General features: G+C 35.8%; 1 protein-coding gene and 2 long non-coding RNA genes across 4 annotated transcripts; all 3 read left to right on the forward strand.

Moving 5' to 3' along the window:
- Window positions 1–9,346: 9,346 nt before the first annotated feature.
- On the forward strand, window positions 9,347–48,330 carry LOC120070025 (putative LRR receptor-like serine/threonine-protein kinase At1g56140). Of its 2 annotated transcripts, XR_016530659.1 has the most exons (25): window positions 9,347–9,645; window positions 11,288–11,504; window positions 12,321–12,392; window positions 12,541–12,612; window positions 12,718–12,789; window positions 13,493–13,564; window positions 22,448–22,519; window positions 22,611–22,682; window positions 22,983–23,054; window positions 23,225–23,296; window positions 23,395–23,466; window positions 23,699–23,770; window positions 23,857–23,922; window positions 24,119–24,184; window positions 24,303–24,347; window positions 24,480–24,553; window positions 24,900–25,288; window positions 26,776–26,971; window positions 27,050–27,229; window positions 29,418–29,536; window positions 36,197–36,407; window positions 36,492–36,582; window positions 36,657–36,723; window positions 36,820–36,970; window positions 47,832–48,330. XR_016530659.1 is itself a non-coding variant. In XM_090315514.1 (24 exons), exons 1-24 carry the CDS (start codon window positions 9,546–9,548, stop codon window positions 48,165–48,167), a joined length of 3,102 nt encoding a protein of 1,033 aa, XP_090171640.1. In that variant the 5' UTR covers window positions 9,347–9,545; the 3' UTR covers window positions 48,168–48,330. The 2 variants fall into 2 exon arrangements, 1 of the variants encoding a protein (XP_090171640.1); XM_090315514.1 differs by having other exon boundaries at window positions 36,492–36,723.
- Window positions 37,738–39,146, forward strand: LOC150034849 (uncharacterized). Its single transcript, XR_016530660.1, has 2 exons — window positions 37,738–38,444; window positions 38,756–39,146. It is a non-coding gene; the product is annotated as an uncharacterized LOC150034849 (long non-coding RNA).
- Window positions 45,398–45,849, forward strand: LOC150034850 (uncharacterized). Its single transcript, XR_016530661.1, has 2 exons — window positions 45,398–45,507; window positions 45,614–45,849. It is a non-coding gene; the product is annotated as an uncharacterized LOC150034850 (long non-coding RNA).
- Window positions 48,331–72,089: the final 23,759 nt, after the last annotated feature.

Consider the following 72,089-nt stretch of genomic DNA (forward strand, 5'->3'; position numbering starts at 1 on the left):
GGAATGAATTTAATGAATCTCATATTCGGTCTAGATTTTTTAATAAGTGGAATGAATTTAATGAATTTCATATCTGTCTAAATTAACACTATTTTGTAAAATCATTTGACTTTTTTTAACGAGAAGTTTGGAATGAATAGTACAAAATTGAACTGTATACCATATCTTAAGATTGGAAAGAATAAAAAAAATGCAATCAATGTCTTATTCTAAATAGAATGGATACAATAATTGAATTATAAGATTAAAAAAAATAGTGTTCATATAGGCAAATTATTTTAGAGTATAAAAAACTAAACTAGATAACATTGACATATGAACTCTGCACACCCAAACATAGACGTATGAATAGAGATGTCCATGGGGTGGGGCGAGGTTAGGGATGCCATTCCCCATTCCTGTCCCCGCTCCCCATTTCATTCCCCATCCCTGTAAAATTCCTAGAGATCGAGGCGAGGATTCTCGTGGAGAATTCACGGGGATCGAGTTCCCCGAGGGAAATTTTTTCCCATTACCTTTTTTTTTGTAAAATACCAATTAATTTAAATCACTGATGTAAGCAAATTTTAATTAAATAATTAACTTTATCACTAAATTGTTTATTATAGTTAGTTTTATATGACAATTTGAATTTAAAGATAAATTACTCAAATTTTGGTCTAAAAAAGCTAATTAATTTTTTAGTAGAAATAAATAAATATAAATCAAATTATTCAAATATATAATCCAAATTTAAACATTCAATTTAAACATATTCATTATCTTTCCCAATAAATAATCAAATTTGAAATTTAAAGGTAATATTTATATAATAATAATAACAACATAATATTAGATAACTATATTAAATAAATATGTAAAAGCTAATCGGGGCGGGGACGAGGAACGGTGTGGGGCCGGGGACGGGGAATGCATTCCCCGTCCCTGTCCCCGTTTAGCTCACGGGAAATTTCCCCCTTCCCCATTCCCCGCCTAATCGGGGAATCCCCGCCCCGCAGGGCCCCGTCCCTGTGGGAAAATTAGACATCTCTATGTGTGAACTCAGACAATACAACTCTATACCCCAAACACAGATATCAAAACTCCCAAGACATCAGAACTCCATACATCTTATATCATCTCAGCGACCCAAACAGCTCCTAAGGTTTAATTATTGCTTCCGCAGTAATATATCTTCTTTTATCTTTTTTTTTTTTCTTTTTTTTCACAAAACTAGTATTAAAGCCTTCAATTCATAAATTTGCGATTTTATTTGAGCATGAAAAATTTCATATTTAGGAGCTATTTGGGGCACTGAGTTGAGATAGGATATATGGAGTTTATATATTTGTGGAGTTTATATGTCTGTGTTTAGAGTGCGGAGTTGAGTTCATATGTCTACGGTAATTGATACAATTTTTTGAACTCTAAATAATATGCATTACTATTTTTGTTTTGAAACTTTTTTATTCAATAATTTTACCCATCTTTGTTTTAATAAAATATAGATTGCAATTTTTTTCTTTTAATTTCTAAAACTTTTCTTTCTTTCTTTCTTTCTTTCTTTTTTGGGCAATGAACAACCATTAGCCCATTACATTTCTTGTAGAAATACGGTTAAATAAAATGAAAAACCAAAGAAGAAATCAAAACTTTTTATTCCTAATTTTTCTACATGAATTTCATTATCATCTTCTTCATTTTCTTCTTCTTCCTGTTGTTGCTCTATATTTTTACTATGTCATGAATTTTTTTTTAAAATTAAATATCCCTCATCATCTTAGCAGCCAATAGAATGTCACCACATTTCTTTGACAATTTCGCTTTTGATTCCTCTAAATTTGGAGGATCATCAGAGAACAAATCTCTATTTTTCACTAATTCCTGATGGAAAATGTTCTAGAAAAAAATTTCATTTTCCAACTTTTTTTTTTGTTATATTTACATACTTTTGGACTACATACATACTTTTCGTCTAAATATTCTTAACACTCATTTAATATGTGAATTCAATTAAATAAAAATATTTTTTTAAATAAATTTTTACGTATAAATATTGTTGTTCGCACGAGGTTTCTAGAGAAACGTGTTTCGTGGAGTTGAACTTGAGTTGATGTTGATGTTCGAGTTGATTTGATGCGATGTGGTTCTATCTCTAATATTTGATCCTCTGATTCTCTCTCAGTTGGGTGAATATGCTTGACTTGGAGAAAGAAAGCACTGAACGTTCTTGAAGTAGAAGTCTTGGAAGCTTGGAGTAGAAGTCTTGGAAGAGTATTTGTGTCTTCAAAGGTCTTCTGCCTTATAGGAGTGCAGTTAGGAGTCTTGGAAGCTTGAAGTAGAAGTCTTGGAAGAGTGTCTGTGTCTTCAAAGGTCTTCTGTCCTATAGGAGTGCAGCTTCAGGAGTCTTGGAAGCTTGAAATAGAAGTCTTGGAAGAGTATTTGTATTTTCAAAGGTCTTCTGCCTTATAGGAGTGCAGCTTCAGAAGTTGGAAGCTTGAAGTAGAAGTCTTGGAAGAGTATTTGTATCTTCAAAGGTCTTCTGCCTTATAGGAGTGCAGCTTCAGGAGTCTTGGGAGTCCTCCGCTTGTTAGTGAATTCTCTCTGGATTTTCTGAGTGTAGAAAATGCTACCCTTACAAATGAAGAGAACTTCTCTATTTATAGAGTTCTCAGGTAGGCTTCGTGGGCTTGGTTGGTCCATGGGCCTGACCCTTGGGCCCAATTAGTTGGTTTTGGGCTTGATCTGGAATTCAGGTCCAATTCAACTTTTTGTAGTTTGGACTTTAAGCTCAAATAATAATATCAAATTGAATTTGATCTCATCTGATTCATCCGCGTGACGTCATTGAAACTTGTCTTCAATTCAATTCGGGACATGTGTCAACTTCTAATTGGACCTAAAGTCAATGATTTAGAAATTCGTCGTTAATTTAACAAACGACGTGGTGACTTGTGATTGGTCCAAAATTTCTCATTCAACAATTGCACTTAATATAGATAAAATAATATTTTTTATATAATCAACAAATATACAACATATTTTAATAGTCACCAGTCTTATAATAGTCGAACGTGGGTGTCGAAGTTGATTATTGAAGATGATTTTCGTTGAAGTTTGTAGTCGAAGGTGGTTATCGAAGCCTGAAGTTGGTCACATGAAGGTGATATTGGAGTTGGTTGTCGAAGTTTGTCATCAGATGTGGTTTTCGAATCCCGGAGTTGATGGAGCGAAGGTGGTCGTCGAAGTTGATCATCAAATATGATTTTCGCTTGAGATTATAGTCAAATGTGGTTTTCGATGCATGAAGTTAGTCGCATGAAGGTGGTATTAGAATTGATTGTCGGAGTTTGTTGTCGGAGGTGGTTTTTGAAGCACGAAGTTGGTCATCGAAGTTGCTCGCTCAAAAGTGATCATCGAAGGTGATTTTCATCGGAGTTTGTAGTCAGAGGTGTTGTCGAAGCCTATTAAGGTAGTTTTTGGAGTTGGTCACGGAGTTGGTTGTCAGAGCTTGAAATTGGTCATCGGAGTTGGTAGCGCTAAGGTAGTCATCAAAGTTGGGTCATCAGAGGTGGTTTTCGAAGCTTGGAATTGGTTGTCGGAGTTGGTCGCGTGAAGGTTGTCAGAGCCCGGAGCTGGTCGTCGAAACTGTCATCAGAGGTGGTTATCGGAGCCTGGATTTTGTCGCTGGAGTTTTCATCAGAGGTGGTTTTTGGAGCCTGGAGTTGGTCGTCAAAGTTGTCATGAGAGGTTACACTTTGTCGAGTATGATCTGCTTTGTAGATGTTACACTTGTTGTAAAGTGCTACAAATGATCTAATCCTAATCATTTATGTGGAGACATTGAGCGGGGTATTCTATACAAAGGAGTTTAATACTGGACCACGAAAGACTAATCTCATTTAATAACGTCGTTCATAATAGAGACTTACATTTCACTAAGATGATCATAGGTAACATAACATGAATCCTAAGTGAGTTGTGAAGAGTCTATGAAGGCGGTTCTTTGATTTGTATGGGTGAGAGTGGCCAGATCGCTGACTCAATAAGCTTACTATTTTGAGTATTTGTCTGATTGGGGACCTGGGAACTTAACTACACAAGAAGGCCTTCACTCATTCCCCAACGTTGGGGTAAATAGATAAATTGCTCCCTTAAGAACTGATTTCGAGACTTGAATAATGTAACATTACACCCTCTCTTAGCCCAAGAGAGGTTTTGTCATAATTGGACTATAATTTATTGTTCATTATAGGGATCAGTGGTACTTAAGGAGTTATATGTAACTACAGAGACAAAATGGTAATTTTGGCCTAGCTATACTTACAAGCAATTTGTGAAAGGTCATCGTACTGTTGACTGGTTATTTCCCATAGACACAGAAATATCTCTGTAGTGTGAAGAGTGCAGCTGTCGGTATTTAGTGGAGTGTTCGACAGTTAACGGATGGTGAATAATTTAAGTAAAGGATTATTTACGTACCGTTGGAGCTTCAAGATATAGGTCCATGAGGTCCCCTCTATAGCTCAATGGGAATTAATGATAATCAATTTTTGGATTATTTGAATTTTTCAAATTAATTGTGGGAATTAATTATATGTGATATAATTAATTAATCTAATTATATATGATATAATTACTATAATGTATTTGATATATTATAATATAAAGTTTATTTGAGAGAAAATAAATATTTGAATATGATTCAAATATTAATTATGTGAATTTGATTCGTATAATTAAATTTAATATAAATGAGATTTATATTAAATTTCGTTGTTGAGAGAATTAAACTATAGGTTATATTGTATTGGATACAATATTAAACTATATGTTATATGTTATATTTGATATAACATATAGTTTAATATATATTATATGATAAAGTGGTTATATATATATATATATAATTAAAGTTTTTATTAAAATTAATTTAATTTTTTAAAAATAATTTTAGGGATGAAGTTGTAACTCCCTCCCTTTTTTCTCTCTCTCTACAACGTGATAGTGGGAAGGATTAAACAACATTCTTCATCTTTTTCCTTTTGTGTTTTACAGAACAGTTCTGTAACTTTTTCAATCTCTCTCAATCACTCAATTATCCTCCTCATTTTTTCTCTCTCAAATTCTCTCATCCAAAATAGTCAGAACCCACAAAACTCCTGGATCCTCACCCAAAGAATACAGAGGTTTCCATCGGGGTGGTGTTCCTATCGGTTCGAGGGATTTCATTTGAAGATCGATCTTCAAAGATAAGGGTTTTCTAAGCCCATTTTCTCATCTTTTATTTATCTAGGCATGCTGTATTTTAATTAAATGTATAATTTTTCTGTATGTTTGCCGTAAAGTTCATATTCTGTAAATTTGGATTTTTGGGTTTGATCCCGTTTGCTGTTTAAGGACTTTCAATGGTTCCTACACTTATGTGCACTCAAACATCCCCAACTCGGCAACCATCGATGTTGCAAGGGTAGTAATGCTATGTGGAGATATTGAAATGGTTGCTATAACATCAAACAGGATATTTATCTGAATGGATCTTTGATGTCTTAGTCACTTCTACAAATGATACAACTATAAAAGGACCCAACACCACCCATCAAGGTTCTTCAAGTTTTAGCATCCATGCTAACAATTCAACCTTCCCAAATTAAGGCCTTCCATACTTTAATTATGGCGTAACTACGTGTTGGTGGAAATTTCTTATTTTTTAAATGAAAGATGTCTCCTTTTATATATTGGTTGGGCACCCAAGTTTTAAAAGGGGTGAGGAAGTATGTAAATGAGGGTTTGATGGTCTTTCCACATGCGTGCCACTGCCCCCATTTGTCCGTTCGAGCGAAGTGAGGCAAGTATGCTTTGATTCTTTAAAGGAAATATGAAAAAAAATCATAGTTCTTCCCTCGTTCTGTTTTCTTTCTCAATCACATGTTTCTTCTTCTACGTTTTTCGAGCACAACCTAGAAGGGTGTGAGCATTTTCGATTGGTTTCTTGAGCAGTTCTGATCGAGATAGATTTGGTATGAATTGCGAAACATCTTAAAGAGAGCATGATCAACGACTTTGCCTTTCACAAGTTCCTATTTCATAGGTTTTATTTGCTGCTGTTCAATTTCGAGCTTCCAGTCTTGTCACTTTTCACCAAGTAGTCGTTCCAACAATACATTATTTGGAGACAATTTCCACAAATGTATATATTTTATAAACTTTTCAGGTTTGTTATGGGTTATCAACATGGATACCCATTTGATTATTTTTTAATGCAAGGATAATTGTTTTATATGATAAAACTATTAAAAATATTTTTAAGTATAGCAAAATGTCACTTTCTATCGGTGATAGATAGTGATAGACATTGATGGATTTATCAATGTCAATGTTAGACTCTGATAGATATCTATCACTGATAGACAATGATATTTTATTGTATTTATAAATAAGTTGGCCTATTTTTCTATATTTAAAAACAACCCGATTGTAGATATATTTAATTTATATTTTGGGTATAATTTGGTATACATATTATTTTAATGTTTGATAACCAATTCTTTTCTTCAGCCATATCGTTTTCGATTGCATATATTCCTTTGTGAGTAATAATTTCAGAAACTTATTGCATGTCTTTTTCCAGTGTGTTTGTTCTTGTGGGGCAGTGAATGAATATTATAACATATCGTGTGTATTTTTCTTCTTGGATTGATGTTTTTCTTATTTTATTTCAAGTTATCGAGTTGTGGTACTGGATTCAAGTAGTTTATGTGGACAATTTGGGGAGAGATTTATAATTGTGTGTGAGAGTTCTTTACAATCTTCATCATAGTAGAACCTGCAATTGCAGATGACTGAATATAATCCCAAATTTGAGGCGAACCAGTATATTTCAGTGTCGATTCTCTTTTCCCTTATCTTAATTATTTTATATTTTATGATTGTTAACGTTTTTTACTCTAATATGTGGAAGTAAAAACTTTAGATATAAGTTTGTTATTCCACATTTAATTTATATCTTAGCATAAATTCCCAATAGAATTTTGAAAAAATTTGAAAGGTTCAAGTCGATTAAGGAAATATATGTTAGCCGTATATGATACAATTAATATAATGTATATAGATATATTATAATATAAAGTTTATTTTGAATGAGATTCAAAATTACACTATATATTATAAGATGAGAGATTTAAATATATTCGAATAAGATTCAAATATTAAATAATATGGATGGGATTTATATTAAAACTATAGGTTAAAAGTTAATGTGACTGAGATTCATATCAAAATTATAGGTTAAAAATTAATGTGAATGAAATTCATTTTTAAACTATGAGTTAAAAGAGTGAAGTATATTTAAATATGATTCAAATATATATTTAATTAAATATGAGACATATAAATAAATATAATTATTTATTAATTAAATTAATTTTAATTTTAGTTTAAATGAAAACAATCATTTGAATTGTTCAAATAGCTTAAGGAAACATATATTAATTGTATATGATATGATCAATACAAAATATAATGTATATAGATATATAATAATTAATTATAAATATGATTTATAATTAAGAACATAAATTATGAAAAAATTAATTTGAATTTGATTCAAATATTAAATTAATATTAATAGAATTTATATTAAAACTATAGGTTATATATATATACACGAATGAGATTTATATCATCATAACTCACTACCCAAAATCTTAGGGCTAAGACTATGGGAAGAGATGAAGTGTAGGTATTGATTGAGATCCTTGCCTTGAACTGCCTTTCAAATTGAGGTAGTCGAATTAGGATGTTGGTCAGAAGTTTTTCAACTCAAGCAAATCATTATAGATTTGGTACCAGTCGTGATATTGACTTTCTGTCATATGACTTTCACCATGACATTAGTGGCTTAACATAACCTCTGATATAATAAACAAAATAAAACCATATGAATGGGTCTTGTAATTGGTGTCATTTTGTCTCTGACTGTGCTTGCGAGGGGCATTCCCTTTTCAGAAGATAGTCGAGTCCCCATGTCTTTTGTAACTATGGTTGATGAGAGAAAAATATAATTTGAATATGATTCAAATTTTATTGAATTAAATATAAGATATTAAATCAATCAATCAATTAGTTAATTCTTTTTTGTATGTTTCCATCTAATTTGAAATCAAAACAAAAACGATTACACGCTTCCGCTAGAGATTCGATCCCATCAATTGGTATCAGAGCCAATGTTGTTATGATTGAAACTCAAAACAGGTTGGTGGGTTCAATTTTCTGTACATGTGATGTATGTTTTTAAAAATTAAGGTTTTACATAATAGATACTATGAATTTTGACATTTAGATTTACAATTTACAATAGTTTGATTAATGTAAGAGCTTGTTATATTAGGCATATACAGTAAAATTAGTTCTTAAAGTCCATGTCATTTGTGGCAAGTTGTTACTGTGAAAAAGGTCCACAACAAAGAAGAAAAACGGAGTGTGGGGGTGCTGTCGTACGTCATTGTTTGTCCATCATTAACGATTCTGATTGTTTGACTGTCATTGTTTGTACGTCATGGAAGCTTAACAATTATTGCTGTCGTTAGTGTAGGAGGATGGATCAGAATCATAGGTCATGTAAATACCACAAGTATTCTAATGTCCCAATTTTTATTTAAAATTCTAACGAACTTTTATTCTAATAATAGTTTATTTGAAGTATTACATGAAAGGTCTTAAGAATAATAGTATATGTTTTGAAAGAACACGAGTATTTTTTCCAAACAATGCTCAAAATTCATAGGCATTTTCTAATACTAACAATAAGACCAAAAAAACCATTCCCTTAAACCTCAAGGTAGTATAATTTGAAAATTGATGAACTTCCTAACTAATGTATAAAAAAATGTTGTTATCAGAATTTTTATATTTGAATCCCATTAAATTCAAAAACAATTTTCAACAATAAATCTACAAAATATATATTCACCGAACCTATTTAATTTAATGAATTTTAAAACATAAGATAGATTCCAAATTATTACATACCAAAAACATATATACTCTAAAAAATTGACATAAACTTAATTTGTACTATTTAAGAACAATTGATTAAAAAATAGTTTATTTGACATAAATTTGTACTATTTATCTCCGAAGTTAGAGTTTCAATCCCCCAATCTCAAATATTGTAGAAAAGAAATTGACATGTCGGGAGCAAAGTTTGAAATGTTGATTTCAATGAAAATATCGAGGTCTTGATTTTATGAAAAATTCAATGGAAATATCGATAAAATGTCGATTTCAATAGATATTATATTTCAGGAAAAATTAAAAAATAAATTATATCATAATATTTAACGTAGAATCTACAAAATAAATAATTAATAAATTATTTGGGAGTTTAATTGGGTGGACGAGATTATGAAAGGTGTGGTGTGTGTGGAAAAGTAAAATAGGTGACTTTATGGATATTTTTCCAGTTTAGTGTTGACGAAGAAGTTGAATTGGCAGTTGTTAGGGATCGATCATTAAGGAGTGTTGAAGGTGTGTGTGAAGACATACATTAATTAAAATTATTATCCATGGTGGCGTTGGTGTCGGTTTTGGTCTTCACTAATCTGCTCCTCCACGTAGCATCACTCCCTCAAAATTCTTCCCAACCCATTACTGATGCTCATCAAGGTTCTCTCTCTCTCATTTCTCCATTTTTCTTCATTTTTCGGGGGAAAAAAACCTGAATTATATTGACAAAAAATATTTCAAAATACAAGAAAAACTACACCGACAAGTAAGTGGATTATATTAGAACAGTTGCAAGAAGAATGGTGATGTTGGACAGTAGGAAAGAGAGTTGGATAACTTAAAAACATGAGATAATCTAGCGGGGAAGAGGGATTAAGTGTTAGAGTAGGATTGTGTTTCTAAAAAAAATTAGGAAGAGTAATTTTGTTTTGAATCCGGGTTGTTTGAGCCCCAACTTCAATATAGTAGAGTGGGCTAAGTATTATAGCCCACTCTTTGTTTGAGGCATTGAGTGTTCCATCTGACTGAGCAACTGACGTTGTTCTGATATTGTTTGGATGGTGTCCCCCTGATGCAAACACATGGAAGCCAAAAATTGATGCAACTTGGAGCATTGATGGCAAGATGGACAGTCTAGGGTAGGTGTTCTGAGATCATCTGGATCGTGTCCACCTTGTTGGTTTTAAATACATTTATTGTTGCCTTGTCATGATATAAAGATTCTTGAAGCAATGACAATATGTTAAGGTCTTGAGTATTTGTCCAATTATAATATCTCGAACTTGATTGTTGAATCTGACTGTGTGGAAGTGTTGAATGGAGAAGTTGAGGATATTTCAAAAGTCTTATTTCTCATTGAGGAGGTCAAAGAAAGAGGTCGAGATGTGGGAGTCGTTGCTTTCTCTCACACCCACTGTTTCTACAATGTTCTCGAGCATATTATTACGAAAAAAGTGGTTTAATTTAGTTTTGTCTTGTGATATACTCTGTTGTTGGGTGTTTTTCTTTGCTTCTTCGAAAAAATAAAATTAGAGACAAAACTGAAAGAAAAAAGAAAGAGAGGAAATTAATAAACAAAATTCAAACAACAAATTGTAAAAAAAAAAAAAAAAACCAAAACGTAAAAAAGAAAAAAAAAAAAAATAAGGAAAGGAAATAAACGGAACGGAAATGTGAATGGCAACCACGGCCACCTATTATGTTTCTCTCTCTCTTTTTAAGTTGAGATTTGGACATGGAAAAGAATCCAACCTTCAAAAAAATGGTAGTTTTGTGATAACATTGGTGTATGCAACTGTGATCGTGTGAGAATGAATAAGTGTAACAAGTTAAAAATTTAAATAGAGAATAGACTTAATCTTTTACTACAGTGATGTTTTTATAGAAACAAATGACTTAGACTGTCGAGCCGCAGACGAGTTCAAGCACTCGAGCAAATCCCTCCGTTAGGCGTATTTTGGTTATAAAGTATTATTTGAGTTTTTTAATTCAAATAACTTAATAAATGATTAATGACTTATTCCTTACAAATCAATGAAATTTATGCTCAAGTCCAAATGCACTCTGATGCCTTAAGAATGATATTTATCGTAGTATTAATGCGATTGTCGTATCTACTTTGATATTATCTCCACTCTATTACAATATTCATGAAAAAAAAACATACAACCAATATGAGACATGACCATTCCTAATCATTTTAGGGAACAATCTCGGGCTATTTTGATTTGGTGGAGAATAGACTTAATTTTTTCGGTTTGATATATGATGATTGATTTGTAAAGGGATGTTGTGCACGCAGCGAAAGCTCTGAACTCCATATTTAGACAATGGAATATATCGGCGGCGGGGAATGCAAGTATATTCAGGACGGGAGATGTAGTTTTAAAGGAGGGTTGGAATATCAGCGGCAACCTCTGCACTGGGACCGCTGTCGATAAGAGAAACATCGAGAATTCAACATACAGCCCTTTGATTAAATGCGATTGCTCTGGATCTACTTGCCAGATTACCCACCTGTATGCTTCCCCTTGTCTACTTTTATTCTCTTCAATTCATGCATTTTATTTTATTTTCCCATATCCTGCTATATTTTAATGCTTTTGGTAGACAGCACAGATAGTGATTGTTGAGAATCCAACTGTTTAAAAGAATCAAGGGATCTCGAATTCCTTATAAGATAAATGAGCTACTCCTCCCATTGCCAATTAATTTTGAGATCTAACCCATGTATCTAATGTGTTATCAGAGCCCATAAAACCAAACAGGTATTCGGTCTAATAAAAAAGAAATTGATTGAGAATCGTGAATCCAAAAGAGGCACCATTTTGAGGGGCATATTGAGAATCTAACTATGGAAAAATTAAGGGATGTTTACACTCGTTATAAGATGGATGGACTACTCCTCTCATTGTCAATTAGTTTTGAGATGGAATCCCATGTATCTAATAGTGATTAATTCAGCCAGCAGATGCCCTACTTTCCATGTTTTGAGAAGTTCGGGTGTTTTTGTTCATAGAATAGCTTAGAATTTGAACTTTTTTGTTTGACTGTTTTTTGAGTGAGAGATGGAGCTTTTATTGAATAAAACAAACTAACTTTAGAATTGAGCTATGTTGGCTGGTTGAATTGAAACTAACTTTAGTTTCAAATGTGGAAACTGCTTTTGGAATTGCTTGAAATTGGTGACTGCACAGTTAGAACCTTGCCTTCTCTTTAAAAATGAGAGAATACAATTTGTCTAGGAAGACCGATGTTGGGTGTATTTTGACTAATGTCCTGCATTTGTTCTTTTATCCAAATTGTCTGTTCATTTTGTTTATATAACTTTGCAGGAAGGTTTCTGGATTGAATGTTGCTGGTGTACTCCCACCCGAGCTATGGATGCTGACTTCCCTCACCTATCTGTTTGTTTTCTTCCTTATGCTTTGCTTGGTGTTACTCGTTCGTTTATATTTCCTTTTGCAGCATGAATGTTTATGTAACCTATACTGGCAACTTTGCTTGCAACATATATGCGGTAAAGTGAACCGAGATTCTCAAAATTTCTCACAGGAATTTGGAGAAAAATTTATTGTCAGGAACACTGTCGCCATCTGTTGGTAATCTAACGCAATTGCATACCTTGTAAGCCAATCCAAATATTGATTTTTGGTTGACTTCTGTAGATAACCAAATTTTTTGTGTTAAAATGTTCCATTCTTTTTCTAATCTATACCCAATTTTGGTTAGGAGCATTAAAATCAATAAATTATCAGGAAAACTTCCAAAGGAACTTGGACAGCTTGCCAACCTGAGATTCTTGTAAGCTCTCATTGTTTCTGTACTTTGTAAGCCATCTCTTTTAGTTTTTGAAAAAGAAAATCAACCTTTCACTAAATTTATGAAAAGTTACAACCATCATTATGATAGACCCCCAAATTAATAAGGTGTATTCACGTAAGAAAGGAAAGAATAAGAGTGGCTGAGTGAGGGGTATTTGCCATGTTTAGGTGGGGCCCAACGTATCTTGTTTGATAGATTGGGCCGTTGGTTGGTTTTATGGAATGTTTTGTGGATTTTTTTTTTCTTTTCTTCGTTTGGGATTTATGTACCTTGAGCATTAGTCTCTTTTCATTTCATTAATGAAAAGTCTCCTTTCCTTTAAAAAAAAGAGGAAAAAAGAAAAAAGAAAAATAGAATGTTGTGTGGTTAGGGAGTGAGGGGTATCTTATGAATTCTGTGAACATTTCTCCGAGGAGAAATTGGGAGAAAGAGGAAAGCTCTCAAATGTTCCGTAGTTCATGTTGATAAATAAAATTGTTGACTAAAACCTATCACTCATTACATGCTTGAAATGCAGTTTCTTCTCTTAAATGCATTAAATTCCACAGTATGAAAAGTATTCAAATAGAAGCTTCATTAAAGAACCTCTTGAGGAACCATGGATAAATCATTATTATAGCTTGTCATGGTGGCATATGTTTTGTTGAATTCATTTAGTTTTTGGTCATTTCTTGACCTGTAGGGCCTTTGGGACCAACAATTTCTCTGGTACCTTACCATCAGAGCTTGGAAATCTTTTTGGGCTAGAGGAACTGTAAGCTTCATAATTTACTTTATCACTTGTTTCAGATTTTGGGATTCATGCATTTGTTTCAGATTATTGGGATTTATCTGATTAGGTTTTTATTAAATAATATTAAAGAATTCAGTTAAGACTTTTAATTATCATCTTTATTTTGACGGACTTCTTCTTAAGAAGTCGGTTTCTCTAAGTAAGTGGTGCAAGCCAAATGAGGAAACTTCAGAAAATTTTCATTCAACTCTTCTCTGCCAACCTCAGTCGTTTATATAGGAAGGACGATAGGCTAAAATATTTACAAACTAAAGTCAAGCAGTAAATATGCTGCTGACCAACACTTTTAAAGTTACTGACAAATTACCCATGTTTAAAAACAAGAATATCAAGGAACCTTGAAAGAACTTAAACAAACACCAAGATAACTTAAAGAATCCTCAAGAATATATTACATCAGTTCCTCTTATTTAAATAAAGTACGTCAATTCCTTCCCCGAAACTCGACCTCGGGTCTTAAATGATGCTGGAAATGGTGGGGTAGGGTTGCTTTGGTACCATGTAAATTTTGGGAGAAAAGAAAATTGTCTACTAAAAGTTCAAGATACAATCTTTGGGAGCTTAGTCTGGGAGCCATTAATATGGCTGATCGTTGACGGTGCCGGATGCCTTTGTAAGGCTCCCAGTTATGAGAATAGTAGGATTATTAGTAAATATTAGGATGAGTATTAGAAGGGGCATATTAGTAATTAGATAGTGGGTTTATTAGGACTTTTGGTTATAAATAGAGGGAATAGGTTGAGAGGAAGTGGGAAAGAATTTTGTGAGGAATTTCCTTTGGGGAATTAAAGGAGAGACTAACCCTCTCGAAAGGCTAGGTTATCTTGTTATGTGTTCTATGATATTATAGCGTATTTCAACCTATTTTTACATATTTCCATATCTTTGTGTACTTGAGTTTATTCTTGTACTCTTGAGTATTTCCTTATTAGGTGGTATCCTAATGTTAAGTACTTAAGCACCTTGGAGAACCACAACCCAAAAGCTAGTCACTTAAGTACCACATTTGTGGTCTCATTCTAACCAATGTGGGACAAAGACATCCCATACTACCTTAGTTCCTAACAATACCCCATCCCTAGAAAGTCGACGTCTCAACGGCTACTTTGGCTATACTTCACTCGGTCACACCCGATTAGAACCCTCTGCCATTTCCACCCTGGAACATCAACAACCGACTCTGATACCATTGTTAGGTACTTAAGCACCTTGGAGAATTACACCCCAAAAGCTAGCTATTGGGGTAGGAGAGCCAAGCCACTTAAGTACCACATTGGTCATCCCATTCTAACCAATGTGGGACAAAGACATCCCATACTACCTTAGTTCCTAATAGCCTTATATGTCTATTTCAACTTTCGGGTGTCCCATGTGGTCAACATGCCGAGTCTCCAACCCATTTATTTATGCATTAACCTTTTGCTACTGACTTTTGGAATATTGTTTTGAAGGCCTTTGGTTGGTCCACATCGTGCCTTTCTTTAATAGTGGGTTATCCTTTTGGTGGTACTAAGAAAACAATTTGGTTGGCTTTGCTGCACACTTTCTTTTGGACTATGTGGGGAGAATGAAATGGACGGCTTTTTCGCGACTCTTTTTCCACTTTTGATAGATTTATGGATTTTTTTATGTACTGCTTTTTCTTGGTGCAAAACAAGGCGTCATTTCAAACACTATAGATTATCTTTTTTAGTTACTAATCGGCAGGCTCTCTTGTAACCTTTAGGTGTTTGGGTTGTTCCCCTTATTTCATTTATCAATGAAATGTTTCTTTTACAAACAAAATGTTCAAGATACAAGAAGATACAGAGAAATTACAAAAAGGAAACTAGCTAATAAATGTAATGTAAATAGGCTAATATAATATAAACTGAATAATGATAAAATATTTCACAAAAAGGAATAAATCGACAGATACGCTAACTAAAGATCTAAAAAGTCAATTAAAAAACTAATTAACGAACTAGCTATGTAAGATATCTTCAAACCATCTTGAGAGCGAGTGTTGATTTTTGTTTATATTTATTGTAAACATTAGTTGTTCATATTTGTTAAAAATAAAGAATAGGGAAGAGAAGAACAACAAGATTACGTGGAAACCCTAGTGCAGGGAGAAAAACCACGATATAAAGTCTTTTCTTATTTGTTTTAAAACTGATACATTAAATACACAGGGACACACTGTATAAATAGACAGTAGGAAACCCTAGGGGTCTTACACAATTACATAAATGCCCCTAGGTTAAAAACCCTATTTCCAACACTCCCCCTCAAGTTGGTGCATAGATATCAACAAGCCCCAACTTGCTTACACAATAATTAAAATTTTGTCTCAATAACCCTTTTGTAAGTACATCAGCAACTTGTTGATTCGAAGGAATATAAGGGATGCATATGTTTCCACTGTCCAACCTCTCCTTAACGTAGTGTCTGTCTATCTCCATGTGTTTAGTTCTGTCATGTTGAATTGGGTTGTTTGCAATACTGATGGCAACTTTATTATCACAAAACAATTTCGTTGGAAGCTCGTTATCTTGCTGGAGATCTGATAATACTTTCTTCAACCAGATTTCTTCACAAATCTGTAGACTCATGGCCCGATACTTAGCCTCAGCACTACTTCTAGCAACAACTCCTTGTTTTTTACTTCTCCAGATGACTAGATTTCCCCAGACAAACGTACAATACCCAGACATAGATCTTCTATCAACAACAGACCCAGCCCAGTCAGAATCAGTGTAAGCTTCAACAGATCGTTTATCGGTTTTTCTGAACATTAGGCCTTTACCAGGAGTTCCTTTCAGATACCAAAGAATACGTTCAACTGCTATCATATGATCCTCACAAGGAGCTTGCATGAACTAATTCACAGCATTTATTGCATAAGAAATATCTGGTCTTGTGTGAGACAAGTATATCAACTTCCCAACTAACCGCTGATACCTTTCTTTATTAACAAGAATTCCATCATTCTTATCATCGATTTTCGCATTGTATTCTACTGGTGTGTCTGATGTGTCAACAGGTTTACACCCAGTCATACCTGTTTCCTTTAGCAAGTCTAGTGTATATTTTCGTTGAGAAACTGATATACCCTCTTTTGAGCGAGCCACTTCCATTCCCAGAAAGTATCTTAGCTTCCCGAGGTCTTTAATTTCAAACTCTCTAGCCATCTCTGTTTTTAGTCTTGTGACTTCTACATCATCATCCCCAGATAAAACAATGTCATCAACATAGACAATAAGAACAACTATTTTCCCTGATGTTGATCTTCTTATAAAAAGAGTGTGATCGGAATGTCCTTGAACATATCCCTGTGCTTTCACAAACGTCGTGAATCTGTCAAACCAGACCCTTGGAGACTGTTTCAATCCATATAGTGATTTCCTCAATCTACACACTTTATTTTTAAATTGACTCTCGAACCCGGGAGGGGGACTCATATAGACTTCCTCTTTAAGTTCCCCTTTCAAAAACGCATTTTTAACATCAAGTTGGTGTAGGGGCCAATCTTTATTCACAGCTACTGATAGAAGCACTCGAATTGTGTTAAGTTTAGCCACAAGTGAAAACGTCTTAGAATAATCCACTCCATATGTTTGGGTAAATCCTCTTGCAACAAGTCTAGCCTTGTATCGGTCAATCGTCCCATCTGACTTGTACTTTATAGTAAACACCCATTTACATCCTATTGTTTTGTGCCCTTCAGGCAAAGTCACCGGTTCCTAGGTTTTATTCTTTTCTAGAACCCTTATTTCTTCCATAATAGCAGACCGCCATTATGGTTTTTTCATTGCAACACTTATGTTATTTGGAACCACCTCAGTGTCCAAGCTAGTAGTAAAAGCCTTGAACTCGGATGTCAGATTACTATATGTCATGTAACTATGCATAGGATATTTAGTACATGAACGGATACCTTTCCTCAGGGCTATAGGAAGATCAAGTGATGCATCACTTCTTTCACTTCTTTAGGCTTCTCATCATGATTTACTATCTGTGTATCAGAAATTTCAGTAGTATCTTCCACATCATCATTAGCACGGACCATTTCATCCTTTGCAGCTTCAATCATTTCATCCTCTACAGTTTCCCTTTCTATCACTCTCTTAGTATTACTGCTCCCTTCCCCCTTGTCATGCTTGCCTTCATCATTCTCCATATACAAATCAACACCATTAGGAATATACGTACCTGGACCTGATGATAGGTCTGACTCCTGCACTGGAGCCGGTAGTTCTGGTTCAACAGGTGACATTGCTTCCTTCCTGAGATTCTTCCTGTAGTACGTTTTCCAAGGAACTTGATTGGTAGGGAGGACTAGACTATCATGCTCAGGACTAGGTTTAGACAAGGTTTGAATGGGAGCTGACTCTAAAGGAACAGCATAAAATGATCAATTAGTCTCTTCATTTATGTTCTCCCCTTGAAGATGACTAACAGGGAAGAACGACTGATCCTCGAGAAAGGTGACATCCATAGAGACATAGTATTTTCGAGATGACGGGCGATAGCACTTATATCCACGTTGATGGAGTGGATATCCAACAAAGACACACTTTTGAGCACGAGGAGTAAATTTCGTGCGGTTTGGACCATGGGAGTGAACAAAAGCAACACAATCAAAAACCCGAAGAGAAATATCACCGAGTAGTAGGAAAAGGCTCTTTAAACAATTCTAAAGGGGTGTGAAGATTAAGAATACCAGAGGGCATCCGATTAATAAGGTGAGCAGCAGTAAGAATTGCATCTCCCCAGAGGAACGACGGAAGGGTGGCGGATAACATAAGAGATCGGGCTACTTCAACCAGATGCCGATTTTTACGCTCAGTTACTCCATTTTGTTGCGGAGTGTAAGCACACGAGCTCTGGTGGACAATACCTTTAGAATCGAGAAATTCTCTGAAGGAGGCATTAAAGAATTCTCGCCCATTATCACTTCTTAAAATCCCAATCTTTGTTTTAAATTGAGTTTCGACAGTTGTGTAAAACTGTTGGAAAACAGATGACACTTCAGATTTATCAGTGAGCAGGAAAACCCAGGTGAGACGGGTGTGATCATCTATAAACGTGACAAACCACCGTTTTCCCGCGGAAGTAGTAACCGGTGAGGGACCCCATACACCACTATGAACAAGAGAAAAAGGACTCGAGGGTTTGTAAGGCTGAGAATGGAAAGAAACACGATGTTGCTTGACACGAATACAAACATCACAATTAAAAGAAGAAGTACTAGCATTACTAAATAAATGAGGAAATAAATATTTCATATATTGAAAATTCGGATGTCCTAAGCGAAAATGCCTTAACATAACATCATTTTCAGAAACAGAGAAATTTAAAGACATAAACCCAGATTGGTGATCATTCCTAGAGGAAGCTTCGTCAGAAAGGAAGTAGAGTCCCCTATCGTGCCGGCCAGTGCCAATCGTCATCCCCGATTTTAGATCCTGAAATAAAACTGAATCTGGTGAGAAAATCGCCTTACACCTCAAATCTCTTGTTAGTTTACTGATAGATAACAAATTATATGATATTTTAGGCACATGTAAGGTATCATGTAGAATTAAACCATGAAACAGAGAGATATTGCCCTTTCCTGCAACAGGGGCAAAAGACCCGTCTGCAATTCAAATCCGCTCATTACCAGCACTCAGATTATATGACATAAATAACTCTGAAGAACTCATAAGGTGATCAGTAGCCCCTGAATCCACAATCCATGGTTTCTTACCATTTACACTAATTAGGCCAAAAGAAGGAAAATTACCTGACTGTGCAATTGCACTCACCCCAACTGTACTCGAGCTGTGTTTACCGTCACCAGAAGATTGCTTCTCAGGTTGTTCATCTATTGAATCACTTGCCAGGGCAGACTAGTATTAGATTTTTCATGAGACTGTCGTCGCCTACTATTTGGGGGCTTCCCGTGTAATTTCCAACATTGGTCCTTCGTATGCCAAAGCTTTTTACAATGTTCACAAACTGGAGGAGGTTTCTTATCACCATCAGTACTGGACGACTTGCCAATGAAGGCGGCTGCATCAGTAGTTGAGGTGGTATTATTCATGGCACACGATCGATCTTCTTCCAGTCGTATTTCAGAACAGACTTCTCGAAGTGAAGGAATCGGGCGCTGGCCCAAGATCCGACTACGAACACCATCAAACTTTGGATTTAATCCAGCCAAAAACACATAAACATGATATGCTTCCTCAATCTTCAAATATTGGGCCCCATCCTGTGGACAATTCCAGACAATCTCTCTACACAAGTCCATTTCCTGCCACAACATCAACAGTTTGTTAAAATAAGAGGTAACATCCATGGACCCATGTTTGGATTCATGGACCTGTTTATGGAGTGTATATAGCCGAGAGGTATTCTGTCTTTTAGAATATAGATCTTGCACCGCCTCCCAAATATCCTTGGCTGTTGCAGCATATAATAGCGGTCTTCCTATCTGGGGTTCCATACTGTTCACCAAGACAGACCATAGCAACGAATCTTCTCCTTTCCAAATTCGTTCTTGTGGATCACTTGGGGCCGACTTTGAAATTTTCCCTGTCAAATATCCAAACTTGTGACGCCCTTCCAAGGCCATTAGATCGATTGAGACCAGGAGAAATAGTTCTGGCCATTTAATTTTTCTCCGACGATAAATCCTGCAGAATTACCCATCGAACCAGATAAGTAGGAAACGTTAGGCACTATAGGTAATGAGTTTACTGGATTTTCTGAATAGACCGGTTGAGGATTTGCACCGAACATCGTATCCAAATCAGAAATCTGCTGTTGTAGGTAAGCCAACCGTTGTCTCACATCGTCTGGGTAACGAGCTGAACCACAATTGATTGGAACAGGTGCTGGTTGCTCAGGCTGCTCGAGACCTCGGCTGTTGGATGTGAAAAAACCATCGGGTCGGCTGTTGAAGGAAACCGGATCACCGGGTCGGGCTGGAGGGGCTGAAAGTGGATCGGCTAGCGCAAAAAACTGGATAGAAGAGCTCTCGGGTCGGGCTAGCCTTGGGTCGGATCTCGGGTCGGAATCAAAAAACCGGGTCTGGCTGATCTGCCCTGGTTCAACTTGAATCGGTCCGGTTTGCTCCAGACCGGTACTAACCCTAATCAGATCATCACGACTTCTCTGCTCCTCACCTCCGACGCTGCTCACTGTGCCTTGATAGCTCCGATCGAAGGTTAACATCTCCTCGCGGCCAGCCTGCTCTTCACGTCCAAGACCGCCGACTCTGCCATGACCGTGATAGCTCCGATCGTGAATCATTGGTTCTTCGCGGCCGGCTCCAGCTCCGATCGTGACCGGATTCTAACTAGTTTCGAAATGGTGATACCCGATCGGCTGAGGGCGATTTTCCAAGGATTGTACCTGAACGGTAGAAATTAATTCTGGTAGGGCATCCTGAAAACATTTCTTTACCGCTGCTCGGATTGTCGTTCTCATGTCAAAACTTGAAGACCCATCAGCAGAGGAGGATTGAGGTTAATTCTCTTCCATAACGGCTAGGTTTTCGTCACCGCGCTTTGATACCATGTTAAAAATAAAGAATAGGGAAGAGAAGAACAACAAGATTATGTAGAAATCCTAGTGCAGGGAGAAAAACCACGATATAAAGTCTTTTCTTATTTGTTTTAAAACTGATACACTAAATACACAGGGACACACTGTATAAATAGACAGTAGGAAACCCTAGGGGTCTTACACAATTACATAAATGCCCCTAGGTTAAAAACCCTATTTCAACAATATTTATATTATTGTTTACATTGTTAGTTTTCTTCCTTATTTGTATGTGGTAGATTGATACCATATATAAAAAATTTATTTATTTCTTATTAAATTACAAGTTTGGTCCCTCATTTGTAAGGGTTGTATTTTTCTAATAAGCTGTTGGACTTTAAAAAGTTAATACGCTGTTGGACTTTAAAAAGTTCTATAGAGCCCTGAAATTTCAATTTTGTGTCTAAAAAGGAACTTTAAAGTTTTTCACAAGTCAGAGATTAGTTGGGCAAAAAATTGGAAAACGTAGGGTATTAGATAAACAAAAAAGAAAGTTCATGGAGTTATTTGATACTTTTTAAAGTTTAAGAACCTATTAAACTCAATATTGAAAGTTGAATGACTTATTAAATAGTTTTTAAAGTTCGGTGACCTATTAGGCCGAACTTGAAAGTTAGAGGAATCAAATTTGAAATTTAACGTTTAAGTTTTTGTAAAAGTCTACGGAATGAATACATTTAGTTAAGGTTTTAGTCCTTTTACTATTTAAAAAACTTATGCATAATAATTTAGGCCCCATTTGGTAACCATTTTGTTTTTGAAAATTAAACCTATGAACACTACTTCCACTTCCAAATTTCTTCCTTTGTTATCTACTTTCCACCAATGGTTTAAAAAACCATGTTCAATTTTGAGAACTAAAAAAAATAGCTTTCAAACAGTTGTTTTGTTTTGAGAATTTGGCTAAAAATTCAACCATTGTACTTAAGAAAGATGCTAATCATGGTAAGAAATGTAAATGGTATAGGCTTAATTTTAAAAAACAAAAAAAAAAACCAAATGGTTACCAAATGGGACCTTAATTAATTAAAAAAACTAAACCATTAAAAGCATATTATAGGGGAAGCCAACGAGTAATGTATTAATAATTAAATAAGAAAACATATAATAATTTATCTTTTTCAATTATAGAGTTGATGTAAAATGATTATAGAACATTCTCTCATACTATATTAAATATTAAAGATGTGTAAGTTTGGTTAGAACATCTAGTGTCTACTTGCATTGACCATTCATGTTGAATTATTGATTATGTTTGCCTGAAAGGTACTTTGATAGTTCTGGAGTTCAAGGTGACATTCCCACAACATTTTCAAATCTAACAAATTTGCGGACAGTGTAAGAGAATTGTCAGGCTTTGTTTTTTTTCCTAATTTTTCAAGAAAGTTTGTAGTTGCGATATATTGCTTTTTTTCTTTCTTCTGGACAGATGGGCATCAGACAATGATCTCACCGGAGAAATACCTGGATTCATTGGGAGTTGGTTAAAACTCACAACTTTGTAATAATACTCTCTTTCCCACCCACCTTTTCCAAACAGTTAAAAACTAGAGATCTAGAGCGTATAATTTCTTTTGTTCAATGAAGGGGTACGGCCCTATAATATCTGCAATTGATCACACTAGATTTTGAGTTCTACGGAAACAAAGAAACAGGAAAAATGGGTTCAATTCTCAAGATTTAGATTTTTGTTTCAAAAAGGGTTTATATCACTCTGTTAGGTCCCTTGACCATTTTTTCCTTTACAATAATCTCATCATATATCCAACTAAATGATCAACTTGCTCTTGCTGTCTTGCAGGAGGTTTCAAGGAAACTCTTTCACAGGGCCAATACCGTCTACATTTTCAAATTTGACAGCTATGAATGAGTTGTGAGGATGTTTAACAATATCTAAATTTTGGTTTACTTGTTGCTTTATTCATAGCCAAGTATTTTATTTAAATAAGAAGCCACCTTTCATTAATATGAATGAAATAATAAAAAACAACCCAAGAAAAAGGTTATCCACTGCTAATTATGTCATGGATATAATTGATGAAGGAGAATAGGTGATATACCAAATGGGGGCTCCTCCCTAGAATTTATCAGGAATATGACGTCTTTGCATACCCTGTAAGTTAACAGCAACCTTTGTTTGATTGCTCTCAATTTCTTTATGTTGAATTTTCCTTGCAATTTTGTAAACATGATAATGTTCCCTTTTTTTGCAGAGTTTTGAGAAATAATAAAATATCAGATTCAATTCATTCCAACATTAGAGAGTTTGGAGAATTGAGGCTGCTGTAAGATTTAATTGTTGGCGAGCCGATGTTTAAGTGTGTATTTTTTGGTAGTGAGCTTGGTCGGATATGTTATGGTTGCAAACCAACTGAGCTTATTAGACACTTTGGATAGTTCTTTTTTTTTTTTTTTTTTTTTTTTAAATTTAAAATTTTTTAATTTGAAGTTTATTCTTTAGCTTTGTATGCTTTTTACTTTGGTAGTATATTGATGTCAGTCTAATTTTTCTTGCAGAGACTTGAGTTTTAACAAGTTTAAGGGAGAAATTCCAGAGTGGCTTTTCAAATTGAATAAGCTGTCATACTTGTAATATCCATCTTTCTAACATCAATACGTAAATTTGTCCATGTTTTCTGTTAAATTGATTGGTGTATTCTTGGTCTTGTTTCCAGGTCTCTTGGAAACAACAAGTTAACGGGTAGACTACCTTCAGAGAAGTCTGACTCTCTTCTTTTTATGTAAGTTCATCTCATAATTGTTGATTTCTGTAAACACAGAATCGGTTTGTCCGTTTGAAACATGTTTCAATTTTAAAATTCTAATGTCTAACAATGTGATCAAATCATAGTTGAATGATCGACTTGATTAGTGTATACGTTTGTTATGGCCATTAACGTTTTCCTTATATACTGACACCTCATATGATGCTTGTAGAGACTTATCATACAATGGTTTATCAGGGATCTTTCCTGGCTGGGTGGATGATTCAACCTTACAGTTGTAAATTATATACTAGTCTCTTGCTTATTTTTATTCACAATCATGCAAATGTACATTCCTTAACCTATTTTTGTGAACCTTGAATAGTGGTATGATTTTTGTCGGGAATGATTTGCAGAAATTTAATTGCCAACAGCTTCACGTCAGGAAGTGTGAAAAGCAGGTAATTCAATGAGTTTATGTACTACTATCATTAATTTCCATGTGTACAAACTGCCACTTAAACTAGGTTGAGAAACCCTTTAACGTGTCTTGTTGGATTGCTTGTCTAAACACATTTTTCTTTTGCTTTCAGCCATTTGCATTCGGGTCTGAACTGTCTTCAACGAGAATTTTCTTGTAATGAAGATTCTGATCTCCGTGAGTTAAGTGAGTAAAATGTTTCTCTTTTTTGTTCAAGGGAGGGGATAAACTTATCGAGGCTTGTTTTTTCTTTTATATAATTATGGTAATGCAAGGAGTTAGGGGGTGTATTTCTCGAACTACAAGGAGTTAGGGGGTGTATTTCTCCACATTTCTTTGAGTTACTCAATGTAGTCTACGTCTTCATAGGGTTATATTGTATATGGATATCTTCTTGTTTTGAGAAGGTAACAAAACATTTCATTAATATAATGAAAAGATATTAATACTCAAAATTACTAGAACCCTCCAGTAAAATAAAATTAAAATATACAATGGATATTTCTCATACCCTTTCTTATACATATTGTAGAACCTAGTTTTGGGATCAACTGTGGAGGTCCAAAATTTGTGAGTGCCTCTGTGGGCGAGTATGAAAGGGAAAATGAGATTGTTGGTGCAGCTTCATATTATGTTAGTGATTCAGAAACTTGGGCTGTTAGTGATGTTGGATACTTCCCTAAAGACACCAAAAACTCTAGCAGTTATAACAGAGACAATGGCAAGACAATACATATTGCAAATACAAATGGCTCGGAACTTTTTCAGACACAAGAATTATCCACTTCATCATTGAGATTTTACGGATTAGACCTTGAAAACGGGAACTACACTGTGACCCTTCATTTTGCAGAACTAGCTTTCCCAAATTTATCTACATGGAGCAGCCTTGGGAGGCGCATCTTTGATATTTATATTCAGGTTATCTTTTTTCTTTTTTACCAATTAGTTTATTTTACATAGATGTTATGAGGTTTCTCCTACTGCTTGGCAATGGAAATAAGAAAATAATTATCTCAAATTTGGTTTACAGCAAAAGACTTACTCTACACTATTAAGACACTGGTTCTAGAAAGGACTTTAAATGCATATGGTTATATCTTCAAGTCTGGTGCAATTGCTTAATCTTTTTCTTTAAGAGGACAATTTTATATATGGAAATTTAACACAAAATAATATCGCGAATATAGCACCATCTAAAAGTTTTTTCACATATGGAAAAAGCCTAACTTCTATTAGTACCTATCACTAACTATAGTCTATCATTGATAGATTTATCCTAGGAGGAGTGCCCATGTTGGACATGCTCCGGACATGTGTCTGACACGCAAATCTCTGTGTCCTATTTTTATTTATTTAATTAATTTTAGACATATGGACACGTTTCAGACACTTCCTGGACACATCTGGGAATTTCTTTTAAAAGAGTTAGCTCAAATCAATTACATGTTAAACTAAGATAAAAGAAATAAAAGGAAAGCCCATTTTTTTTAACCAAAGATAAAAAAAAATAGAAACACAAAAAATTGAGATTAGAAGCCTAAACGTTTCATCTCTCATAGTTGTTAGTTAACTTGACATATTATGTTTTTTTAGTGGAGTTCATTTATTATTTTATGTTAAATTCATATAATTCTAAAAAAGCAATAATAATAAAGAGCGTATCCCCAACATGTGTGTGCCTGTGCCATGCTTCTTAGGATTTACCCATAATGGAGGTCTATCAATAACTATTGATGATAGAGGTCTATCATTGATTGTTTGCATACCTCTTTGCTAATATCTTTTTTTTTTTTTTTTTTTTACTTGTATGTCATATTAATAGAATATAAATATGGTATATAAAAATGAGGTTTGGTTTGAATGTAACTAGAGAGTTTTTTTTTTCATGAAAAATCGTTAGATTGGCCGGTTCGGTTGGGCTCTGTTCGTCTTCTTTCCTCGTCATCAATCCAATGCTTTTACTAATTATTCCATTCAGATTGAGGACATTTGTTTGAATTAGAATGCTTTCATCTCTTTGGTTTAACTTATGTATTATTCGCAATTTACTTTTTGTTGTTTTTGGTATGTTGTATTTTTTAGCATTAGACTCTTTTCATTATAACAATGAAAATTATTGTTTCCGTTTAAAAAAAATGCTTAAGCTTTTGGATCAGTGACCTAACAATAATATATGTTATTATGTATAGTTGTCCTTGCAATTGACATTCCTTGGTTTAGGTTCCCTTGTACGTCTATATGAATGTGGCTCTCTAATGTAAATTACGATTGAGTACTTACCCAATACTGAGTACATTTATAACTCTTTTACAATTTGATTCTCATTTGAAACTATAATTTTTTCTATCTGTTTTTGCTTTGATCTATTATTCCATCTTATTTGAGCTTAAGATCTTTGTTTCTAGGGGAACCTTGTCCACAAGGATTTTAGTATTCAAAATGAGGCAGGTGGGTCTTTTCGTGCTATTTCAAAGCCATTTAAGGCACAAGTTTCAAAGAACTACATGGAAATTCATCTTTTTTGGGCTGGGAAAGGTACTTGCTGCATACCTGAAGAAGGTACTTTTGGTCCTTCAATTTCAGCAATCATTGCAAGTCTAGGTAATGGCCACTCGTGTCTATTATTTTGCAGAGCTTGTTACGTTGTGCTTTTCAATTAACTAGATAGATTTTCTGCAGATTCAGAACCTGTAAGTAATGAGAAGAATGGAACCAGTCAAATAAAGGGGACTAGTAGTAAGAAGAATGGAGCCAGTCTAATAGTGGGGATTGTTGTTGGTGTAGGATCTGTTTGCTTTCTAATTGTCATAATTTCCATTCTTTTCCATAGAAGGAAAGGTCGTTCCTCTGAAGACGAAGGTAATTAAAAATAATTACATCAGAGTAGTAATCAGAGTGGTTCTTTGCCTTTTAATTCTCAAGTTTTCCATAAATAAAAACTTCTTCACAGTGTTCTTTATCCAAGCTTTTTGCAGCTTATTCTATTTAAAATCTTTGTTCGAATTGAAGCGCTTTTATTATTTTCCTCAATATTGTCGGTCTTTATTTTTCTTGTTTTTGTTGTCTTTGTATTTTGAACATTAATCTCTTTTCATTTCTTTCGATGAAAAGTTATGTTTTTTTTAAAGACAAATTCTCAAGTATTCCATATAATGAAGTGTTTTATCACATCAATGAGAGTGGGTTTAGTATAGGTTCTTTAAATATTTTAGAGGACTAAAAGTGTTATATTTTAATTAAAAAATTTCCCTTATTTGAATTAATTAAAAGCATTTTTTTAAAAAATAGATTTATTTAAAAACTATTTTTGAATAAAGTCTTGAGAGATACTATTCAACAAGTGATTGGCCGAAAATACTCAAAGTACACTGTAAGGAGAAAAAAAACCATATTTATGATTAGGAGGATCACTTTTGAATGTAGGGCATTACAAGGCCTCCAATTGCAAAAACATATATTAAGAGAGGGGCGAGACAAAATTCCAATATTAGATCTGAAATATATTAAGATATAAAAGATGAAAGTAGAAGGTAACCAAGTATAAAGGGACATAGAACCTCCCTTTTAAGTATGCTAACCCAAGCCCTAGGTCACTTAGCAATTGCTTGCTTCCCTCCATTCCACTTACCCTCTATTTATAACTTAATACACTAACTCCCTAACTAATTACCTTATGCCCCTACTAATATCCTACTAATATCTCGAACTAAGATGTTAGGAACCAAGGTAGTATGGGATGCCTTTGTCCCACATTGGTTAGAATGGGATGACCAATGTGGTACTTGAGTGGCTTGGCTCTCCCACCCCAATAGCTAGCTTTTGGGGTATGGTTCTCCAAGGTGCTTAAGTACCTAACAATGGTATCAGAGTCGGTTGTCGACGTTCTGGAGTGGAACCGGTGGAGGGTTCTGACCGGGTGTGGCCGAGTGAAATATTGCTGGAGTAGCCACCAGGATGTCGGCTTTCTAGGGATGGAGTATTGTTAGGAACCAAGGTAGTATGGGATGCTTTTGTCCCACATTGGTTAGAATGGGATGACCAATGTGGTACTTAAGTCGCTTGACTCTTCCACCCCAATAGTTAGTTTTGGAATGTGGTTCTCAAAGGTGCTTAAGTACCTAACATAAGACCCTTGCACATTGATGGTTGGTTAGTGGAGAAGTGCATTTCGTAGGGGTTCAAACCAGTTAAATTCTGTTTTTGGAACACATTATATGGACACAATTCAAGGTATGGAGAAAGTTTCCTTTCCTAGAAAGATGCTTGGAAGGAATCCTGAACTGAACACTGCTGATGCTTTGAGGTTTATGTCTATTGGTGCTGATAAATCAGCCAATCATGTCAACCAAAATAGATTCCTCCGCTCAAATAGCTGTGTTCGGCACAATAATTTTTCAACAGCTACTGAATGCATGTGTCGTGATCACTCCTCTGCTTTGTACTCAGAATCCGCAAATCTTAAGTTAGTGCCTGAGAGATTTAACTCTGTTGATGAAGTCAGGGGTAGAATATTTCTCATGGCTAAAGACCAACATGGTTGTCGTTTCTTGCAACGAAAATTTATGGAGGGTAGAATATTTCTCATGGTTTTTTTTTTTTGTTGGAGAGGTTCAGCTCTCTCGAAATAGCTGGTTGCTGATTGCCTTTTTCCTTATTCTGCCTTGTTGCTTCCTGTGTTGTTTTTGGAACTCTTGGTGAAGGGGAAAGGGAAACCAATTAAACATTGTTGTTCTTGTGTTTTTTGTTGTTGTACTGTTGTTTATTGAATTTTGAAGGTCAATCATCAAGGGGAAACCCTACAGTAGTGTGATCAAACAAATTTTCTATTGAAGGCACTTGAAGAAAGAATGAAACAAATTGCATAATTAACTGCAGTATTTTTTTTAAAGTATACTTAAAAAAAAAAAAAAAAAAAGCTCAAACTAAAAGGTGTGCCATACCAACCTTAGTCCTTTGCTGCCTCATTTTCTTCCATCAGAACGATTTGAGAGGAAACATAATGAAACCTAGATCCACAATCTATAACCTATATTCTTTACCATTGCAGAACTCTTCGGAATTGATGAAAGACCACACACTTATAGTTATTCTGAACTAAGGAATGCTACTGAGGATTTTAGTTCATCCAACAAGGTTGGAGAAGGGGGTTTTGGACTCGTTTACAAGGTATATTTCATTACTTAAAATGGCCCATGAGTGACTTGGATTAGGCTCATGTCTTTTTATGGTTGTTTCCAATCACGATGCTCACAACTAATACAATTATCTGCTTATAAATTAGTAAGTTAACGGTAGTCCTAGCAGCCGATCACGAATTCTCTTAAAAAGTTAAAAAACACAAATACCAAAATTTCAAGTTCAAACATCAAGATTCAAAATTTTAAAACATAAAATCCTGAAAACATGAGTGGAGGCATATGATTGGTCCTAGTGACTCGATCATGAATTCTGCTTGTCATTCGCCGACATGCCCTTACCTTTTCTTGAAAAAGAAACATGAGAAAGCATGGGTATAAAATACTCAATAAATAACCCCACTATTAGGGTTGGGCTAAGTATTTATGTCCAATAAATGCAACATGAATTGAACATCCTAAGCCGATGGGACCTAATTTGAAGTGCTAGAGCTATACATAGACTGTCATCTAAGTGAACAATTTAATCCGCCCTATTGTAGGTGAGATATACTCATATTAACTGCTGAACCTGAAGGAACACATAACTGGTGGACTCGAAGGCGCACATAAACTGGTGGATCCAAAGGTGTACATAAACTGGTGGACCTGAAGGCGCACATAATCTGATGGACCTGAAAGCGCACATAATTTGGTGAAACCGAAGACGCACATAACTGAATCTGAGGTGTACATAGCTACGGATGGGAGGACAATTGTCACTAATTTGGCCTTTCAAGAAACATGCAATAAAATGGTCCCTTATCGTAAAATCATAACATAACATAAATTCATGAATTCATAGCATAATATCTCATAACTCATAGCATGCATAACTAAAATCTGTTCCACAATGATACCATATATTTTCTGAGAGTTGTTTGGCAAAAACCTAAAAAAACAATACTTTAAATCTATTTTGCCCGACACAAAGGTAGTTCTAGTGGTAAAACCATTTACCTCAGCGTAAAGGTCCATGCCCAAACATTCTCTTAATATATCTCATAAAACTCTAAATCATGCTTGTACTTCAAACATATTTATCACTTGCTCATATTTCTAGTTAGTCCATACAATCTCAGAATCAACAAAATTATCCTTAAATTTATCATCTGGCACAAAGGCGGTTCTAGTACTAAGATTACTTACTTCAAAATTTGGTCACAAATTTTAGTCTATGTAATTAATCTTCTTCAAACCTTTGGAAGACTTGAATCAATTCTATAACATAAATTACAAATTTAACCTAGCAACCATGACCTAGAATAATGAATCCAAAATTTAAATTAATCCTTTGTGGTCTATACATCCAATTAACCAAATTGGTCCAAATGTCTCCAATTTAACTTACCATAAATGTGGCTTGGTCCAAAATTAATTCCAAAAGCCAATTTATTGGCCAACCCAAAAATTATCGAACTTTAACAATTTTCTGCTGAAAAATTGGTCTCTATCTTGATGGGCAACACCTTCAAATTCTCCAATCCTTGAATCTAAGGTCCAAACATAAAGGGGTATCAACGATTTAACCCAAAAACCAAATGGGTAATCAAACCCCTCAAAGAAAATCCAAAAATCTTGCTCAAAATAAATCAATCCCTTAACAAAAATCCGGCAAAAAGTCAGTAGTTGTCTGAATAGATCCGGTGGAGAGGAAAGAACAATGCAGTTGGATCTGAGAGTGGCAACATCGAGTCGTCGGAGATGGGAGAACGAAGACTTCGATGGTGGGCTCGACGCTTGCGGGTGGGTGTCACAATCTAACTTTGAGATAGTAGATTGTGACCCAACTTGTGCAGACAGTGCAGTGGCGACACGTGAGTGTCGACACATCTGGCAAAGACAGATGACCAAGAGAAGTGTCGTGATGCGACCGAGGAGGATGGTGCATCATCCAACACACCAACATAAGTGGGCAAGCATGCCATGTTGAACATTAAGTAGAAAGACAAGCAACTGTGTCATTGGTGGTGTCAGTGACAAGCTCCGTGGGGGTTAGATGGGGCCCCGGGCCGTGACCTCGGAAGGTGGGGTTCCGTCGCGAGTTTGGACGAGCGGCTCTAGAGTTAGATGCATATTGATAAGATATGCTAGCACGTCGAATTTCATGTCAATCGGAGTTCAGACGAGCGATCTACGTTGGTGAGTGACAGATTACCACATTTGATATGCATGAGTGGCAAAGAGGAGAATGTTCAGAATGTACTATGGGGGAAGGCATGGTGTCAGCTCTCCACCACTCTTGGGCCCTATGGCGTAAGTGAGCTACCCCATGGCATATGCGTGTGTCATGGCGTGGGCAAGCGTTACAAGACAAGTGTCTTGGGCGTCTTCCATCGAGAATGGGATCTCATGGATAGTGCCAGATGGCACTGGTGTGCCGGCATTGTGCCTCTTCCTATGGGCCAGAGGTTCGATGTAGCACCCGGTATGCCGTTTTGATTCGAAAAGGGCTCAGAAGGGCCTAAGTCTCGATTATGTCGGATGGATGGATGTTCAGGAAGTCCTAAGTTAGATTGTTGCCCATGGATCGGTTGATGATGGTTCTCGATAAGCGTGCTCGAGTAGGAGAGAGAAAGTTGATGACATCCCGACACTTGGGATGGCATCCTAAAGCATCAGTGGGACTTGATAATTCCCGGTTGTCCCAATACTTGCTCGAGTTTTCCCGGTAAGTAGTGTAATGGCCCGATAGAGCCCGATAGGCGACCATTAGGCCGGTAGAAGCCCGGTAGGCACCGAAGTAGGCCGGTAGAGCCCGATAGGCATTGTTATGTCCTGGAAAGCCCCGATAAGTGTCTGAATCACCCGGTAAGCCCTTGTAGAGGGTTATAAGCCTGTTTTGGCCCAACGAAAGGTTAGAACTCATCTCGATGAAGTTCTGAAGTGATGTAGAAGTATGGGGGATGTGTTGTTGGGAACCAAGATGACGAAGAGAGATGCAACGTTGCGTTGTGATAACCTTAGCCTCATATATGGGCATGGTAGAGCCTTAGGACTTAGCCTAGAGTAGAGGCAAGTCGGCTAGAGTCACTCATGAGGGAAAATACATGTACGGGCGGCGTGTATGGCCAAACGAAGTTCAATTTCGCATGAGTTCAGTTCGGTTGAGGATGGAATAACCTCGCCTAAGGTTCGACGAAGCTTCAAAGAGTTGAGTAAAAAGTGAATTGGGACTTGAGCATCCATTAAGGCTGACCATGATCATAGGTGAATCATGGTGCCGCACGGTTGGAGAAGTACGACCATGACACTGGGCACGCAAGACTAGTGGGTTCGGACGGAAAAAAAAAATAGCACAAGTTTTCCTTTCAGACGGTGGTGACGAGGGGTTGTGCGACGGGCCGGCGTGCGGCTTGGCTGTGACATAGACCAGAGGCTTCAGATCCGGCATTGGGTTTTAGTGGTTGTGTGATGGGCAGCGTTGGGTTTCTTTTGGGGAAAATTGCACAAAATAAAAAGTGAAAAAAATTACTTGAGGAAGACAAGTTGAATAAAGAAAGTAGAACGTGCAAGGAAGAGCTTGCATTGGAAGAAGACAAAATCGAGAAATCGAGGAAGGCTACATGGAAGATACACTTCAAGATCCCATACACAAAGTTTTTAAACCTGTAAAAGGTGTTCTTAGGCTGGAAATTGAGAAGCCCCATATTTGCTATGTTGACATTGAAAACATGTCAAAGAGTGGTAGCAATCAATGACTTTGTTGATATGATGGATAGTTTGGTTGATTCCATATTTAAGAAGCTCCCAAATAATGGTTCTGATAGGCATCATCTTAATGGCAACTCGAAGATAAAATTTTTAATCAAGAAAGATATTTCTGAAATGGAACAATTTCTCATGAAAATGGCAATACAAACGTAGGTGATTTCCATGCAATTGGCTTTTCTTCATTACTTTAGGAATATGCTCATGTTTCACTGGTAGTAGATTTTCCTTCATTGCTATTGGATGAAATTTGGTTGTTATTGGCATTGGATGGTCAGAAAAAAATTGGTTTGAATGACTTACTTTTTTATTTCTATCTTTGTTTTCATTTTAAACTTGAGGACGATTTTTTTTCTTTTTTTTTTTTTTTAGCGATAGAATGATGTAGTAGGATTAGAGTAAATTAGGGTATAATGGTCAAATCAGTAATTGATTAGGATTGAGATTAGTTTCCATGATTGAATAGAATTAGGATTAATTTCCTTGGCTTATTAGGATTAGGATTAGTTTCTTTGATTAATTAGGATTAGGATTAGTTTGCTTTCTAATTCTCTATAAATAGAGAGATTAGCTTATTGTATTGGTAACTTTTGATTCATAATAAAGACTTCTTTGGATTCTTGGAGAGAATTCTACTTTTATCATTTAGGCTACATCACAATCCTAATCAATTAAGGATTTGACCATAATACCTTAATTTACCATATTCCTACTACATCAACTTGGGCTTTTTCCATCTTCGATTGCAAGAAATCAAAAAGAGAAGGGGACGGGAGTGGGAGTTAACAAAGAGGGTGAACGGGTGCCTCAAGAGAGTTTGGGGGGAAAGGTGTTCTCTGGGAAGGAAAATGCCACTTCGGAGGATAGAATGATATAGTAGGATTAGAGTAAATTAGGGTATTGTGGTCAAATCCTTAATTGATTAGGATTGAGATTAGTTTCCATGATTAAATAAAATTAGGATTAATTTCCTTGGTTTATTAGGATTAGGATTAGTTTCTTTGATGAATTAGGATTAGGATTAGTTTGCTTTCCAATTCTCTATAGATAGAGAGATTGTCTTCTTGTATTGACAACTTTTGATTCATAATAAAGACTTCTTTGGATTCTTGGAGAGAATTCTCCTTTTATCATTTAGGCTATATCAACATCCTTATCAATTAAGGATTTAACCACAATATCCTAATTTACCCTAATCCTAATAGAACTTTTTGGGTTTTTTACATCTTCGACTTCAAGAAATCAAAAGGAGAAGGGGATGGGAGTGGGAGTTAGCAAAGAGGGTGAACTGGCACCTCAGGAGAGTTTGGGGGAAAGGTGTTCTTAGGGAAGGAAAAAGCCACTTTGGTGGAGGTTCTTGGGAAAGGGGCTTCGGAAGAGTCGTGGGAGTGTGATTTTGCGTTTGATTGTGAATTTTTAAAATATATATTTTAATAAGTGTGTCCTAAATTTTTAAAATATGGTTCGTTGCTATGTCCGTGTCGTGTTGTATCCCTACCTTGTATCCGTATCTGTGCTTCTTAGATGACTAAGAACCGCTTTAACAAAAGGAATATTCTTGGAGTTGAAAAGGTTGTCACTAGCTAAAGTAGATTTCGTTATTTTCTATGAACGCACTGGAAATCATAATATTATTGTCTCAATTGTATATGTTTTGATGATATTATTCTTAGAGGTAATTATGGGATAGGGCTAATTACTTAATTTGGAATTCATTTGCTAGGACTTAGGAATCACAACGTATATACTAGGAAAGACATTTATTAGGACAAAAAGAGGTATCCTGGTAAATCGGAGGTAGTATATTATTGATATATTTGAAGAGGCAAATCGTTGGATCGTAGGACTATAGAAACCCTTATTGAGCCAAAGTTAAAATTGCAAGTAGTCATATAAGAAACCCTTATATGACAAATCGTTGGATCGTAGGACTATAGAAACCCTTATTGAGCCAAAGTTAAAATTGCAAGTAGTCATATAAGAAGAGATAAAAGACAATGAAAAATACTAATAACTTGTGGGAAGAGTCATTTTTTTTGTCCTATACACGTCCAGAAATTGCTTTTGCCATTTAGTATGGTACGTTAGTTTATTGCATTTTCTTAGTCCAACTCGCTTTGGAGTAATGTGCAAGATTCTCAAATACTTGAAAGCGACTCCAGGAGGCATACCGTTTAAGAAATATGACCACCTAAATGTTGAAATTTAAATAGCTGCTGACTGGGGCAAGTAATATCACAAATTAAAGATCGACTTGACTCTGTTCTTTTATTGAAGGAAATATAGTTACTTCGTGAAGAAAAAAACAGTATAGTGGCAAAAAGTAGGGTTGAAGCAGAATTAAGTATTAACCCATGGTACTTATGAGGGTATATGGATAAAAAACTATTGGAAGATGAAATTCTCCAAGATGATGCCCACGTGTATCTATCGTGACAGCGTGACAACTATCTCTATGACTCATAATTTGGCTGTCCATGATAGTACAAACTTGTCGAGGTTGATGAAAATTTTCATAAAAGAAAAATTGATGTCGGAGTAATATGCACTTCAAACCATAGAACAGGCTTTTGATATGTTGACTAAAGGATTTCCAAAACTACAATTTGATAAAATGATTGACAAGCTGGTAATGGAAGATGACTTCAAACCAACTTCAAACCAGCTTGAGGGTTGGTGTCTACTATTTCCTTTTTTAACTTAATAAGAATGGTTTTGTATAATCAGAATTTGTGGATATTTGTTTGATTATTTTACGTTTGTGTAATCGACTTTTCTTCTTCTCTCTCACTGTGAATAAGATAGAAAAAAATTCTTCCATTGATATATTTAGTCTAATATAAACCCTTGATACCCTAATAATATCCATAATTCTATTCTAATAACATTTTTATCAAATATTGTTATTACTTCTTAATATTTGTTGTTATTTTCTGCACAGGGAATACTAAATGATGGAAGAGTAATTGCTGTAAAACAGCTTTCAATAAAATCTGACCAAGGAAGGAACCAATTTGTTGCTGAAATTTCTACAATATCCGCCGTGCAACATCGCAACCTTGTGAAGTTGCACGGGTGTTGCATTGAGGGCAACCATCGGCTTCTTGTTTATGAGTACCTGGAGAAAGGGAGTCTGGACCAAGCATTATTTGGTAAGCTAACAGACTTTTTCTTTTAAATCTAATTTGTGGCTACTAAACAAAAAATTGTAATATTTACTGACTTCTGTGAGTTAGGAAAAAGGAACTTCACTCTTGATTGGCCAAAACGATTTGATATATGCTTGGGTGTGGCGAGAGGTCTGACTTATCTTCATGAGGAATCAAGGTTTCGAATTGTTCATAGAGATGTTAAAGCCAGTAATATTCTACTTGATGCTGATCTGAACCCCAAAATTTCAGATTTTGGTTTAGCAAAACTTTATGATGACAAAAAGACTCATATGAGCACCCTTGTTGCTGGGACAATGTAATATTTCATTGAGAATTCGAATTCCCCACTCCATAAAGATCAATACATTTGAAAACTTGTACTAAAGTAGAACATTAATGTTTATTAATGCAGTGGATATCTTGCACCTGAGTACGCCATGCGTGGCCATCTGACTGAGAAGGCTGATGTCTTTAGTTTTGGTGTTGTGGCTCTTGAAATTGTCAGTGGTAGGCCAAATTCTGATCGAAGCTTGGAGGAGGACAAAGTTTTTCTTCTTGAATCGGTAATAATTCTATAATCAGCTTTTTCCTGTTCTTTCTAGGACAAGTTCATGAAAATAAAGATGCAACAACTTATGGAAACTTTTATTTGAGAAATCATGTTGTAGATTTAAAGAGCAGTAATGGATAAAAATGAACAAATCGTAAAATTTTTAACCATGGCTTGTAGAAAGTACGTCATGGCATGTTTGTGAGTGATTCTGAAATGGTTAATAAAATCACTTTTTATCATTTTCCAAATCACTCCAAAAATGATTTAATCATTCACAATCAATTTTAGGGGTATGAAAATGAAGATGCAACATCCTACGAAAACTTTTATTTGAGAACGTTGTAGGTTTAAAGAGAAATAATGGATAAGAATGAACAGATTAAACTATAAATTTGTAACCATGGCTTGTGGAAAGTACGGCAGTATCCTTGTTTTACAAAATAGTCATAGGGCAAAGTCAAATATAGTGTAGTTGGGGGTTCTCATTTTTCTATCTTTTTATTATATCTGTTATAATTCTATAGTTAGTGTTTTCCATTCTTGTAAATATTTTATGATATTTTCCTTTTCTATACTTTGTACACCTGTATATATTCATATCTTTGGTGAATGAATAGAGTATTCTGATTCTTTCTCAAATCTAAGAGTTTTACATGGTATCAGAGCCCTCTAAACAAACTTAGGGATTTGTGAACCTTAGGGTTTTGAGAATTTAGAACCCGTTTGTGATATGTTTAGAGTTTTTGTGGAGAGGTGAGTTTACACTTTTTCTCACAGTCGCCGTCTTTGGTTCGTTCACCGTCGTTAGCCGCCGCGGGAAAAAAAAAGCTGTTTTTTTCGACACCGCCTAGTCCAACGAGGAGCCTAGCTGCCGATCTACAAAACCCCCAAAGTCCGGTTGCCATCTGACCAGTGCGTGAGGCTCACGTGCCGCTTGTTCCAGCCTGCTGTCCGTCCATGTGCCGATGCGTGTAGGCGCGTGCGCCGTTGTTTTTCGTCTGTCTTCGGTGGGTTTCCTCAGTGTTGTTGGCTCTTGTTGGTGGTGTGTTTGTTTGGGATATATAGATATACTCACTGCTTGTAAAGACATCTCTTCGGTAATTTAGGGTTTTGATTCTCTGCTGTCCGGTGTCTATTTTTTGAGGTAATGGCTGATAAGAAACCAGTAATGTCTGAGATTGTTCCTATGGTGTCAAAAGTAACTGAACACAAGTTGAATAGATCCAACTACTATTCATGGAGATCAAATCCAGGAGGTGTTGTTTGCTATTATTGTCATAAACCTGGCCATATGAAACGTGAATGCAGAAGATTGTTGAATAAGAGTCAGAGGGTGCCATCACCCTCTGCACATGTCGCTTCTACTCCTGATAATCTTGACAATTCAATTACGATTTTTGCAAAGGAGTTTGCTAAATTTTAGCAGTATCAAGAGTCATTGAGGGCATCATCTTCTACTCCCATTACGACCATCGCAGAGACAGGTAACATTTCTAAATGTCTTCTTTCCTCCACGTTAAAATGGGTCATTGACTCTGGCGCTACAGACCATATGACAGATAACCCCAGTTTATTCTCTAACCTTTGTACATCTACCTCTTCACCTAATGTCACTATAGCTGATGGAACCTCCACTCATGTTTTAGGATCACGAACCGTCCATCTCACTGAATAAATTTATTTGTCATCAGTTTTAAATTTACCAAATTTCTCATTTAATTTGATTTCGGTTAGTAAACTCACTCGTGATCCTCATTGTTGTGTCTCCTTTTTTCCTGGTTATTGCTTATTTCAGGATCTTACGACGAAACAGACTATTGGTAAAGGGCGGAAATTTGGAGGTCTTTACATCTTTGAACCACAAACATCTACGGCCATCACATGCTCTAGCGTGTCGTCTCCCTTTGAAGAGCATTGTCGTTTGAGTCGTCCGTCTATCTCTGTGTTGAAGAGTCTTCGTCCACAACTTCAACATTTATCTTCTTTAGATTTTGAGTCATGTCAATTTGCTAAATTTCATCGTTGGAGTTTGTATCCTCGAGTCAATAAACGAGCTAGTGCTCCTTTTGAATTAGTCCATTCTGATGTTTGGGGTCCATGTCCTGTTGCGTCCAAAGGAGGGTTTAGGTATTGTGTTACATTTGTCGATGACTATTCTCGTGTTACGTGGTTATATTTAATGAAAAGTCGTTCTGAGTTACTTTCTTATTTTCGTAACTTCCATACTGAAATTCAAACTCAGTTTAGTGGTACTCTTAAAATCCTACGGAGTGATAATGCTAAGGAATATTTCTCTCATACACTCAAGTCTTATTTAGATGCCCATGGCATTCTTCATCAATCTTCTTGTGTTGATACTCCATTTCAAAATGGGGTTGCAGAACGAAAGAATCGTCATCTCCTTGAGACAACCAGAGCTTTGATGTTTTAGATGCATGTTCCAAAATCCTTTTGGGTAGATGCTGTTTCCACAGCTTATTTCTTAATAAATCGCATGCCCTCTTCTATTCTTAAGGGTGAGATACTTTTTCGTACTTTATGCCCCAAGCAACATTTGTTTCCCATTCCACCCAAAATATTTGGTTGTACCTGCTTTGTTCGGGATGTTCGACCTCAGCATACCAAGCTGGATCCAAAGTCCTTAAAATGTATTTTCCTTGTTTATTCCCGTGTCCAAAAGGGGTATTGGTGTTATTGTCCTAGTTTAAATAAATATTTAGTCTCTTCTGATATCACGTTTTTTGAACATACCCCATTTTTTTCATCACCGTCTTTCTCTTCGAATAAGAGTCAAGGGGAGCATAAGGAATTAGAGGATGATTTCGTTGTCTACATAGTTATTTCCCCTTCCGATCCTCTTCCTAATTCATCTCTACCTGTGGCTCCCTCTACTCTTCCTCCCATCGTTAAGGTCTATACTCGACGACAACCTCTTCCAGTTCCATGCCCTGTACCAGAGTCTTCTTCATCATTGGATCCAGAAATGGGTGATGATCTTCCTATTGCTCTTTGTAAAGGTAAACGTACATGTGCTCATCCTATTTCCTCTTTTATTTCATATAACCGTCGCCTTCCACATGTTCATTCATTGCATCCTTAGAGTCTGTATCCATCCCAAAAACTGTTCATGAGGCTTTGTCTCATCCTGGTTGGTGTGCTGCAATGGTGGAGGAGATGACTGCCTTAGATGATAATTATACTTGGGATTTAGTTTCTCTCCTTGCAGGAAAGAAGGCTATCGGTTGCAAATGGGTGTTTGCAGTTAAAGTCAATCCTGATGGTTCTGTTGCTCGGTTAAAAGCGCGTCTCGTAGCGAAAGGTTACGCACAAACTTATGGCGTTGACTATGCTGATACTTTTTCTCTTGTAGCAAAAATGACATCTGTGAGGTTGTTTATTTTATTAGCTTCAAGCAATCATTGGCTTTTACATCAGCTTGATATTAAAAATGCATTTCTTCATGGTGATCTTCAAGAAGAGGTGTATATGGAGCAACCACCAGGTTTGTTGCTCAGGGGGAGAATGGAATGGTGTGTCGCCTTCGTAAATCCTTGTATGGATTAAAGCAGAGCCCACGAGCTTGGTTTGGTAAATTTAGTCAGGTGATTGAAAGCTTTGGAATGCGGAAGAACAGGTCAGATCATTCAGTCTTTTTTAAGAGATTTGAGGGTGGTGCCATCTTGTTAGTCATATATGTGGATGATATTGTGATTACTGGTGATGATGCTTTAGGGATCTAGTCTCTAAAGACCTTTCTTCATAGTCAATTCCATATAAAAGATTTGGGCATGTTGAAATACTTCTTAGGAATTGAGGTAATAAGAAGCAAGAAAGGAATTCTATTATCACAGAGAAAATATGTACTTGACTTGTTGACTGAAACAGGAAAGCTAGGGGCTAAGCCATGTAGTACCCCAATGATGCCCAACTTACAACTCACAAAAGATGGAGAATTGCTAAAAGATCCTGAAAGATATAGGAGGTTAGTGGGAAAACTTAATTACCTTACAGTGACTCGACCCGACATAGCCTATTCAGTAAGTATTGTGAGTCAGTACATGTCATGCCCTACAGTTGATCATTGGGCTGCATTGGAACAGATTCTTTGTAATTTGAAGGCTGCTCCCGGGCATGGTTTATTATATAAGGATTATGGTCATACTAATATTGAATATTTCTCAGATCCCGATTGGGCAGGATCTAAAGAAGACAGAAGATCAACCTCAGGGTATTGTGTTTTTGTTGGTGGTAATTTGATTTCTTGGAAGAGTAAGAAGCAAAATGTGGTGTCACGTTCAAGTGCAGAATCAGAATATAGAGCAATGGCACAATCTGTGTGTGAATTGACTTGGATATATGAACTTCTTGTTGAGTTGGGATTTGAAATCACTACATCGACAAAGTTGTGGTGTGATAATCAAGAAGCACTTCATATTGCGTCTAATCCAGTATTTCATGAAAGGACTAAACATATTAAAGTTGATTTCCATTTTGTATGTGAGAAAATTCAACAAGGATTGGTATCTACAGGATATGTGAAGACTGGAGAACAATTAGGAGATATCTTCACGAAAGCATTGGATGGAAGACGTATAGATTATCTATGTAACAAGTTGGGCATGATTAACATATATGCTCCAACCTGAGGGGGAGTGTTATAATTCTATTGTTAGAGTTTTCCATTCTTATAAATATTTTGTGATATTTTCCTTTTCTATGCTTTGTACACTTGTATATATTCATATCTTTGGTGAATGAATAGAGTATTCTGATTCTTTCTCAAACCTAAGAGTTTTACAATATCAATAAAAAGTTAGTATTTCGTCAAGAACAATATGACTCAAGATCTCTTATTCAAAGCAAAGAAACTTGCCCTAAGGCAATGTACAAAGTCTTCAGCCTCACTAGAGGTCTGAGATCTCTCCTTCCTCCCACTCTCAAGAAGAAACAAACTCCTCAGATGAAAACGTATCTACTCCCACCTCCCTTCATTCACATATAACCTCTTTCTCTCTCCCTAACTAACTGTTGTTCCCCACCCCACGAGCCTTTCCCCTTTTACCCCTACGTTGATATTGATCGATAATTGGGGGCTGAGGACAATATAGTCACGCTTGGAGCTTTTTGCTCAAATTGCTCACTCCTATCTTGAAAGCCATGTGGCTAGTCTTTGTTTGCGACTTTAAGCTAATAGCATTATGTTAGGCCTTCCACCTTCGATTATGTTAAGCCTTATGTTAGACGTGGTAAGAAGGCCGATTGTAGTGCGCTTAGCATTAATGAGCCGTTTGTCTAAGTTTATCTTTTGGGCTGTGTAGTTTTTGTAGCTTTGTCTATCGTCAGAGTCCTTTATGTACGAAGTGTGGGGTTTTGGGATTATCATGTTTTTGTGTGTACTTCTCTTGTTATAAAACAGTGTTCTTGGGAGAGGTCCGGTGGTCTCGGAACGGCCGGTTGGTTTGTAATTGTTAATATTGAATATAATATAACAAGTGGAACGTAATGACCTTACACATTATGTAGATTATGTAAGCTTTTTCACCTTTACCTTGTTTGAATCTCTAGATTCAAACTATTTAAGGGTAAAACCATAAATTCACTTGAATAAAAAGGTGTATTCCGGCTACTCCTTTTAGTTACATCCCAATTATTTTAAGTTTCTAGTCATAAGTATTCAGAAGTTTTTCAATTTGAAGATGGAAGTCGAAATTGCTGCTTCAAAAAATTCCTATTTCTATATTTGGCTTGAGAAAATTGGATTCTTCTTGGAAGATATGAATTATGGTTTGAAGCTGGTTTAGTGGAGTTTTTGCACTCTACCATGAAGGACTTCTTTCTTAGAACTCAAGGACACAGTTATACAACCTATAGAACAGATCCTATTCAAGTAAGGTCGTGAAGGACTTCTTCCAAAAGAAAGGTAAAAATGATTGTGAAGTGATTTGGATTGGAAATTTCGGAATCAGTCTGGATGGTTCTTTTGGGAAATGATCAGAAATTTTCGTATGGAATTCGATAAACAAAGGCTGATGGGCTTAATTTAAAATTGAAGGCAAGATGTTGAGTAATGAAGTGTTATTAGACTAACATTAAGGTACCCTAACGCTCTAAGATACAAGGTTAGAAAAAATTACAAGGAGAAAGAAAACCAACAGTAAACATAAAGTAAACAAGACACATAAGAGAACATTAATATCTTGAATGGAAAACCTTTGAAGCTTTCAGATAGAGAACATCACGAGGAAGACTTTAAACGAGCTGATTCAAAATTTTCATAACACAAACGAGATGCCCTCGGGAAATACACTAAGCATCTCTATATACCATGGATGTCTCTCTATACATGACTATTGTAGAACTTTGTTTGCACCTTACACTTTGGACCTTGGCATCTGTGGTGAGGTAGTAGTAAAAAATAACACTCTGGCCGTTTGGATTATGGTTTTCTCAATGCCCAGGAATTAAGGATGCTTGGGAATTATATATCTGGGAATAAAATTACTGCTAAAATTATTTTGAATTAAGGATGACTATGTTTAGTTGGGCATGGGAAAACAATGTCTGGAATAGTATGTGTAGGAATTAAAGATAACTATGTTTGGTTGTGTAGGAAATGTGTTTGGTGTTGGATGGGAATTAGGGGTGTTCAAAAAAATCGAAGATCCGAAAAAACCGAGCAACCCAACCGAACCCACCTGGTTTGGGTTGGTTAAAAAAAATTGGTTTGGTTTGGGTTTTTTTTAATGAACCCGAATAGGTCAGTTCGATTCTCGAGTTCGCAGGAAAATCGTTCGATTTGAATCAAACCGACCCAGAGACTAGACGATCGCTTAACAAGTCCAAACGATCGTTTACAAAATACTATATGATCGCTTAAATTATCTACACGATCGTTGAGCTCCGCTACACGATCGCTGAGTAACAAAATGCTATACGATCGCCTACTCAATGCTATACGATCGCTTACCAAATGCTACATGACCACTGAGCTCAACTACACGATCGCTTAGCTCTGTTACACGATCGTCGAGTAACAAAATGCTATACGATCGCCTACCTAATGCTATACGATTGCCTATCAAATGCTACACGATCGCTAAGCTTGGCTACACGATCGCTTAGCTCTGCTACACGATCGCTGAGTAACACTAGACGATCGCCCACGAAGACCCCGCGATCACTTACCCAGCTACACGATCACTTAGCTCTGCTACCAAATACTATATAATCAATATCAAAGTATAAATACTAAACATAGACAAAATAAGCATTTATATTATGTCAATATTCGTAGTTACAAACAAGAATACAGTGCAACATTCATTCAAAATGAAGAGAGACCGCGACACCGAAGTAGAGAGATGAGCGGCACTCAAAGCAGAGAGATAGGTTTTCACGGCTGGAAGAAAGGAAAATCGTGGTAGGAATGAGAAGAAGAAATGAAAACCCACACTTCTCAATGGGTATGCAATTCCTTCATTTATGTGGGTAAAAGATACCTAGGAATTGCCTTTTCCAAGATAAATAAACAAAGTCCACCAACCGAACATGGGCTTTGTAAGCCCATTCCCATTCCCACTCCCTTTTTCCTCTAACCAAACGGCCCCTAAGGGATTTTGAGTTTCTAAGAAAACATTGTTATCGGAAATTGCAAATAAAACCCTAGTTCTTAGATATGTTACATATTATACATGAACTACTATTTAATTATGTATGTATTTAGTTTGTCAAGATGTGATTAGTTATGTACATATAGGGTGAAAGTTATTGTAGGATTAGATCTTGGAGCCCTACAAATAATTTGTTGAGAATAAAAAAAAAAAAAGAAAAGTCAAAATGCACTTTTTGATTCCTCGAGTTTGGAGTTGATATCTAAGGTTTAAAAAACATACACTTTAGTCCTCTAGATTTATAAAATAATTCTAAATGGTTTCTAAATGGTTCATAACTTAACTTTAAACTAACGGAATGCTGACTGGACCGTTTAATGCTGACGTAGATGGGATGGGATGACAAGACTACTTCATTTAACTACATGGAAAAATCTATTTGATTGGTTGGACAATAAATTAAAACTTTAATTTTCAAAAATAAACTAAGAAGTAAAATTAAAATTGATTAAAGTATATTAAGAAAATCCAAACCAACCCTAAATTAGATTTTCTCGCATAACTTTTTCTATCCCTTCTACATTTTCTCTTTGCCAAAATACGGATCATCAGTGTAGTGTTGTCGACTCCATCAGTTGCCGTCGACTTCGCCAGCCGTCGTTGACCCCTCCACATTTTTCGCCAACCACATCATCTTCTGCACAAACATTCTTCTACCCACTATAAAGGTATTGTTTTCTCCGGGCCAAAATATGAATCGTTGGTCTGCAACTGGAAGAAGAAGAGCAGCTGCTGCTGCAAAGGATTGCTTCTCTTTTACGAACACCAAGTCTCTTTTGAGAAGCGAGTGAAGAAAGATGATGATTCCGTGGATGAGCTTTCAAAGAGCTCAAGTTCTCTCGAGACATCATAAAATTTCCATGAGAATAAAAGGCCGGTAAAGAAAACCAACTTTTCCCCCTGCTTCTCTGTGCTCCAACTCGATGTTATTTTTTCCCGATAGGAGTATTTTCTTTATTAGTAACATTCTGGCTTAATGTCAGACTTAGTGCAGGATTCTAGTCCTACTAAGTCTACCATTGCGAAATAAAGAAGCCGAAAATGGTGTTAACTCAGTGGAAGGGAACTTGGATATATGGAAACCTCTAAATTTCTTAGTTGAAGTTGCAAATAGGAGTAAATGTTCCAAATCTAATTCCTGCCGAAGTCAATGGAAGTGAAAAGCTCAGGCCAGCAAATCTAGAAATAGGGAAGGCAGAATGATGATTTGTATTTTGGCAAAGAGAAAACGTAGAAGAAGGGATAGAAAAAATCGTTGAAGAAAATCTAATTTGGGGTTAGTTTAGATTCTTTTAATATTTTGAAGGAAATAAGGGGTTTATTCCTAATTTGTATTTTTCATTTTAATATTTTCCTTTTTGGGTCCATTAGAATCTATTTATTAAGTAATTCAATATACTCTTAATTATTCTGATTTATTCGATAACATACAAATTTAACATGGTATAGTAGGTTTTGGTCTCATTAAATCCTAGCCACCAAAGTCCTGTTTGTTCTCTATCTCTCTATCTCTGTCGATCCAAATCGACGGAGGCAGACCCATCAAATCTGCCTGCTCCGTTCGTGTTGCGTTGTGAGTTTTTTGGCCTGCCCAAATCTGGCCATTCTTGACCAGATTTGTTGAGCTCCACGCCGTTCAGATCTACTAGCACATTGATCTTCACTTCGTGGGTTTCATTTACGAGATTAGATCCATTTACCATCATTCAAATCGTATCTCATCCAGATCTAAAAGATCCGTTCACATCAAAATAGCTTCGCTCCCTAAAATTTTGTTTGCAGATTCAAATAATCAGACACCCTTCGTCGACCAGTCTGCCACCCCTTGCCGACCAAACATTTGCTGTTGCCATCGCTATTCTCAGCTCGCCTCCATGGGATCGTCCCTGCTTAGATTTCCTCCATGCCTCCAGTCACCGTGGGGTCTATGCTTAGACAAAAAACGAAAGCCTTGCTCATTTCGCACGCGTGGGTTTTCAATTTTACATTCAATTCCTAGTTGATTCGGTTCAATCCCGGTCTGATTCAGTCCACTTCAGTCAAATCGGTTTCTGTCTATCTTGGTTCAATGAGACCAGTTTGGTTTGGTTTAGTACCGTTAGACCAGTTTGGTTTTGTTTGGTCTGACTTGATTTGGTTCAGTCCTCTTGGTTTGGTTTGGTTCAGTCACACATGTTTTGGTTTGGTTAGTTAAGCTTGGTTCGATAGTTTAACTAGTTTTGGGTTCAATTTGTTTGATTTGGTTTAAGACGGTTCAATTTGGTTTATGCGATTATTGCAAATCTCCTTTTGCACAAAGGTCTTTGTTCCATTTTCAAATCAGCCGTCTTTGGATTTTATTGTAGATCTCTATGAGAATCTTTATTTTCTGCCCAATTGTTGTAGGTTTTGTTATAGATCTCGGTATGAGGATCTATGTTTCTAGTCCAAAAGTTTTGGTTTTCGTTCTTCTTGGGTTTTTGTTTTCAATCTACTATATGTTTTCGTTCTTTGTGGGTTTCTCTTTCCATACTCATATCTGCTGATTTGTTTTGGAAATTAGCTTTGCAAACTCAAGTTGTTCGCCAATCTACCACCTTGAGTTTGAAGGAGTGTGTTAAAGTAAATTAGGGGTTCATTTCTAATTTGTATTTTTCATATTAATATTTTCCTTTTCTGTTTCTTTCATTTGTTGGGTCTACTAGAGTCTATTTATTTTGTTATTCAATGTAATCTAAATTATTCTGATTTATTCAATATTATACAAATTTAACAAATATATTATAAACAAAAACAAATTTAATTCACTTATTAGTTTATTTTTTAAAAGATTAAAGTTTTAATTTATTGTCCAACTAATCAAATACATTTTTCAAGTAGTTAAACGAAGTAGTCTTATCATCCCATCCACATATGCATTTAATGGTCCAATCAACAATATTCTACGACTATTTAGAATTGTTTTTTAAACCTTGGGACTGAAGTGTGTGTCTTGAAATTTTATGAACCAAATAGACATCAACTCTAAACTTGGGGACCAAAAGTGCATTTTGCCAAGGGAAAAAAAAAAAAGAAAATAGTGGTTAACCAAATTTATATTTTCGGAAAAGTTTCAATACAAGTTTCTTTATTTCTGCTTAAATAATATTCTTTGCTCTCTTTTTTTTTTCTCTCTTTATTGTGTGTCCACTCACTTCCAATATATGAAAATTTATTTTGCAGGCTTGGTACCTCTACGAAAACAATCGTGAAATCGAGCTGCTAGATTCGGATTTGTTGACATTCAATGAGGACGAAGTAAAGCGAGTGATTCGAGTAGGTCTTATGTGCACTCAAACATCCCCAGCTCGGCGGCCATCGATGTCACGGGTGGTGGCAATGCTGTGTGGAGATATTGAAGTGGTTGCTATAACTTCAAAGCCAGGATACTTAACTGAATGGCTCTTTGATGACTTAGTCACTTGTACAAACGATACAACTGCAGAAGGATCCAACACCACCCATCAAGGTTCTTCAAGTCTTAGCATCCATGCTACCAATTCAACCTCTTCAAATTAAGGCCTTCCATCCTTTAAATTATCGCTATTTTGAGACTCTATATTTCATAAACTTCAGGTTTGTTATGGGTTAACAACATGAATATGCCCATTTGGTTATTTTCTAATAAATGTAAAGTAAAATATTATGAAAATAATAATAAGAGGGGCAGATTTCCCATAAACTTCTCTTTTTAAATTTTACTTAGTACAATTTCGATCTCTTGAATTGGAGCGCATGTCAATTCTATTGAGCCAAATTCACTTTAGTATTTTAGGTATGACTTACATGCTCATATTTTGATATCTTATTTTGGTTGTTCATACACTGGTGTGAATGTCTAAATTTACCATAATTGTTGGTAGAACCGAATCAATTGATCGTGCTATTTATTTATTTATTTTTAGGATGTTTAATATTTTAGGTATAACTTACAAGCTCATAATTTTGATTGCCGAGATTATGTATTTGTGTATACATTTTTTTTCTGATTGTAGGTATATTTAGTTTATATGCTGGGTATAATTTGGTATATTTATTCCCTAAGTTATGTATATTATTTTAATGTCTGACAACCAAATCTTTTCTCCAGCCATACCGTTCTCGATGGCATATATTCCTTTGTGCGTAATAATTTCGTAATCACATGTTTCGAAAATAAAAAATTGAATGAAAACAGAGTTGTATTTCATGTTTTTAAATGAATTTGATAATTGATGTAGAAACTAAATTCTAATTTAAATAGTTATTTAAAATGTGTCCGATATTAATTTATAAATCATGGAACTATAATTGTACTATATTTAATAATAAATTATTATTAATTTATTTATGAATCTGCTTTATGTTTTAAAAAAGTGATCCAATATTTTTTTAATATTATATAATTTATTACCTAATACATATTTAAAATTTCTTTTTTAAGGAACCACATTGAAAATTGTGATGCTGTTGAGAAAGTGATTTTAGAAATAATGATTTCAACCAGATTTATTTATCAACCAGTGATTTGTTAAAAGTTTTTTCATAAAATTATTTCAATGTCTGGTTATACACGTTTAAAAGTAATTGCCGTGCCATCCAAAGTGATTTTCAATAACTTAAAAGGTATATTTTTCATTAAATTTTGAAATAAATTGTTTTAAACTAAATTATTAGTTTTTGTAGAAGTGTTATAAATAATATTAATATTTGGTTCCGTACTTGTTTAAGTGATTTAAATTAATTAAAAGAATATTTAAATGATTAATGTATGTTTTCAAATCTAATTTTAGAATCATCAAATTATTAAAAAAATACATTTAAGAATGAAAAAAAATTAAGAGGATGGTAGACAGACATTACATGAGAAAACTATAGAGCTAAAGAATTTTCAAAGAAGAGACCAAGGAGAAATTTAGAGAGTAACAACAAAGGAAGGACTATCCTTTAGAACCATAATTGCTTCATTATCTGTCCAACGACTTTCAGGATATCATATATTGTAAACTCCATCAAAGTTTAGTATGATTGGTCTACTACTCAAAATTTTCGCTTGTATTCTTAGAGGTATGTCAAGAGGATTGACAGTTTGAGGATGTCGAGTGGATACCAACCACCAAAGTTTTAACATTGGATGGAAAGGTTAATTCCAAACAACACATTGCTCACTTCGTTGAGATGTGTAAAAATGTTGATACAAGATGAGATTTAATTTCCAAGAAGTTTCATTTGAGCACTGAAAGAGGATGCTTTTGATTAGTACACCGATCTTACAAAGATATTATTGTGTATCTTTTTGCTAGATATATGGTTCTCAGAGGGGGGTCCCCTTGGTTTATCTATCTCAACAGTTCCTGCTCCTTCGGAAGTACCAAATAAATGATCGTGACCAAGAAACAACCGGTTTCGCTTGGTGGGCCGTGTTGAAAGGATATCTATATGATCCGATTGATTACGTAAAGCCCGTGGTAACAACGGAACCGGGGAGAGAATCAAAGTTGATTTACCAATGAATCACGAAATGCTATGGTTCTTCAATATGAGCCCACTTTTATATTAGGAGACGTATTAATCAATATGATAAAGGTCAATACTAAAAAAAGAAAAAAGATGATGAAAAGAAAAATCCAGTACATCAATTATTTGAGAGCTATAAGCATTGTCTACAAAGATCAACTAACTTAATTATCAGCCATGGGAATGTGCACGTAGAAACTTCTCTATATCACGCAGGCATGAAACCCCACGTTTGAAGAACTAGCAACTCAGGATCATGGTATGCATAGTATTAAATTTTCACCATATCGATATTTTCATCAATATTTTCGTGTTTTTATGGGTTTGATATCGACATGATGGGTGAATCGATATTTCCATTATATTGTAGAAAAATCTATGAAACACAAAAAATAGGTATCAAAATGCCACTAATATAAATATATTATAAATAATTTACTCATTTAAAAATAACAAAATGTTTATTTATCAATTTAAATTTATTTTTTATTTTATATTTTCTCAGATATACCATCGAAATCAACACTTTATCATCGACATCGACATTCTAAACCTCGATGGTATGGAGTTAAGTTTTGATAATAAAAGAGAAGAAGATTTATTAGTCCCAGAAGTGAAGAATGAAAAAGAAAGGATCAAAGAGCAGCTAGGAAATTTTTGAAAGGTGCTAAAAAAAAAAAAGAATTATGGTCATTAATGCAACACCCTGAAGTTCATCTCAAAAGAAAGAAAATTGAGAAACACCATGATGGGGTTGAAAAACACATCAGCTAACATTGAAATAAAGACAAGAAAAAGACTTCCCTTTCTAGACTAAGATCTTCCTTTCATGATTGAATAATTACTTAAAAAAATGTTTAATTAAACTTTCTAAATGTAAAATTCCAGCAAAGATTATAAAAAGTAAATTAGCCTACGGAAAATTATCAGAAAAGTACCATTTTTTAAAACTCGTTGAAGTAGTTTTTCTCGGAACTTCTTGGTCGAGATCGACCACCGAGATTTATATAAAAAGTTAACATTTTCAACTTATATTCAAACGATCAATTCTTTTGGACTTTCTTGCTAAATCTCAGCCAGGATGAGGATCGAGAATAACATAATTTTTCCAAATCTTACTTAATCTTCCCAAATCTTTCCAAAATTTAAAAATCACACTGCCAAATATTACAAAAAAATTGAAAAGGTGATTGGTAGATCTATTTAGATAATCGGTATATCAATTTGAAAAACATAAATTAGGTGTAAGATTTGCAAGATTACGCAAGACTTTATATGAGATTTGGGAAAGATTATAAGAGAAAAATTAAAAAGAGGTAATAATTGGTATAAAATTTGAAAAGATTCATAAGATTTGAAAAATTACGTAGATCTCGATTAATATAGGGCAAAATTGTATCGAGAGGCCCAAAATGATCGATTCTTTTGGCTTTCTCAGTATACTTTTGCCTGGAATGAAAACCGAGATAAAGCTTTCTTGATAAAATTTTGTCCACGATAAATAGAGATCCACATAATTTTTAAAATATTTTCACAAAATTTAAAAATGACACTGCAAGATCCATTTGAAAAATCTATAAAGATAATTGGTAAATGTATTTGAAAATTTGGAAATTCTATAATTGAAACTAAAATTGGGTGAAAGATTTGGAAATTTTAATATAAGATTTGGTAAAGATAACATAATCCGAAGAAAATTTAAAAAGGGGGTTAGATTTGATAAAAATTTGGAAAGATTATGTAATATTGGAAAAAATTAGGAGAATTTCGGAATGCCCACTCGAGATTTCACCGAGAAAGCCCAAAACAATTGATAAGATGAAAAAGTGAACTTTTATTCAAATCTCGGTGGTCGATCTTGATCGAGATGCACCAAGAAAAACTATTTCAATGAGTTTTCTATAAAGGTACTAATTTTGAAAGATGAAAACTTGCGTGTGCTATTTTTTACAATTCCTCTAATCTTAACTATGGTAAATATCATTGAGTCCTCAATATTTTAGTACAAAAATAATTTTCACTAAAAGTAGTAATCCTGAAATTATCTCAAGAGAAAAAAGATGGATTGAACCTTGACAACATAACTCAGATAAATCATGCAACAACAATGATTCTACCTTAATGTCCAACTATCTACGAGGAGAAGTTTATTCTAATTTGATCCCTTGAACTTATTGTTATCTATTTTTAATTGAAGGTTTCACAAAAAAAGATAAGTAGATGAATTATAATTTTGTTAAAAAAAATAATATCATTTGTTCTGAGACTACAAAAGGAAGAATAGGTCTAATAGAAGGAAAAGAAAGAAGAATACTACAAGTGGTAAGTATCATTAGATATAATTACAATTTACCTTTATCCACTAGCTTAAATTTTTGGGTCAATCGATGATTTAAGATGGTATCAGAACATGCAATATTGTGTTGTTTCCTCTCCATTTAATATTAATTTCTATTTGTTTGGCTTTTCTTGAGTTAATTAGTGATTTAAGAAGTATTGGGCATGCTTCCAAGTTTAGTTGGTAAAATATGCCTGATCATTCATTTTTTATACTTTTGATGTGGTTGGGGGTTGTTTTGTAGAAGTGTGAGTTATCAAAGAAAAGGCTAGGAGACCACCCATGGGCTAGCTTAGTTGTTGCTCAGATTAAAGGAGTAGAATCTCACCACATTAAAGGCTGGTTGAAGACTACCCACGCCTATAAATAAAGCCTCGAGCCTTAGCAAAACATCATACACAATTCGATATTAAGAGAGCTCACTGAAGCTAATATGTTAGAATGTTTTTCTTATGTATTTTATGCGGTTTTCAATTGATTAATTAGTTCGAGAAATCTATTGATAAGTTGTAGATTTTGTTTATTCCTTTTCACAGTAAGCCATCTATATAAGTTTATTGTGTTGATCACTTCATTATTAATAAAGCTTCGATTCATTTGTGAACATCCTTGTTGTTCAGAAACTCTTTATGGTATTGGAGGTCGAAGTCTAACGACAAGAATTCTAGACAATTTTTTTTCGACAATGAATTCTCCATCTAGAGATCACCCTTCTACTGAAGCAATTTCCTCTTCAATTCCACTCAAAGTAATCAATCCAGGAAGCAAAATCACCACTAGGAAGCTCGATGAAAGTAAGTTCCTTTCTTGGAAACTTCAAATTACTACAACTTTGATAGGTTATGGACTTGAAAAGTTCATATATCACAAAAGTTTTACTTCATCGAAATTTATTACTATTGAATTGACATCTTCTTCAACAAGAACACCGAATCTTGAATATGATTTATGGGTAAGACAAGATAGTCTTATTGTTTCTTGACTTTTGGTGCTATGACAAAAGATATCCTCTTTGAAATGCTAGATTGTTCAACATCTCTAGAAGTCTGAAATGTACTAAATACAAGATTTTCTTCTCGCAATATGGCTCGCGTTCTTGATTTGAAAGGGAAATTAGGAGCAATGAAGAGAATATAAAATTGGAGGAATACTTCCAGAAAATCAAAACCCTAGTCGATTCCTTGAAAGCAGTTGGAAGAAGAATATCTCATGAAGATCATGTTATGCACATTTTAGTTGGATTGGGTCCAGAATATGATTCCACTATGTCTATAATCACTGATAAAGATGAATACCCTTCTTTACAAAGAATTTATTCTCAGTTGTTGGCTCAAGAAAATCAGATTGAAAGACACAACTCGATATATGCAGATGGATCTGTGCCTTCAGTCACTTGACCACGTAGAATCAAACGAAATAGACACCTTCCTCTACTTATCCATTGAACAACAATGATAAAAAAAGACTCGACAAGAATCAGAATGGCAAGCAAAATAAATGCTTCTGGAATAATAATGGCAAACCTTAGTGCCAGGTATGTGGCAAAACTGACATGCAACCTTAAAGTGTTATCTTCTTCTTGAAAAATGGTTTCGTAGACCAACCTCTAATCAAAATGGTTAAAATACTTCTTCAAATCAGTAAGGACAGAATATAAGTCCTTCATCTATCAACATTTTATGAATTCAAAATGAGTTCAATAGGAAAAATTAGTGGTTCTCAGACTTAGGAGCCACCAATCATGTCATAAATGATGCATCAAATTTGAACTTTGGATCAGAATATCTTGGTGACATTAAGGTAGTTGTAGGCAATGGTGTAGGTTTGAATGTCTCTCATATTGGATCTTCCTTTCTGAAATCTTCTTTTCCTATTGACTATTCAAATACTAGCTTTCAACTTAAAAATTTCCTTCATATGCCTAAAATAACCAAAAAACTTATAAGTGTTAGCCAATTTGCTAAAGACAACCATGCCTATTTTGAATTTCACTCCAATGTTTGTTTTGTAAAGTATCTCAATGGCCAAACTCTTCTCAAAGGCAATCTTGCTGATGGACTATATTGCTTTGCAATGGAAAAAGCTAAGTCCCAAGAATCATTTTGCACCCGTAGTTCAACATCAAGTGGCAACTCTCAAGTTCTTCATACATCAGTCACAAATTGTACTACAAATCAGTCTTCCATTCCTTCCATACTTGATATTTGGCATAATATGTTAGGACATCCAAGTTTGAATACTATCAAACATATTCTTACCACTTGTAATATTCCTATTCAAATAAAAGGAACTTCGATATTGTCATGATTGTGCTATTGCTAAGAGTCATAATCTTCCATTTACCAATTCTCAAATTTTTTATTCTAGTCCTTTATAATTAGTCATGACTGATATTTGGGGACCATCGTATCAAACCTCTAGGAGTGGATTTAAATACTATATTAGCTTTGTTGATGCCTTCTCAAGATATACATGGATGAATTTTCTTAGAAGTAAAAATGAAGCCTTAATGCTTTCTTACCTTTAAACAAACAATGGAAAAACTTCTAGGTCATTCAATACTTCGTCTTCAAACTGATGAAGGGGCAGAATTTCATTCATTCATTCCTTATCTAAAATCACAAGGTATTCAACATAGACTGACTTTTCCTCATACTTCCTAACAAAATGGTATAGTAGAAAGAAAACATCGGCATATTGTAGAAACATTTCTAGCCTTATTATCTCATTATTCTTTAAGTCTTAACTTTTGGGATGATGTTTTTTCCACTGTAGTCTATTTGATTATATACTTCCTACATTAGTTCATCAACAAATATCTCCTTTAGAAAATATGTTTCGCATCAAACCCAACTATTCATTCCTAACAATATTTGATTGCTTATGCTATCCATCACTGAGATCCTACAATAAAAATAAGCTTGATCCTCAGTGTACCCCATATATATTTTTGGGATATAGTTCTATCCATAAAGGATATAAATGCTTATCCCAATCTGGGAGAGTATATATCTCGAGATATGTACTATTTGATGAATCTAAATTTTCTACTTTATCCTTTGTCAAATCAAATCAGTCCTCACCAAATATATCTTCCATATCTACATATCTGACTATTCTACAGCCCTATCAGCCGACTGCTAGTGGTCCAAACTCATCCACTTTATGTCATGTCATTAATGACATGTCCAATCCAACCTCAACAAATGTTGCTCACCCTATTACACAGTGTACAAATGAAATATCTAATAGTTCTTCTCCCTCTCCAATGCCTTCGGATAATCCTATCTCTATTTCACTTATACCTAAAAATACATTGGCTGAGTCACTTTCACCTATTCTTGAGTCACCTCTTATATTTTCTTCTCAAACTTCCTCTACAAATAACTTCAACCATCTGCCTGTGATCCAAATGAAAATGAAAGGTCATTCACTTATGCACCTTTTCCCATTCCATCCTCAGTTTTTAATCAACATCCAATGGTCACAATGGATATATGATAGAACATGGGATTGCGTCCCAACTCTCAGCCCCTGGTACATGATGCATAAAACTGTGATGCGATGATGTGTTATGGTGTGAGTTTGCTGTGATGTGTGTTATGTGGTGATCATGCAAGTTTTCCTAACAAGGCCCAAGTATAAGCCTTCTTAGGTTTTCTGGTAAGTCCAGGGTCGAACAAAGGGATTACTAAGTAGATATGAGACAGACTCTTTGATTCTATTGTGGTGGTAAATAAATGAAGTGGATAATGTTTTGATTGAGATTTTTCCTATGCGACAGAGTTGAACGCAGAGTGATGAAAGTGTAGAGTTATAATAAGTATGCGATGAAGGGGTTTAGCTAACGTTTCCTAAGATTGTGCACAAGTTATGCGATCATGCTACACATAAATATCAGTACTACATTTCTCAATGCAGAATGCCATAATTTCTATTTCTAGGACGCATGCAATGCATATGCGAAAATTTTGATAGAACTTATTTACAAGTTTCTATTCTTGCTTATGCAATATAATCTGACTCTCTCAAGTCTAGATTCTATCTTTAGACTACTCTCTCAAGTATGTCCAAATGATGAATGACACACACATCAGACAAGGTAACCGCATACCACCAATCCTATTTCTAGGGCGCATGTGATGTGTAAATGGCAGATAGAACTTATGTCTAAGTTTCTACTCTTGCTTATGCAATTTAATCTGAGTCTCTCAAGCCTAGATTCTAATCCGACTCTCTCAAGTCTAGATTCTATCTTTAGACTACTTTCTTTAGTACGTCCAAAGAGTGAGTGATGCACACATAAGACAAGATGATCGCATAAAATGTAAATCTTAAGTCATGCTAGATAAGTACTTCTCAACCCATTCAGAAATTTAGCTACTCATGCATGGTATGGAGAGATTGAACATAGATTGAAATGAAATTTCCATTTTCTGCAAATAAAGTACTGAATACAAAATAACAAATGGATTTGAGAGATAACAAACCAGGTAAGCAATGTCTTGCTTCTTGTGGCCTTTTACACTGCTCTTTATCACTTCAACTTTGTTCTAGTTGTGGATTCTTGCTCTCGCAAGGGTTGGCCCTCTTTCCTTTGTGTTACTTTCCGGCAGTCTCTCGATCCGTCTGAGAGCGATTTCTCTTGGCTTTTCCTCGTCTCATTGCTCTCTCCGTCCTCTATGTATATGTATAAGTATGTGCGGGAATGGACTAACTAACTAACTTCTTTTTTCTTTGGTGGCCTTTGGTATTTATAGATTCCAAGATGAAGTAACTTTTCTTACAAATGATTGCAATGACGGGCGACATTAATTTTTCTACTCTGTTGCGCCGTTTAAAAGTCATCGAAAGTTCAATGTACTTGCTACAGTGTGGCTTTTAACAGCTTGTCAACTAAATTCGGAATCGACCGTTATTAGCTTTACATCCCATCATGATTTATTATTTTGTCGCCTTGATGCAAGGTTTTAATGCGACCACCTTTTTAAGAAACTTCTCACGATCACATGACTTGCGATCGCAGCTTTAAGCGCGATGTCGCATTGTGCCTTTGGATCACAATTTCATATGCGCCATCGCATTGTACCTGCACAAAATAGGTAAATTAACTACTTTTATACGATGAGCACTTGCGATCGCAATTCCTTTAAGTTTAGCACTTTCGGACATGATATTGTCTATTTTACCATCGCATTCTCTCATTGTTTTACTTATTTGAGCTGTAATAACTTGTTTTTCTATCAGTTATTAGTACACCTCAGCAGAATGGTGTATCAGAAAGGAGAAACAGAACCTTGTTGGGCTGGTTCAGTCCATGATGAGTTATGCTCATCTTCTAGACTCGTTTTAAGGTTATGCAGTGGAGACTGCATGTTATATCCTGAACAACGTTCCCTCGAAAAGTATTTTTGAAACACCTTTTGAGTTATAGAGAGGCCGTAAAGGTAGTTTACATCACTTCAGGAAGTAGGGCTATAAGGCACATGTTTTAGTGACTAACCCAAAGAAGTTGGAACTACATTAGAAGGTTTTCCTCTTTGTAGGCTACCCCAAGGAAACAAGAGGTGGATACTTCTATGATCCAAGTGAGAACAAAGTGTTTATTTCTACAAATGTTATCTTCTTGGAAGAAGACCACATGAGGGATCATAGCCATAGAGTAAGCTCGTTTTATGTGAGATCTCAAGTGAGACTGAGAGCGCTGAGGGTTCAACAAGAGTTTTTATACAGCCGACAGATCAATCAAAGTTGTTGAGGTCGGAACGTCTAGTCATCTAGCTCAAGAGTTGAGACTGCCTCGACGTAGTGGGAGGGTTATGAACCCACCGGATCATTACATGGGTTTGACTGAAGCCCAAAATGCCATTACGAATGATGTGGTCGAGGATTCGTTGTCTTTTAAGAAAGCAATGGAAATGTTGACAAAGATGAATGGGTTAAAGCCATGAACCAGGAAATGAAGTCTATGTACTTCAATAACGTCTGGAAGCTTGTTGATCCACTTGATAGGGTAAGGCCTATTGGGTGTAAGTGGATCTATAAGAAAAGAGAGGTGTAGATGGAAATGTGCAAACCTTTAAGGCTAGACTCGTGGCAAAGGGTTATACCCAGGTCGAGGGAGTTAACTATGACGAAACTTTCTCACCTGTTATCATGCTAAAGTCTATCAGGATTCTTCTGTCCATAGCCATATTTTATGATTATGAAATATGGCAAATGGACGTCAAGACTGCCTTTCTTAATAGTAATCTTGAGAAGACCATCTATATGACTCAAATAGAGGGGTTTGTAGTTCCAGGTCAAGAGCAAAGGGTTTGCAAGCTTAATAGGTCCATTTATGAGCTGAAACAAGCATCTAGATCTTGGAACATCAGATTTGACACTGTTGTCAAGTCGTTTGGCTTTAACCAGAACGTTGATGAGCCTTGTGTTTACAAAAAGATCATCAACAGCTCAGTAGCTTTCCTGGTACTGTATGTGGATGATATCCTACTCATTGGGAATGATGTAAGGTATCTGACTGACATTAAGAAGTGGCTAGCTGCCTAGTTCTAAATGAAAGATTTGGGTGAGGCACAGTACGTTCTAGGGATCCAGATTATTCAAGATCGCAAGAATAAATGGTTAGCCCCGTCTCAGGCATCGTACATCGATCAAATGTTGATCAGGTACAGAATACAAGATTCCAAGAGGAATTTGTTACCCTTTAGGCATGGAATTATTCTGTCTAAGGATCAATGTCCTAAGATACCTCAAGAGGTTGAGAAGATGAGACAGATTCCCTATGCTTCTTCTGTAGGAAGCTTGATGTATGTAATGTTGTGTACTAGATCCGACATTTGCTATGCAGTAGAGATTATCAGTCGGTATCAGTCCAATCCCAGATTTGATCACTGGACGACGGTCAAGACGATCCTCAAGTATCTTTGGAGAACGAGGGACTACATGCTTGTGTATGGAGATAAGAATCTGATCCTTACAGGATACCCAGACTATGACTTTCAGACCGATAGAGATTCTCGCAAATCGACATCGGGGTTAGTGTTTACTCTGAATGGAGGGACTGTAGTATGGTGATGCATCAAGAAGGATGTATCGCAGACTCCACTATGGAAACCGAATACGTAGTGGCTTGTGAAGCAACTAAAGAGGCTGTTTTACTGAGGAAGTTCCTTTCAGAGTTGGAAGTTGTTCCAAATATGGATTTGTCTATCACACTGTATTGTGATAACAGCGGGGCTGTGGCAAATTCGAAGGAGCCTTGGAGTCATCGTCGGGGTAATCACATAAAGCGAAAATATCACCTGATCAGGGAGATTGTACATCTCGGTGATGTGATATTCACGAAGATTACATTGGAGCATAACGTTACTGATCCCTTTACAAAGGCCCTCACGGCTAAAGTATTTGAGGGTCACCTGGGGAGTCTGGGTCTGCGGGACATGCGACATCTTGTCTAGGGCAAGTGGGAGATGATACCGGGGTATGCCCTAGTTTATTTGTATATTGTACATTTTTATATTGTATTGTACATTAGTCTCCCGAGTCATTAGGACAAGTGGAAGATTGTTGGGATTGGTATCTTAATACTCCCGGAGTCTTGTTGTTTTGTAAAGTTACACATTGTTTAATGAATAAAATAAGTTTTATTTAATTCTGGCATTTACTCATATCCAATAAACAAAGCTTCTTAGTTATCTTATGTGAACTTAAGCATATATATGTGATATACAAGTGGATCATACCTTAAGTGATAACTAAATAGGTCTATAGTATAAGGATTAAGGTGGGATACCTGATTCCCACCTTAATCCCAGTGACACTACGGATACGACACACTTTGTAGAGGTTTGCAAGTGTTGTTAACTACTATAGATGGTAGATCCTGACCATTCATGTGGAGACGTGTGAGCGGGGGTATCCTATACAAAGAGTTTGTATAAAACCTGGACCACGAGATGACTAGACTCTGTATATAATGCCGTTGATACTAGAGACTTGCATCTCACCTAAACAACCATAGGTGACACGACCTTAATCCTGAGTGTTTTGGGAACTCCTGCCTTTGAGGGCGGTCCTTTGATTAGTATCGGTGAGAGTGGCCAGATTTCCAACCCAACATGCCTATCTTTTTGGGGACTTGTTTGATCTGGGAGTTAGGAACTCAATCCACTAGATGAAATTCGCTCCTTTCTCGAAGTAGGGATAAGTAGAGAGATTGCTCCCTTAAGGGCTGATTTCGGGGCTTGAACATAGTGATCACAACTTCTCTTTGGAAGAGAAGACTCAGTCATAGTAGGACTATGGTTTATGTTCATTAGAGAGATCAGTGGTACTTAAGAAGTTAGATGTAACTATAAGGGCATACCAGTTATTGGCCCAGCTATACTTATGAGCAATCTGTGAAGGGTTGTCGCACTTCAGATTGGTTAAGATGGACAAATAATATATCTGTGGTAAGGAGAGTTCAGCTGTCGGTCTTTAGTGGAGTGTCTGACAGTTAACGGATGGTGGACCCCGTGATTAAAGAGTTTAGTCAGTTATTCATGTACCATTGGAACTTCGAGCTACTGATCCATAAGGTCCCCTTGGTAGCTCAAGAGATTCAGTTGAGGATCAGTTTTTGGTGTTGATTTGAAATGTTCAGATTGACAAGAGGTATTTTGATTATATATGATATAATTGGTATGATGTATGAGATACATCTAGTGGAGGATTGATGTAAATGAGATTTACATTAAGTACCATGAATTAGAAAAAGGATAGTTTATATGTTTGATGGGATGAAATATTAAAACTATAGGTTATAAATATAGTAAATTGTTTTCCTAATTTTAGTAAGTTTTGATAAACATTGCAAAATAGTTTTGAGTTTTTCTCATGGTAAAAGGAAACTCATGGCACTTGTCAAGCAAATATCGATTTACTAAGTGACAACGTGTTTTAGTAAACGATCGTGTAGTGTTATGTAGGCGACAGACATTGAGCTAAATGATGAGCTAAACGGTCGCTTAACTTTTGCTAGACGATCGCTTAGCTTTTGCTAGACAATCGCTTAGCTTTAGCTAAACGATTGGGCATCGACCTATGCGATAGGTTCTCCCCTTTATTGTGATAATAGTGCAGCAGTGGCGAACTCCAAAGAGCCAAGGAGTCACCGGCGCAGAAAACACGTAGAGCGGAAGTATCATCTAATCCGCGAGATAGTGCATCGAGGGGACGTGATCGTTAAGAAAATCGCTTCGGAGCACAATGTTGCTGACCCGTTTACAAAGGCTTTCATGGCTACAGTATTTGAGGGTCACCTACGAAGCATGGTTCTACAGGATCGCCCGTGGCTGAACTAGGGCAAGTGAGAGATTTTATTGTAAATTCTGGGCTTTTATGCCCTAGTTTATTGTTTTGTACTAAGTTTTTTGTACACCCTACTTCACTTTAGGACAAGTGGGAGATTGTTGAGGTTGATGCCCTAAAGTCTCGTGTCCTGTAGTTTGTAAACAGTATATACGAACACCTGTGATTGTTAATATATGATATTTACTTCACATCTTGTTGTTTTACTCGGTTATTTGTTTTATTTGCTTTACCACAAACTAATAAACATAAAATCCTTGGTTATATGTATGTGACTCAAACATGTATGTGGTGATATACAAGTGGATCATGTCTTGAGTGATAACCAAAATGGTCTGTAGTAAATAGATAAAGGAGGGAAACCTTATCCTGGTAACGCTACGGACGTGACCTGCTTTGTGGAATGGTCACAAGTGTTATGACTTATCACAGATGGTTTGACCCTGATCATTCGTGTTGGGGACATGCGAGCGGTGGCGTCCTATACAAAGAGTTTGTATAAGACCTGACCACGAAGTGTTAACGTCTCGTTATATAACACCGTTCATGATAGAGACTCCACTTCACTAGGATGACCATAGGTAACATGACCTCAATCTTGAGTGAGTTGGGAACTCCTACCATTGAGGGCGGTCCTTTGATTTGTATGGGTGCGAGTGGCCAGGTCGCCGATTCAAACCTACCATTTTAAGGATTCGTCTAATTTGGGAGCTGGGAACTCAACTACACAATATGAAATTCACTTCTTCTGGGGTAAGTAGATAGATGGCTCCCTTAAGGGCTGATTCTGGGGCTTGAACGATGTGGCGCCATACACCTTCTCTTGGCCCGAGAGGTGTTCATACACAGTTGGACTATGTTGTATTATTCATTAGAAGAATCAGTGGTACTTAAGGAGTGAGATGTAACTACAGGGGCAAAATGGTAAATTGGTCCAACTGTACTTACGAGCATATGTGAAGGGTCATCGTACTCATGATTGGCTATATCCGATGGACATAGAAATATATCTGTGCTAAAAAGAGTTCAGCTGTTGGTCTTTAGTGGAGTCACTGACAGTTAACGGATGGTGGATCTCGTGGCTAAAGAGTTTAGTCAGCTATTCACGTACCATTGGAGCTTCGAGCCACATATCCATTAGGTCACCTGAGTACCTTGGATAAAGTCAAAAACCAGTATGAAATGTTCAAATTGACAAGAGGAAGTTCAATTATATATGATATAATTGGCTAAATGTATGATATACATTATTTTGGAGGAAATTAGATATAAATATGATTTATATCAAGTAGAGGAGAAAATACTATAGTAGATATATGATATCAAACTTTAGGATATAAATATAAAATGATTATATTTATTAATTAAATTAATTGATTAATTATTTGATAATTAATGGATTTATCCACATTTGGACGCGGGAAGTGGGTTGCGATGGTTACGGTAACCGACGGATTAAAATTAAAATCATTTTCATTTTTATCATTCGTGCATTCGTATTATCGTGCGCCCAAAAAGAATCCATGAAAGCGATCGCGAGAGCCTATATGATAGAAGCTCATCCATCTAAACGATCATCTGTCTCACATTTTCTTTAAACGATTGTATACATTTTTCCTAAACGATCATTCAGTTTTTCCTACACGATCATGTAGCTCTACTATATGATAAGCATTTCCGCTATACGATAGCAGTTTCATCTCCCACTTGCTTATCGTCTACACGACGCATTCTTCTTCGTCCTCTACCAAACTCACCAAAGCCCACTCTTTGGGTTTTTGATGCCGAGGATACCCGGATTTCTCTTGTGGTGGTGTCGTCCTTGCTGCAGTGTTCGTGTACTTTCTGATCATACTATTGTAGTCGACATGCTCGCCGGGTGCTGGAAGATCCGTTGGAGGTTTCCGCTGCTTAGGGTTCAGGCGTTCGAAGAGTGTCTTCGTCTGGTATGAACCCTTTCTATGATTTTTACTGTATTCTGAGCATGCCGATAATTAGATTATATGCATAACTGTATGTGTTGAATGTATGTTGTTTGTGGTTCGGTCATTGTGAAATCGAAGTGATCTAATCCCGCTCATGGAAATCTCGGTATGAGATCCTTCAATTGGTATCAGAGTCAGGTTTCTGATACTCCGATTTCATCTGTTGTAACGAAATAACGTTTACATTCATGATGGGTGCATTTCTACGCTGTTTTAAATGTTCATTCTGCTGTGGTTGTGTCGAATTAATGGATGTTTTCGGGATGAATTGCCTCGGTCTATTTAATTCCTTTTACATTTGCGGTTGTTTATAAAGGCCCCTGCATTTTTGGGCATAAATAATCGTAATCGAGTCTGTATTCAAAATGTTTGAAGTCTTGAGTCGTTCGTCGAAGTTCTGGGCAAAGGTTGCGGCTCTTCGAGGAAGGAGATGATATAGGGTTGATCGCATCGTGTAGAAGAGGTTCTATGTGATCGCTATCCATTGCATCGTGAAGATGAAGGACTATGCGATCGTGGTTGAGCGCATCAATTAAACGATGGGGTATGTGATCAAGAGTTGGTCGTATCGGGTTGACGATCGGGCACGCGATCACTGAGTATTGTTTAATGCGCGCGCATGCTAGACGATCGTTTAGGTCAGCAAGCTTCGTCGCTTAGTAACTGACTATACGATCGCTTAGCATTGGAAAGTAAATCATTTACCAAGTTGCATGCATCGGTTAGGCGATGAGACGCTTGTGTATCGTTTAAAGCGTGCTAGACGATCGTTTAGGACAGCAAGCTTCATTGCTTAATAACTGATTAAACGATCGCTTAGTAACTCAAAGTAAATCATTTACCTGTCGTCGCCCTACACGATCGCATGGACGATTAGGTTTCGCAGCCTCGTCGTCATCTACGCGATTGTTTGCTAATGTTCCTATCGTCTAGTACGTGTTGAACGATCGTCTACCTGCTGGAGTTTGCTACATGATAAAGACCTCTTGGCGGTTCAAGACCCGGTTTGCCTGTGAACCGGTTTGCTCGACGAAAAATGTAATAGATAGGGTTTTTCATTCTGGTTTTTTGGTTTAAAGGCTCATCCCAGTCCATTAATCTCTTTGTTTAATACATGCGATGTATGTTTTATATGTCATATGGTATGCACATATAGTAAATCTCACCTTAGGTTATGCAATTATCATGCATCATTTTTTTATTGTAAATGTTATAATTTAGAGAAACATGTTTTTTAATAATGTAAGTGCATGCTCATGCATCAAATAATATAAGAGTTATATTTATATATGCATAAAAAGCATTGACATGCATCATCTTTATATTATAATTGTTATAGTATAAGGGTGAATGGTAGCATATTTGCTTGGTTATTACGCGTAATATAAAAGTTATATAGTAATGATCGGACATTGCATGAAGCATGACACATAGGTTACTTTATAAATGTTATAAACGCCTTGTTATGCGCAATGTTTTTTAGTTGTTTCTTTTTAAGAGTTAAAGAGAAATTAGAACTAAAAGAAATAAGAAAGACATGCATGCTCACTTAGGTTTAATTCATGGTTTTAAAATGTTTAAAACTTGGATCACATAGACCTAAGATCACGATTCTAATATGATTAGCAACCCTAAGGCTTTAATCTTTTAATCAGTTTAATAGGATTAAATTGGCTAATAAAAGGTTAAAGTGTAGCAAATCTATCTATAAGGGACCTTTTGTCTAAGGCGGGTTCTGTCTAGGTTGGGGTATTTAAGTTGACGGAAACGTAACACCCCTACCTGGGAACTTACCTGGAAAGGTGAATTAGATAGATTTGATGCATGCATGCAAGTTAAGGACAGTCCATTAAAGTGTTTAAATGTGACTACTTGAACTTGTTTATATTTCATAAACAAACGTTGTTTATGAGCAGACTTTAAAAAGACCACTTAGACTAAAATCAGTAGACGGATTGTCTAGGTTAATGAATCCCTAGGTAGAACATTCAGTGGGAGGTACTTGGGGCATAAGATGCTTCACTTAAACCTTTCACTTTTCTCCTAAAGTTCACACCGTGAGATCTATCCTCGACCTCGCGGCACCTTTGGTGTATCCCCAACGGATGGTGTTTGGGTAGGTCAATATCAAGGTGGATGGAGAGAATGTTCATAGTAAGTGGGAGCGGGAAGTGCGACAACATATCCCCTGGTCTCCCTCGTTAGGTTGAATAAAGTTACTGCGCATCGCCTCGAGGCACTCTGGGAGTGTTCCCCTAAAGGATGGTAGTTTTGCACGTTTCTTTATTTGATCTTCTATAAGAGGATAAGGTAACTTAGTCTCTTGTCCTAATCTGTCTTTTCCCTATGGTAAGCGCATTAGGATGGGACTCTAGCATCGAAAACGATGGGTTACACTTACATAGAATAGTTAAAGGTTAACGATTCTGGACCGAAAAATGGTGGCTGTTAGGTTCAGTTCCAAGAGTTGGTTCTACCTAATGGTTGAGAATGTCTCATCCCAGTGAAGGGGTAACTGATCACCCCACCTGGTGTTTGTCCTAACTCACTGGGGCATCATTGCAAAATAGAAGTCTATAACTTAGGGTACTTGAAACTGTTTTGCAAAACAAATTGTTTTAAAAGTGGTTTAGAAAAATCTAATAAAGATTTGTTCGTCAGCAATTTTCAGCAACTTTTTCAAATGGCTACAACTACGTTATCTTTGTTAAGCGCTGAAAAATTAACTGTTGACAAATTTTCAACATGGAAATACATGATCATGATGATCCTAATTATCGAGGATCTCATGTTCGCTCTCACGGAGGCTTGTCCTCCTATTTCAGCTCCAAATGCCGCTCGAAATGTTCGGGAGGCATACGAGCGATGGACAAGGGCGAATGAGAAGGCCCGAGCCTATATCTTGGCAAGTCTTTCTGACGTCTTGGCCAAGAAGCATGAGCCTATGGTCTCAGCCCGTGAGATCATGGAGTCCCTGCAAGGGATGTTTGGACAATCATCTGAACAGCTTATGCATGAGGCTCTTAAATATATATTCAACTCCAAAATGCAAGAAGGCACCTCTGTTCGTGAACATGTGCTAAACATGATGGTCCACTTCAATGTGGCGGAGTTGAATGAGTCTACCATCGATGAGGGCAGCCAGGTTAGCATAATCCTGCATTCTTTGCCTGAGAGCTTCCTGCACTTTGTTAGCAATGTGATTCTTAACAAAGTGAAATATAACCTTACAACTCTCCTCAACGAGTTACAGACATACCAATCTTTACTGAAAAGTAAGGAGAGGCAGAAGGGTAAGGCAAATGTTGCTTCATCCTCAAGGATGTTCCATAGAGGTTCGACCTCAGGAACGAAGTCTGCACCTTCTACTTCTAACTCTGCAAAGGGGAAGAAGAAGAAGAGTGGTAAAGAAAAAGGGAAGGCACCTGCTAACCCATCGCCTGTCACCCCGAGGAAGCGTCCACTAGTTGCTAAGAGAAAGTGTTTCCATTGCAACTAAGATGGACATTGGAAGAGTAACTGTCCTTGGTATCTGAAGAAGAAGAAAGCAGCCAAGGTGGATAAAGGTAAATGTGATTTACTTGTGCTTGAAACTTGTTTAGTGGAGAATAATGATTCTACATGGATAATTGTTTCAGGCGCCACTAACCATGTTTGTTCTTCTTTTCAGAGGATTAGATCTTGGCGACAGCTAGAGGCTGGTGAGATGACATTGCGAATAGGCACCGGGCACATCGTCTCAGCTGTGGCAGTGGGAGGACTCCAATTAGATTTACAGAATAGGTTTCTAATTTTAAATGAATTCCAAGTCTGAATAGAGCCCACCCTTTGGATTCTCACACCGAGAATACCAAGGTAACCTTCTTGGTGTCATACTCAACTCGACACTATCGAGGTTCTGTGGAGGTTGTTCGTGTTGCTGAGGAGTTCATGACTGAGGCGATTGTTGAGGACGAGGGCGAAGTGTTCATGCAGTGTTGCGATCGTGTTGTTCGAGCGTTCGAGGTTGCTGTGTTAGAGCGTTCGTGAGCAAGGAGCGTGGAGACGAGTCTCCAAATGTTCGTAGAGTTTTCTCCTTGTTCATTTGTAGTCGTTCATGATGTAATTTCTATATTGATTGTATAACCATATGTTTTTGTACGACTGTAATTGTAATGTTCATTCATGACTGTAATTTGGAATGATCTTTTTTCCGCTGCTCATAGAAATCTCGAGTTCGATTTCCTTCAAGTGGGACTATGATCTATTGTTCATTAGAGGGATCAATGGTACTTAAGGAATTAGAGGTAACTACAAGGGAAAAACAGTAATTTGGCCTAGCTGTACTTAGGAGCAATTTGTGAAGGGTCATCGTACTGTTGATTGGTTATATCGAATGGACCTAGAAATATATTTGTAGTGTGAAGAGTGCAGCTGTCGATCTTTAGTGGTGTGCTCGACAGTTAACGGATGGTGGATAATGTAATAAAAGAGTTTAATTAATCATTCACGTACCGTTGGAGCTTTAAGCTACAGATCCATAAGGTCCCCTTGGTAGCTTAAAAGGATTTAGTTGAAAATTAGTTTTTGTGTTAATTGAATTGTTTAAATTAATAAGAGAAAATTTAATTATATAATTGTTTCAATTATATATGATATAATTTTTATAATGTATTTGATACATTATATTTTAATTGGAGGGAATAAATATTTAAATGAGATTCGTTTTCTATGAATGAGATTCATAGTTGTTAAATTTAATATAAATATGATTTATATTAAATGTCATGAATTAGAGAAAAGAAGCTATAGTTTATATTGTATATGATACAATATTAAAATTATAGATTATATGTTATATTTGATAACATATGGTTTAATATAAATATAATATGATAAGTTAGTTATCATATTTATTTATATTATTTTATTATTTTGGATAATAACTTCCTCTTTTCTCTCCAACCACCTTAGTGGGTGGTTTTTTTTTTTTTTTTGTGGCAAGAGGAATAAAAGAAAATACTTTTCTTCTTCTTCCTCAACACAATGATTGTCAATTGATTGGTCAATTGAATTACAGAAAAGTTTTGTGTGCTTCAATATTCTTTTTCCTCCAAAGTCAAACAATCACTCCTAACCAAAATAGTTAGAGTTTACCATTTCTAGGTTCTCACCTTGAGAATACCAAAGGCTCACTGTGGTAGTGTCTGATCTATTTGGTTCAAGAAGTTCTTGAAGAAGGTCTTCAAGAAGTTGCTGAGTTCGAGGCTCGTGACTGTTTGAGGAAATTACACGAAGAAAGGTTCTTCAAAGGTGATATCTCTTGAACTTTTATTTCTTGTTTAAGCATGTTGTAATTTATATTGAATACATATCTTGTATGTTTACTATAAATTTAGTTTTCAATAAAAATGGAATTTGGACGATCCGTTTCCGCTCAAAGATCTCCTTTCAATACGAGTTCCTTCAATTGACGCTCTTTCTAATGTTGCGATGCTGGCAATTCTATAAAAAGGTAATTTGGGTCAGTCGATTACATCACAACACTTACACTCGATTTTGAGTGTTGCCACCATATTCCAACTCAGTTTTAGCCTACCTTTTCTCCATAATTTTTTAATAATTTCTTCCCCTTTGAACATTGTATCGATTTTGAAGATGTTTCATGGCTAAAGGGCAAGAACTTAGCTTCGATTTTGTATTTTAATTTAGTTCCAATTCAATTTTTGAGACTTTGTTATGTAATTCTATGAATTTATTTTGAATTTATGAGAATTTATCTTGTGCTTATTCTTCAATTGCCTTGTACAGGATAATCTGACAAATTAGCTATGCATGTATAATTGATTGCTTTGATTGGCCCTAATTTGTAATCGTTAGGTAGTCGTCACCTAGAAGCAAAGGTTAAGTGAGTTTGTTGTGTTAAATTGGGATTTCATTTAGCAAGCATTTACTTTCTAACTTAGATAATTCTCGCTCAATTAATTGGTTAGACGATGGAAACCAATTATTTGGCTTAGCTTTTCCTTGAATCTTAATGCCTATTGATTGATTGCTTAATTGAGGATTCTCACTTTTCCTTTAATTAACTTGATTTTATGGACTACCGATTAGGATTTTATTCGACTAGGCTAAGTTGTAATTTGAATTCCTCACGCATCTTTTGAATAGTTTGTGATAGATTGAAAAGGAATAAATTAAACTAGGATTACCTAAGCTAAGTATTTTATTCAATTGATAAATTTTCGCATTCTTTTATATCGTGCACTTTTTGTTTTCTTGCAATTTTTATCACAATTTTCACAACCCCCCCCCCCCCCCCCCCCCCCCCCCGTTACTTTCTACAAGTATCAATTTTTGGGGAATCTAAATTAGCTCTCTATGGTTCGACCCCAGACTTGCCGCTTGTACTACTAGTTAGTATAAGTAGTTAGTTTGGTGCATATAAATATTATTTCTGTAGCACGGGTTCATGGACGAGGGTGAATCCGATGGCCTACCATGGATGTAACCTTCTAGACGAACCAATATCAATAGCTCTTGTTGATGTACTTGGCTCCTCAACAACTCTTGTTGAAGGTTTAGTAGTTTTGTTGGAAAGCTCATTTAATACTATCTTACTGTGCAGTTTATGCTCCCTAATGTGGTCCAATTCTAAAAATATAGTGTTTATCGACACAAACACTTTATTATCTTTAGGATCGTAGAAGTAATCACTACTCATTCCTTTGGGAAAACCTACAAATAGGCACAATTTTAACAAGGTTCCAATTTCTTAGGATTAGCCTCAAGCATGTGTGCTAGGTAACCCCAAATCCTGAAATGCCGTAAACTACCTTTACGATCATTCCATAATTCTGAAGGTGTTTCAAAAACACTATTGAAAGGAACACAGTTCAAAATATAGGCTGCAGTTCGTACTGCATAACCTTAGAATGAATCAGGTAAATGAGCGTAACTCATCATAGACCGAACCATGTCCAACAAAGTTCGATTTCTCCTTTCCGATACACCATTCTGCTGAGGTGTATCAGGTGCGGAGAGTTGGGATATAATTCTATGTTCTATCAAATAGTCTTGGAATTTCAAATCTATATATTCTCCACCTCAATCAAATCGAAGTGTTTTAATTGTTTTACCTAATGCATTTTCAACTTCAGTCTTGTACTCCTTTAACTTTTCAAGGGTTTCAAACTTATGTTGCATTAAGTAAACATACACATACCTTGAAGGTGATGAAATATTCAAACCCTCCCCTTGCATAACATTCATAGAACCACAGAGGTTCGATTGTACAAGTTGTAAGGGTTCTTTGGCTCTGTGACCTTTTCCAATAAAAAGTCTTTTAGTCATTTTGCCTTCAAGGAATCACTCACATACTAATAGAGAATTTTATTCTAACTCACTTAGAAGTCCATTCTTAACCAATCTCTCAATTCTGTTAGGATTTATGTGACCTAGTCTTTGGTGCCAAAGTATGATATTTTCTTTAGGAGAAATTTTTAGTTTTTTGTTTTGAGTTACAGTAGTTCTGAATAGTTCAGTATTAAGGAGGGTCTTACATGCTAATGACCTTAGCACATAAATGTTATCTTCGAGATTTACAGAATAAATTTGAACATCATTCTTGTAAATAAACACTTTATTTACATTAAAAGATAAGGAATAGTTTTGTTCTGACAAGCACTTTACAGAAATCAAGTTCCTTTTTAAATCATAAAAAAAACATATACATTTTCTAATAAAAGGTAAGACTTCGGTAAACAAAGACGAAGTCCTCCCACTTCCTTTGCCAAGATGAACAAGCCCATTTCCAACCACATCATCATCTCACCATTCTCCAAATGCCGCCAGGAATTAAATCCCTAAAATGAAGAATAAATATGGTGAGTGGTGCCCGAATCAATTATCTAGGCAAAATCATCATTCTCCATTAAACAAGTTTCCAATACAAGTAAATCACATTTACTTTGTATGGCTTTCTTCTTTTCAACCATATATTTGGGACAATTCCTCTTTCAATGTCCTGTCTGGTTGCAATGGAGACATATTCCCCTTACAGCCTTGGCCTTCTTGCCCTTTTGGGTAGCTGATAACTTGTAGGAATACAAGTTATTATTCTCTCAAAGTTGGAATAATTAGGATCTTTAGTGATGTAAACACACTCATTATGAAGGAAAACGCATGAAATTCTATACATGTGATAGACATATACAAAAGTTGAAGGAACTCTTGACATAGAGAACCAATGAGTGGAAGTAGATCGTTTCAAATCCTATTGTAACA

This window comes from Benincasa hispida, chromosome 7 (genome assembly GCF_027475165.1).
Source record: "Benincasa hispida cultivar pf3 chromosome 7, pf3_genome.v1.1, whole genome shotgun sequence".
Taxonomy (NCBI): Eukaryota; Viridiplantae; Streptophyta; class Magnoliopsida; order Cucurbitales; family Cucurbitaceae; genus Benincasa; species Benincasa hispida.

What these genes read in the sequence shown, in the direction of transcription:
- LOC120070025 (XM_090315514.1), top strand. Translation starts at nt 9,546, where the DNA reads ATGGTGGCGTTGGTGTCGGTTTTGGTCTTCACTAATCTGCTCCTCCAC. An exon ending in TTTGGAGAATTGAGGCTGCT is followed by an intron (nt 23,467 to 23,698) that starts GTAAGATTTAAT and finishes TTTTTCTTGCAG; the next exon opens with AGACTTGAGTTTTAACAAGT. An exon ending in TCTGGACCAAGCATTATTTG is followed by an intron (nt 36,408 to 36,491) that starts GTAAGCTAACAG and finishes TCTGTGAGTTAG; the next exon opens with GAAAAAGGAACTTCACTCTT.